This window comes from Leptonychotes weddellii, chromosome 11 (genome assembly GCF_054177405.1).
Source record: "Leptonychotes weddellii isolate Sample4059 chromosome 11, ASM5417740v2, whole genome shotgun sequence".
Classification (NCBI taxonomy): Eukaryota; Metazoa; Chordata; class Mammalia; order Carnivora; family Phocidae; genus Leptonychotes; species Leptonychotes weddellii.
Genome location: NC_138379.1, coordinates 45,532,687 through 45,584,863, shown reverse-complemented (window position 1 = coordinate 45,584,863; position 52,177 = coordinate 45,532,687). Strand labels below are relative to the sequence as shown.

General features: G+C 38.7%; 3 protein-coding genes and 1 pseudogene across 3 annotated transcripts; 2 read left to right on the top strand and 2 right to left on the bottom strand.

The window, feature by feature from the left end:
- Positions 1-6,207: 6,207 nt before the first annotated feature.
- Positions 6,208-7,811, bottom strand: OR52R1 (olfactory receptor family 52 subfamily R member 1). The gene has a single exon (XM_031022722.2). It carries the CDS (start codon positions 7,627-7,629, stop codon positions 6,685-6,687), a length of 945 nt encoding a protein of 314 aa, XP_030878582.2. The 5' UTR covers positions 7,630-7,811; the 3' UTR covers positions 6,208-6,684.
- Positions 7,812-23,606: 15,795 nt separating this feature from the next.
- On the top strand, positions 23,607-24,913 carry OR51F2 (olfactory receptor family 51 subfamily F member 2). The gene is given in 3 exon segments (XM_031026933.2): positions 23,607-23,724; positions 23,727-23,927; positions 23,930-24,913. Coding segments are annotated over 3 exon segments (945 nt in total). The 3' UTR covers positions 24,556-24,913.
- A 6,523-nt stretch (positions 24,914-31,436) lies between these two features.
- LOC102745024 (olfactory receptor 51A7-like) lies at positions 31,437-32,826 on the top strand (annotated as a pseudogene).
- Positions 32,827-36,786: 3,960 nt separating this feature from the next.
- OR51S1 (olfactory receptor family 51 subfamily S member 1) lies at positions 36,787-38,469 on the bottom strand. Its single transcript, XM_006732242.2, has one exon. It carries the CDS (start codon positions 38,171-38,173, stop codon positions 37,205-37,207), a length of 969 nt encoding a protein of 322 aa, XP_006732305.2. The 5' UTR covers positions 38,174-38,469; the 3' UTR covers positions 36,787-37,204.
- Positions 38,470-52,177: the final 13,708 nt, after the last annotated feature.

Sequence of the window (52,177 nt, the reverse complement as noted above, 5' to 3'; positions counted from 1 at the left end):
AGGTAGCATTGACATCTTCACAATATTTGTTCTTCCAATCCATGAGCATGGAACGTTTTTCCATTTCTTTGTGTCTTCCTCAATTTCTTTCATGAGTATTTTATAGTTTTCTGAATACAGATCCTTTGTCTCTTTGGTTAGGTACCTTGCTAATGTTTTAATTTGCATCTTCTTTGTGACTAATCAGGTAGAATCTCTGATAATATTTCATCTTGTTTGGATACCTCCTTTTAGGAAATGCCTGTCCCAACTTTGTTTCTGTAATGACAAGTTTAATTTTCTATAAGAAATAGTTGCAAACAATACAAATGACACAATTAGGATGGTGAGCAAAGCAAAGAGATAGGTGCTACTTGTAACTTATTCCCACAATAGAAAGTTCCTTGTTTCTGTGGTTGTTGACCAAAGTCTGACCTTCCCAAGTCTTTTGCTTATTTTCTACCCAGTGATGTTCTTTTACCTCCTCATTACTCATTCATGCCTTTCATTTCCATGTGGTTATTCATAGATCAGGCAGCACTTACTGAAGTAAGCATTCTTTCGCCATCACCATGGAATCCGTTTTAGTACTTGTCAAATGGCTATGGTTGCTTTGAGCTTTTCTGTTGTGTCTATGCCTGGTAGGATTAGCCCTTCAGTTTTCTTCTTCTGTAATAATGCCTTAGCATTCTACATCCTTCACCTTTCCATGTAAAATTTAGCCTAAGTTCCCCAGGAAAACCTCCTAGAATGTTGATTGGGATTGAATAAGATCTTTTGACCATTTTTGGAAGAATCTGTCTGTTTAAAACATAGAACCTTATAATTCATGAATGTGATAAAACCCTATATTTTTATATCTTCTTTAATTTCTCCAACTGATGTTTAATCATTTTCCTATTGATGCCTTTCAGAAAGTTTTTTGATGTATTCCAAGTTGTATGATTTCTGATGCTATTTTATCATAAGATATCATGTGAGAACTTTATTTTCTAATTATTTGTTAATATATAGAAATATAATTGATGGGGCACCTGGGTGGCTCATTCGATTAAGTATCTGTCTTTGGCTCAGGTCATGATCCCAGGGTCCTGGGATCCAGCCCGCATGGGGCTCCCTGCTCAGCAGGGAGTCTGCTTCTCCTTCAGCCCCTCCCTCCATGCTCACGCCCCCGTGCTCTCTCTCTCAAATAAATAAAAATAAAATATTTTAGAAAAAGAAATACAATTGATATTTTAAAATAGTTCTTGTATCCAGTTATCTTGCTTAATAATACTAATCACTAATAATCACTTACTCATGTCAATTATTTTATCTAATGCTATGCCTGTTTGTTCTTTCTGATTGTGTAAATGCACAATCATGTCATCTGTAAATAATTTGTTTTGTTTTGATTCCTTCACAATGCTACAGTCCTCTACTTTTCTTGCCTTCTTGTACTTCTTAAGGACTGTGATACTAAGTTAAGTAAGATAGTGGTGGTAGGTATCATCATCCTGTGCCCAAACTCAGAGAGAATATTTTCAGCATTTTAACATTAATCATGGTTTTTGATGAGGAAGTTTCTGTCCAATTTACTAAGTTAACATGAATATCTATTGGAATTCATCATTTTTTTTTTCAAATTTACTACAGAATCACATAATTTTTTCTTTCAATTCTATTAATGGGTTAAAGACATTCAATGATTGTTCTGTATTCTTGCTGGATTATTTTTAATATTATTTTATTTGGTAGTTTGGCCTCTATGTTAATGAGAGATTTGATTTCATTTTTTCTTGTTTTGCAATACCCTTTCAAGATTTTGGGCCTCTCAGAATAGCTAGGAAATGTTCTTTTTTCTCTCCCTCTAGAGCCATCACTTCAATCTCTGCCTTTGTGTTCACGTGTTCTCTCTGTGTGCGTATCTCTGTGTTCAAATTTCTTTTTTTTTTTTTATATAAGTTTACTAGTCATATTGGGTTGGGGCTCACCAAAATGACCTCATTTGTACTGGACTACGTCTGTAAATACCTATCTGCAAATGTAATCACATTCTGAGGTACTCCAACATATCTTTTTCTGGGGTGCAGGGTCACAATTCAACTGATACCATGGAATGGTTTTGAAATGGAAGGCACCAGTAGGATCACTGAGCAGTGAGATTGGAGCCATTCTGGGTATATGGTGGTGAAATCACTGGAAGGAGGAGGAGAGTGCTGAGATATCCAGGGACAGAATGACACAAATGTGAGAGGCATGTGTGCCAACCATCGTGGGCAGGGCTTCTCCACAGGGCAGCTACAGCATGGCCTGCAGTATCATAACATATGGTGTTGTAATGACAAATCTATCAAATCCAACCACAAAGGCCACAAGAGACCATAGGTCTGGTCTGGTGTCAGCATTTGCCAGTGTTAGCATAGCCACATGATCACAGTAGGTCTTAGGGGATGATGTAGTTGAGGCAGAGGGGCAACCAGGAGATCAGGAAGAAATGGGGGCTCACGCACAGCACGTTTTGTGGTTTCACGGTTTTTCCCAGCTTGGCTGCCAGTTATTGGAACAAAATGAACATGGTGGAGTGGAAAGCAGATTGGCACATCTAGTACCCAAATGCACGTGGCCACCCCTGACTGACAGAGGAGAAAGTATGGATGAAGCAGACCAGCATAGTAGAGGCAGTTATAGTAGTTCATTTTATGGGCTTGCAACCAATAAAATGGACAACCTCTTAGGTGAGGTGGAAGTAAGAGGACCTCTACCATGAAAGCTAGCAGGGCCAGGAAGAAATACATGATGTGCAGGCCACATCAAAGCAGGGAGCTGTTTTTCACAACAGTCCCAGCATAGCTGATAGAGAACAGGAAACAGATCCAGAATTGAGAATCCTCCTGCTTGGAAAGACACAGGAAGTGTGTGGGAGCCAGTCCCTAGTGGTGGCATCTGAAGATGACTGCTGTGGGGAAGGGTCCTACCCTCTGAAGGGACTAACCAAGTCATAATCACACGCTGTTTTTGAGAAGTCTGGAAACTGAGAGCTGAGTGATAAGAAACTTGTCTTAATAAGAACCCACTTATCATATGTGATAAATATACATATTTCTCTGAAACTAAGTTTAAAAAAATTGGGTTATATCCAGTTTCTCCTGATGGCAGTGTTTATAAATCACAGGCCCAGATTTATAGACTGAAGAATAAACATTGCATACATTAAGGTTCCAAATGGAAATGAGTCACAATAAATGCTGTGTTGATCCTCGTCCTTTTCTACTCATAAAGAAAGAAATTACTTTTTCATAATGCCTATGGGCATATCTGGACACTCTGATCTTTTATACAGATTTAATTAAGATAAATTTGAAAAATGAAGAGAATGGGTAGAAGGAAGGAGAGTGTGAGGTTGTGATTTATACTCAGAAATATGTATTTGGTCTTCGTCCCCTTTTCTGGCACAGAGCTCCTAAAACTCTTAGAATTTCCTAAGTGATAAGAGCCATTAGGTGTTTTTTGTTATGTTAACAGCAACCTTTGGACCCCACCCAAGGATGGGGGCTCTTTGCCAGAGGAACCAGTCATCCCTGTGATGACTCTGCCCATCTCACAAATGGGAAATCCAATCCCTCACTCAAAGTATACCCTTGATAGTTTTTGGAAATGACTACATGCATGCTGGGCTTAGTCACAGATTTGATGTCCTGGACCCACGGCCCACTGGTTCTTCAGGTTGTAATGAAGGCAATCATCTGTTTTCACTGATTCGGAATACTTAAGGATACTTCTAATCATGACACAGCAGCACGGCTTAAGGAATTAGTTTTCCTATTGGAGCTGAGATTGTAGGTATCCAGTGTGCTTCTTTTGCTCATTTCTTACTAACTACGTTCTTTGATTGCCAGTCTCTCTTGTTCTCTATGCTATTCCCATCCTCTTAGAGAATGTTTGGAGCAACATAATTGCTCAATAGATATTTCTTGAATAGAAATTTAAAATGTTCCAAATATTTTACATTTGTTAATAAAAAGAAGCGAATGAGGGACAAATTGTTAATTATATATCAAATTTATCTTCTTTGACAAACAACATCCTTCAGAGTTTCCATGGGAAAACTGAAATGAGGCCTTAGTACTGAAAGTCTGGTATCCCACTGGGGAGGAATGAGGCCAAAATGGACCTGCACATGCCATCTTGTGGTCAGCATTGGAATTGTGACCATGGTACCAGGCACATGTAGACATTTAATCATTCATTCCTGTGAGTAGTTTTTTGTAGTGAGCATGGTCTGGGGATAGAATAGTGAACACCTGTGCTATACTTTCATGGGAGTTATATTCCAGTCATAGGAACAGATGGTGAATAAGTAATTTAAATAATTACACATTGTATTAAGAGAGGGAGGAAATAAAATATTTGTGTTGAAAGAAAATTACAGGGGGCAAGAACTAGTTGAGATACATAGGTTAAGAAACCACTCACTGATAAGGAGGGTATTAGTTGAGACCTAAAGGATGTCGAGAGGAGGATAGAATGTTCTAGAAAATAACAACTGGGGTAAATGGGAAGACTTAGAGCAAAACTCTAGGCAGATAAGAAGTGGGTATGTTTGGAAGAAGGCTAGAAGGGCTGAAACAAAGGAAAAAGGTAACAATTAGTATGGTAACAATACCTCAATGGGTATGTTGAAAAAATAGAATATACTACTCAGCAGTAACAGGAAATGACCTACTTATCTTACATGCAGCAGTATGGCTCAATCTGAAAAACTTTATACTGAGTGAAAGACACCAGACTCAAATGAATGTATTATTTATTCCTTCGTTTATAAAAGTGCTAGTGAGAGAAAAATTAATCTATAGTGAAAGACATCAGATCAGGGTTTGCCTGGTTGGGGTGGAGAGGGGGTGGTTGACTCCAGAGAGGCAAGAGAAACTTTTATGAAGTGAGGGCAGTGTTCTCTGTCTTAATCAGGCTGGTAGCTACAGAGGCAGGTATATGTGTCAGAACTCTTCAAAGTGTATGTGAAAATATTTACATTTTATTGTCACAAGTTATACAGCAACAAAGCTGATTTTAAAATGTAAAAGAGGGACTTACAATCATTAACTGATTTGCTGATAATAGGAACACGGGTCGGTCCCTTTACATGGCTAGTATTTGGGAATCATGAAAATGCTCCTTCAGAATACCCATTCATTTCTGGGGACACTTTTAGGCTCCTCTAGCTATTTCTCCTGGGAGAAGCAAACATGTTCCCGATTCCTCTTCAAGCACCTTCATCTGATGTTGGTTTTAATAACATAAAAGCCTGTGTTCTAGAACCTTCTTCACTATTAGCTTTGACAGGAGAGTGGTGAAGGAGGATAAATACACAAATGCAGTAATTGTGATGGATGATTTTTACCTTATTTGTGGTGATGCTATCATGTGTGTATGCATATGTCCAAACTCATTAAAATGAATACATTAAATATATGCACCTTTTTGTGTAAGTACACCATAATAAAGTTGAAAAAATCAGAAAAAATATGGTTTTCTAAAACAGGTTAACATTTTAATTGAAAAGAAAATTAAATATTAACAAATACTCAAACTTCTATTGACTTTCTCACTACCTTTAACCATACAATATAGCTATCTTCAGAAGAGAATGTCCTTTTTTTTCCCCCAAAACTTCTTCATTGTGCAATCCATTGTCATCAGGGAATAGGCAATTTCTGGAAGGAGGGACCAACACTCAGCATACAAAATGCTCACTGTTACCAGTCTCAAAAAGTTGTGATTCTGGCAGCAATTTTCATGGAGATTTTCAAGCTTTTCTGGGACTTGCTATATTCTGGAGTCCTTCATCTTCTCAGATTGCCCACTCCATTTTCCTAGGCTTTGGCACTGAATTAACTTGTTCTGTACATTTTGTTATTGTTTGAATTACTTTTTTTCATACTAAAATTATGTCCTCAATCAAGGATAGTTTTTAAAAATACATGAAAGTGCAAAAAGAAAATTAAAATATCACAAATCTCACTACTCTGAGTTGCTATTATTAGCAGTTAGATGTATTCCCAGAATCTTTTTCTATGCATATGTATTTCTTTTTAGAATTGATTTCAGCCTTATGAGCAAGTGTTTTCTTTTTTCTTTAATATTATATCTTGATCTTTTTCACATCTTTACATGCTCTTTGCAAATACATTACTTAAATGCTACATGATATTCAATTGCTCATTCTTCATATAGATCAGTATATGTATTTTCCTGTTTTTGGTTTTATAAATAATGAATCTATATGTATCTTTGTACTTTTCTTTCCCTCAAATTCTATTTTAATAAAGAGATTCCAAGAAGGAAAAAATACATGTACTTTTTAACTGTTTTGGTGGAAAGTTCTTATCTCCTTTTTAACAGGTAGCAGCTTAGACTTCTGGCAGGGTAAAGATCATTTTCACCTTAGTGGTCTGTTGGAAGATGGCATTCTGTTCAAATCTTCACTAATTTGATAGATGGACATATTTTTTACTGTTCTCTTGTGATGATGAAGATTGGTCAACTCGGTATTTATGATCAATCACATCATTCAGAGAGTTCTTGTTCTGGGCATTTTCAAAATTGTTCTTTTGTTCTGGAGGGTTGCTAACCTCTGGGCCTTTTGTTCACAGATAACTTTGTTCTGATATGTGCATTCCGGATCAGTGGGGTGATGGGGTTGGTTGTGATGCCGTGACCCTTGGCTCAGGGATCTTTTCCACAACATCCTCGAATAACCCTGTTCCTGATCTGCTTGGTCCTAACCCCATAGATGATGGGGTTGAGCATGGGGGGTACCAGTAGATAGAGATTAGCGAACATGATATGTACCACTCGGAGCACGTGATGTCCAAAGCGGTGGGTGAGGAAAGTAAAGAGGGCTGGGATATAAAAAGCCAAGATGACACAGATATGGGAAGCACATGTGCCAAAAGCCTTGAGCCGGGCTTCCTCAGAGGGCAATCCCAGAACAGTTCTCAAAATCATCGCATAGGATATACTGATGACAATCATATCAAAGCCAACCACAGAGAAGGCCGCAAAGAGCCCATATGCACGACTGACTCTAGTGTCTGCACACACCAGCTTTAGCACAGCCATGTGCTCACAGTAGGACTGTGGAATGACGTGGTTGGGGCAGAAGGGCATCCTGGAGACCATGAAGCAGAAGGGACTCACCCACAGCAATCCTCTCATCATCACGGCTGCCCCCAGTTTACCCACCACAGCTGGGGTCAGGATAGTAGAGTGGTGGAGTGGGAAGCAGATAGCCACAAAACGGTCCAAGGCCATAGCCATGAGCAACCCAGACTCCACAGAAGAAAAGGCGTGGATGAAGAACACCTGGATGAGGCAGGCATGGTATTCAATCTCATGAGCATGAAACCAGAGTATAGCCAGCATTTTAGGTTGCGTGGAAGAGGAGAGGGCCAGGTCGGTGATAGCTAGCATGGCTAGAAAGAGGTACATGGGCTCATGTAGTGTGTGGTCAGTTCGGACTATATGAAGGACAATGATATTGCCAACTATAGCCACAACATACGTGGCACAGAGAGGAAGGGCAATCCAAAATTGGTAATTCTCAAGTCCTGGGATCCCAAGTAGGATGAAGAACACAGGATGCAAAGAGCTGTTCCCTGAGGCCAGCATCACTGGGTGGTTAATTTGTTCTCCATTGTGAAGGTAATTTACTCTCTGTAGGTGATAATAATCAAATAAGTAATTATTATTATTTTTAGTATTTTGATAGGTTCAACTGAATAATAGGGTAATTGGGTTTAATGGTAAACTGGAAGAATTTCAAATGTTTTAATGAAAAATTTTTGCAGCATGGTCTCCAGGATGCCCTTCTGCCCCAACCACGTCATTCCACAGTCCTACTGTGAGCACATGGCTGATGCTACTCTTCATTCCTCATTCATATTTCTGTCATTCAAAATGGGATCAAAACATACTAGCTGCAAGTGTGATTTTTGTCGAAGAATCAATATTTTCTTTGCAGGTAGCATCTGCTAAGGGAAAACTGTCCTGTCAAATAATGTCAGTAATAGTCATTCTTGCCCTTTTATTCTTCAGAACTAACTGACTCTTTTAACCTTTCCCATCGGTTCTTTTCAAGCTTCTGTTTAAGCCACTTAGGCAACTTTTCAGGGTAGAACCCAGGTTGGAAAACACTTTGGCTTAAAGGCTCATAGCAAGTATGTAGTGATGTTGAGTTAGCTTTTACTCTAGGAGTTACCAGGGGAATTTTGGCTAGAGGATAACTGACTGATGATTGTATACCTGTAATTAAACCTATTATCTTTAGTGTGCATCCTCCTAGATTAGAGGCCAGCAAACATTTTTCTTAAAAGGTCAGATCATACATATTTTAGGCTTTGTGTGCTATACAGTCTCTGTTGCAACTAGTCAGTTTAGCCACTGTAGCATGGCGGCAGCCAGTCAGTACAGAAATGTGTGAGTGTGGTACATTCCAATACAATTTTATTTATAAAAACAGCTTGCAAGCTAGATTTGGCCTGCAAGTTATAGTTTTCTAATTCCTGTCCTGATGATAAATTTTCATGAGGTGAGCACTGCACAGTGCACCATCCTAGCACTGTTCATGCTTGGCACAGAATAGGGGTTTAGTAAACAATTGCTGGAGCAAATAACAAAGAAATGTCATTGTTCAGTGGCAATGGACTTTTTAACTGATTAGCCATATCTTAAAATCCTTGGAGAAGCCTTTTAAACACTACTTTTGCACCATGGCTACAAGAGAGTTATGCATAATTCTCATACTAGAGTCTGCTCTGCTGGCCAGTGAAAGACATGAATGCCCTCCTCTGCCTATACTTGCTTTACGTGGTCGAACTTGTCTGATCCCTCTAACAGCTACCTAGGAGTCCATGACACACCTGGTTCTTACTTTTCAGCCTTTCATCTCAGTTGACCTGAGCTTTTGAATCTCCTCCATAACAGAAACACACAGACAAGAAGAGTATCTTTTCAAATCTCCCATAACAAATCACCTGTTGGAACTAACAAATGTTTCATTCAGCCAGACCTAATGGTTCCTAAAAAGGCTTTCTTCAAGATCCCAAATAGACCTAACCTCTTTCTGATTTTCCCTAGCTTTATAACGTTATGAGAGTAATGGGGCTCAGACTTTATAAATCTTGCTCTACATTGCAAACTTTACTATCCTACCTTGATAATAGCTATAGGTTTGCTCAAAACAAATACTCCTATCCAGGGTATGGTGAAAATTCAGACACACACATTATCTGGGGTCGAGGACTCTAGTTTTATCCTCTGTTGCCTGGCTTGTTCTTCCAGTTATATGTGCTGTTTGAACCAGAGTCTTCCTCTCTCCCTCCCTTCTGCCTCCTGTATGTCACCCTCCATTTGTCAGGACTTGGTCACTGAGGCTCATGGGCACCTGGAAAGCATACTTAGACCATCTTCATTCTTGTACTGGGCACTGATGAAGATGCCTGCTAAACCTACAATTTCTCAAAGTGCATAATAATCTCTTTAATTAATTGTGGAAGACATTGCCATTTTTGTAAATATAGCACCATAAACGTTTACATTTTATTGTTTTTAACTCTCACAAAGTTTCTGCCCATGAGCCTTCATGGGGAATTCACCTGTTCTCCATACTCCTTTTGGAGTGGTGACTCTTCTCAGGTGGTCCTGGACCCAAGTCTGAAATAGGAGATTGGGTCTCTGACAGGTGCCTTTCTTTCTTCTCTATACCTACAACCCCATGGAATCTGGTGTCCTCCTTCTCAGCAATTCCCTTGCCTCTTCTTCCCTCACTTATGTACTCAGCCTGTGTAGAGTGAAGGCTCCAAGTCATGTGGAGTGGACAGGGAGTTAACCAGTCTTAGATCATTTTTGTGAAGTGTGTGAGATTTGAAATCCTATTTCTGAGGGAGGCACAGGTTATCAACTTACTGCTGGGTGGAGAGATGGATATGTGCATTCCCTCAAGAGTAGGGAAAGAAGAGCAATATAATTTCCCTTCTTGCCCAGCATTCCTTCTCCCTTTTCCTGCTTTTACATATTTCCCTGTCCCTGCACCCCCATGGGCTAGACCTCTTGTGAGCCTTATGCATACTGAAAGAAGAAATTAAGTCATCTTTTTCAATGTTATAGCTAGGGTGATCACACACTGAACTTCAGAGTGAATTTTTCTGTTCTCCAAAATACAATCTAACTTGTGAGAACTTGGCATAGCTTTTGGTTCAGGAAATACTGTTACAAGAATGACGTTCTCAGGCTTTCTGGGTGGCTCAGTCATCAAGCGTCTGCCTTCTGCTCAGGTCATGATCCCAGGGTCCTGGGATCAGGTCCAGCACTAGGCTCCCTGCTCAGCGGGGAGCCTGCTTCTCCCTCTGCCAGATGCTCCTTCTGCTTGTGCTCTGGCTCTCTTTCTCTCTCCCTCTCTCTGACAAATGAACAAATAAAATCTTAAAACAAAAGAATGATGTTCTCACATTAGTGGAGCTCAGCTTTCACCTATGAGTGTGGGTTTGAATTCCGTGCTGGTACCACTGGCTCTGTTAGCCTTCAATTACTGCACTCATTATGTGGAGTTATTTATGTCCATCAATTAACCATATTGCTCAGGCCTGAAGGGGTAAAGGATAAAATGGGCTGTGATCTTGCTAAGGAATAGTTTCAAGGATGTTTAGATCACTTTCTCACTTTGGGGTATCTAAAACCAAGGCATAGAACAATAATGCTGGAACAGGGTAGGGTTCAAATCCAGAATCCTTCATGGAGGGATTGTGTGTGGAGGCAGGCTCCTACTTTTCTAGAATTCCCTGGAGGACATGATGTGAGCAGCGAATCCTCCCCATCTCAGAAGGAAAGCCATCCGTCAGGGATCTCTGGACCTGGAGGGCCAGTGGGTCAGGCCATTGTGCAGTCTATTGCCTCGTCTTCCAGCTTCTTGGAGCCTCTGTGAGTCCTACCGTTCTCTGGGAAGGGCAGAGATGACTGTGGCACAGGGGAACCACTCACCTTGAGCTCTGCTTCATCTCTGACCATGAGCAGCTCTAACTGGCTCCTATGATTCAGCTTTTAGCAGAGACTAGATTAGGACCTATTTAAAGACCTGTTCAAGTCTGGCCTTTCCCTTCCCCAAGCATTAATTCTCCCCCTCCTGATAGGCCCCCCTGTCTCCATCTCTGGTTTCCTCTGAGACTAGAGACTAAAGCTTGAAGCATTAACCCTTAAGTTGCCTCTCCGCTCTGTATACACAAATGCAAAGGCTGGGGGATTGAGTGCATGGGCAAGAATGAGTGTTGTTGAGAATACACAATTGTGAGCTTATCTGTATGGATGTATTTTTTGTTAGTCCAGAGTATGTATATTTACAATTGAAAAGAAATTTTATACAATGTGAAGGTGTGTGGATATGTTTGTTGATGTGTGTATTTGAGAGATGTTTTAATAGACATGTGTGTAAGGATTGGATTTGAATGTGAATGGTATGTTTGTATAACGTGTGTTTGTGCAGGTGTAAATAACAATTTCATTAAGTATACGTATTTATTGGGATAACTTGGCTCTCTGAGGACAACGGCACTGCATACCGGTATATTGTGAAAGCATATGCTGAGCTCCAAAGCTGATAGTGTGAAATTATACATCAAAATGTGTGGGTTTGAAGAGGTGTTGACAATCTCTTGGTGCTTTTGTATGTACCTAGGTAGCTCTGGTTCTGAAGCCCTCCCACTTCTTATCAGGAGAGGCAGGAGGACTTCCAGATGGAGGTCTTGCCATAGTTCTTTTTGAAATTTGGTGAAGCTGGAAGGCCCTCCTCACTCAGCCTGAACAGTTAAGCTTATGCAGAGCTTCCTCTCACTCCCCATGTAGGGCCTTGCTGGTTTTCTCTTCCTTCTTTTTTCTCAGCATTCCCTGATGTATGATATGTCAAATGAAGATTTGAGAAAAAAAGTATTTAAAAACAGAAAGTAAGGATTTGTTTGTAGAGTTCAGACTTCAGAAGCTATGCCTCACAAAATCCACAACCCAGCATACATTTATAGGGAAACAAATCACACAAAAGGTTTACAGTAATCTGTTTATGGTGAATTGCCATTATCATGTTCACAAAGGTCAGGATTTATTTTAAGATATAACCATAACAAAAATCTGGGATAAAACTGTTTTTGTTAGGGAGTCCAGGTTTACAGGAAAGATTCAAGGTTTTATTATTTTGGGGATCGGGCTGATATTGTAATTTTGGATTTATCTCTGGTTGCAATTTCTTTTTCTTTATCTGCTTCTTTTAGCTCTGGTGAGTGAAATATTTGGTATTAGGAAAGTTGAAAAAAGTGCCAGGCTTTCCTCTTCTCTGTCTTCTTCCTCTTTCTCCTCCTTCTCTCCCTTCCCCTCTTGCCCCCATCTTCCCCTTCTTTCCTACTTCCCCCTCGCCTTCCTCTTCTTTCTTGTCCTCCCCCTTCACCACCTCCTCTTCCTCCTAGTTATCATCATAGTTGTCTTCTTCTTCTTTTCTCCTTCTCCTTCTCCTCCTCCTCCTCCTCCTTCTCCCTCTCCCTCTCCTCCTTTTTCTCCTTCTTCTTCACTGGAGGAACTTTTTTCCCCAAATGAAATCTGACATCTAGGGACAGGACCTGAGTTTCCTCATCTCTTGCATCTTCCACAGTCCCAAATGCCATGGTGGCTCCAAATAGACATGGCATCCAAGGTCTTGTGGAAGTTACTTGTTAGGCCAACCACACTGTTTTTCAAGTTTAGGTGGGCATGGCTTGCTGAAATGAGTGTGCACTAGGCAGATCAGTCCTTTCCTGATTTACCCTCCTAAAGTTCTCCTCATTGTTTGTGTCTTTCAAAAGCTGGTATATCTGCAGGATGCATTGAGGACTTGGGCACCTGGCTCACAGCCCTGCTCTAAACCTCAGTCTCTAGTAGAACATTCAAAGATTTGTGAGCTGTACTGAGGGGCTAGTTAAGGTTGGTTACCATAGACTTCTAGCCATACCAGTGTTCTGTATAGATAAATGTTTTTATGATATATCCCACATTACTGACCACGTGTACCTGCATGTACATAGGGAGGTTAAAGAATATTGTTTGTGAGACTTATGCTGTGTAAATAACCTTAGGAACAAGGTTGTTTAAAATCTATTATTGGGCCTCTAGGTCAGCACTGGCCCTTCTGTTCTGGATGCCAAGAACTTCAAATCTTGTCTCAAGCCCCCAACTGCTTCAGGCTGCGTTGGGTACCTGGAATGGAATCCAGGAGGGGAGGCAAACACATGGAGCCCAGGCTCCTTGAAATATAGAAATATGATAACATGGAAATGCAGCTCGCTCCAAACTGCATGTAGGCAAACAGATGTTTAATTTCAAACACTCTTATTTGTTCTACAAATATGGCCCTTATGGGGATAGTCATTTGGAAATGTCACCTGAGGGGAGGACCCTCCACCCAGGCCTCTTAATCAGGACTGCAGCCTGGCTGTTTCCATGGGGCTTCCCCAGCTGATGAGGTTGGGTGTTTTAAGTACCCAATTTGATGTAACTTTGCCTTATTCTCATTTATTGCCTACATTCATTACTTTCATCTATGTGTAGCTTCCTTTCCTCTTCTGTTTCTATTAGGTTTCTACAATAATAATAAAATTTTCTTTCCTTTTTGAAACTGAAATATGGCTGTTGTGAATCTCTTGTGCAGAACAACCATCTGTAAGTTACATTTTATAGGATTGTGAGGGGAGAGACAGAGAAAATGTTTGGAAAGGAAGTTTTGATGAAAGAAGACATTGTTGAGGATATTGACATGAGAATCCTGGGACACTTCAGTGTAACTATGTTGAAAGCTCATCCACATTCATAGCTTCATAGCTCCTATATCCTCTATTGTGTTGACCTTTATCTCCATTGTAGATACTCAGTCAATCATGACAGGAACTTGTCACAACTCAGAGCTACTCAATCTCTGAATTCCTGAGCATCTCACTCTAACTATATCATCTTATCTTTCTAGTTTTTTTTTTAACTCATTCCATGTTTTATACATCATCAATTCCTTCAAACCCTATATATATATATTTTTCCAATCCTTTCAGCCCTCTTTTCTTTTACAGTTCTTGTCTATGAAACCTAGTCCTCATAGTTCATCATTTCAACCATACTCATATGAATAACCTTAACAACTGTCTATCCATCTCAGCTACTACTCCCAGTGTCATTGTCTCTTGCTACCCCTGTACCACTGAGCAACCTCTAGAAGCAGTAACATAAATGATCAGATTGGAGCCATTGCAAGTTCATGGTGACTGACTTTACCTGAGCTTTCAAAACAGCCCGAACTATTTTCACATTTCTCTCCCTTTCATTGTGCTGAGACATGGTGTTAGGAAACTATAGTAACTGACCTCCCTAAGTACGTTGTTCAGACTCTGTCCCCTAATTATAGTGAAAATCTTTTTTTACTTTCTGCATCTCTTCAGGAAGCAGAACTTCCCACCATGATATTGAAGAGGAAAGCTCCTTCTATTTGACTTCAGAAGGTGTAACACCAGATGGCTTTTTCCTGCCTCATTTCCTACTCACCTGAACAAGGTACTCTCACTGCCAGTCACGCCACCATACAGGGTTCATTACCACATTCAAATAAGGAAATCAAATCTGGGTAAAGGGGAAATAATTAGGTCTATGCTCTGCTTTTTCAAACTTCAGGGAGAACCTTGCTGATGTCAACATTGTAGTGAAGGTCCTACACAGAACGAAAAGACAAGACAATGTATGTGCGCTGATTGGATAATTGTTAGGAGTTGAATTTTGTTCCCCCCCAAATTCATATGTTGAAGTTCTAACCCCCAGTACCTCAGAATATGACCTTATTTGGAAATAGGGTCATTAAAGATGTAGTTAGTTAAGATGTAGTCATAGTGGAGTAGGGTGGGCCCTACTCCAGTATGACTGGTGTCCATATAAAAAGGGCAAATTTGGACACAGGGACATATAAACAGAGATTGAATGCCACAAGGACATGAAGGCAGAGATCTAGATAATGTGTCTACAAGCCAAAGTTCCAGCAAACCACCAGAAGGCAGGAGAGTGGCCTTGAACAGATTCACCTTCATAGTCAACACAAGAAACCAACCCGGCTGATACTTTAATCCTGGCCTTCTAAGCTCCAGAACTATGACAAAATACATTTCTGTTGTTTAAGCTATTCAGTTTGTGGTACTTTGTTATGGCAGCCTTAGTAACCTAATACAAAAATAAATATCTTTTCATCCATTATCTTAATTATTCATCTATAAATAAGTGTATTCCACATGAGCCAGTGGATTATTAAATGTAATTTTAATTAAATTGTTTATGTAATTGTTAAATATAGTTTAATTCATCTATTTGTTTACGTAATTAAATTGTTATCTATCTAGGCGGGGATCCTACAGTGTCTTGCATATCTTAGGGGTGGCCTTGTATTTACGCAAGGATAGATCAATACATTATTGAAGAAATGATAAAGAAAGCAGAAATGGCTCCAAACACAGTTAATTTTCAACGGAGATCAATGCAATTCAGGGACAGAAAAATGTCATGGTGCTAAACTGTCTGTATAAAAACAGAATGAGCCTCAACTCTTACCTCAATGTGAAAAATCTTTATTGAAGTTGTAATATTAGCCTAAATTTGAAAGCTAAAAGTATAAAGATTCTAAAGGAAAAAAATAGAATAATATTTCATGAACTTGAGGAAAGCAAAGATTTCTTAGTCTACAAAAAGCGTAGCTATAAAAGAAGAAAATCAAAGATTGAACTTCATAATTTAAGTAAAAAACATCAATTTCAAAATATAGCATTATAAATTTGAAAAGGCAAGTCAGAGATGGAGAAAACATTCACAATGCATATAACTGAAAAATAAAGTCCCACAATCAATTAATGGAAAGACAAGTAACTCATTAAAATTTTAAGCAAATGATTTAAATAGGCACTTCACAAAAAGCAGTAGATGAATGGCTAATACACATATGGAAAGGTGTTCAACATTATTATTCAAAAGGAAATAAAAAATCAAATCAGAGTGAGATACCAATGCAAACTTATTAACATAACTAAAATCAAATACTTTGGTAACAGTAAGTATTGGCAAAATTGTGGGTCAGTTGGAGCACTCAGACACGGAGTACAGCCACATCAGGAACCTTTGGCAATTTCTAATAAAGGTGAGGATCTTTTTGGCCAAGCAACTCCATTTCTAGTTCATACCACAAGTTATTTTTTTTATTTATGCACCAATAATGTCAAAGAATGTTCATAGTAGCTGTCTACATAATAGCTAAGATGTGAAAACAAATCTGTCAATTGGAGGTTAAACAAATTTGCTACATCTATCCAATTGAATACTACTGAGCAAAGAAGGAAAAAGAATGAAAAATGAAAAAAAAAAGGTATACACAGAAACAATATTGTGGAATTTCAAGGTACCAAAAATAAAAAAAAGTAGAGCCTAATGCATTAGAGTAGGGAAAAGACCTATAAAAAAAGGCAAGAAAGTTCAGTTTTGGTTTACAGAGGCCTAGTTGTGAATGGGTGAGATTTGTTTGTTTCTACATGCGAAGTTGTATTCTAATGGTTTAAAAGCTACTGAATTACTGATTGTATAGAACAACCCAATGAAATAGGTATCAACATTTTACAGGTAGAGAAACCAAGGCACTGCGGAGTTAAGTTTTTACAGTGTAGGCATATAGAACCAAAATTTTAACTCAGTTTTGTTCACTCTATTAAACTACCTTAAAAATGTTCAGAGAAAATTATAACAGCCTAACAATTCTATATATAGCCAATCCATCAATAAAATGTAAAAGCAAAAAATAATTTTTTTAGACAGGCAGAAACAAAGAAAATTTATCATTTTCTGCATCCTTTTTTTTCTTGTTTAAAGATTTTATTTATTTGAGAGAGAGAGAGAGAGCAGCAGAGAGAGAGGGAGAAGCAGACTCCCCATCGAGCAGGGAAGGGAGCCTAATTCAGAACTCGATCCCAGGACCCTGGGATTGTGACCTGAGCAAAAAGGCAGAGGCTTAACCGACTGAGCCACCCAGGCGCCCCTGCATCCTTTTTCTTTTTCTTTTTCTTTTTTCCTTCTTTTTTCTGAATAAAACCAGAGTGTGTACTTCAGCAAAATAAAATAAATATCCATTGCCAACCAGGTACAAGTGGAAATTATTCAGGGGTGCCATGTAAAGTAATCCCAGGAAAGCAGCACTCTAATATGCCTTAAAAAAGTGCAAAATGGGAGGGGGAGACAAACCATGAGAGACTATGGACTCTGAGAAACAAACTGAGGGTTCTAGAGGGGAGGGGCTGGGGGATGGGTTAGCCGGGTGATGGGTATTAAAGAGGGCACGTACTGAATGGAGCACTGGGTGTTATATGCAAACAATGAATCATGGAACACTACATCAAAAACTAATGATGTAATGTATGGTGATTAACATAATGTAATAAAAAAATGCAGAATGTATTAAAGCCTTGCAAAATGGAAGATGATTTGAATTTCAGAGAAACAGAAAGTTGTCGTAGAAAACCATGGTCCAGTGTGAATTAAATGGAAATTTGACATAATTATGGGCAATTGAATCAGTGGAAAAGGAAAGAATTGATTTTATGTTGATGAATATGTGTTATTGATATAAGATGCTATGCCATTCTTTTTTAGTCACACCATATATTTTAGATTCTGTGTTGAATAATGTGTATTTCATATTTCAATAAAAATTTATTTGTTTTAAGGTTCAAACAACTGAAATGTGAATAGGTAATATTTAATCATAGCTATAAGACTGTATGTAAATTTATATATCTTATCCAGGCAAATATTATGCTGTAGGTGACTGAATTTGGTAATGGAGAAGGGAGAGAAGGAGGAGGTATGAGAGTATTTCTTGCCTGCAGCCTACATGGCAATAAATAGGATCTAAAGGTAATGATTATGCCAAGTAAAATAAGTCAAGCAGAGAAAGACAATTATCATATGGTTTCACTTATATGTGGAACATAAGGAATAGCTCAGAAGACCATAGGGGAAGGGAGGGAAAACTGAATGGGAAGAAATCAGAGAGGGAGACACACCATGAGAGACTCTGGACTCCGGGAAACAAACTTAAGGTAACAGAATGGAGGGGGGTAGGGGTAACTGGGTGATGGGCATTAAGGAGGGCACATGCTGTGATGAACACTGGGTGTTATACGCAGCTAATGAATTGTTGAACTCTACATCAAAAACTAATGATGTACTGTATTATATGTTGGCTAATTGAACATAATAATAAAAAATAAAATAAAGGTAATGGGGAAAAAGAATGTTTATGTTTATTGAAAAATATTATAAATTTTTAAATTAAAATTTAAGTAATTAAATATTAAAAATAATTTTAAAAATAATTAAAAGAGAGATGGTAAACGTATTATTTAGACCTGCTTCAGTCTAATGTGATGAGCCTCCAAGGGAAGCCTAGTCCTCAAACCTAGAATTATGCTGCTCATCTGATTATATTATCTCTAAACCCCAAGGGTCTCTTGGCAGCAGGGCTGGGTTACATGCTGAGCTCCTTATAGAAGCCCAGGTCCAAGAGCTATCCACATGCATACATGGCTGGGCAGTGAGTGGGAAGGGCAACTCTCCCTCTGCTGGGAGCAAGGTAAGATGCCAGGAGCAGAAAGAGCAGACCAGGGAGAGGGACTATTGAGAGCTAATCTGGAGGGCCAGGAAAGGATGGAGCAGTGGGAGGCATGGAGTAGGGCAGGTACTGAGAAGCCCAGGACTGCAAATTAGAGGTAGAAGGGTACAGATAATGGGAAGAGGGGTGCAGAGTGGCAGGCACAAGCTAAATGTTGTGGAAATGAAGTGAGATATCAACAACAAGTTTGCAAACAAATATTTATTCCCAGGAGAAAAACAGTTATGTCAAGGAAATGGAGTGAATTGTTGTGATTCTGTGTGGCCCAAATTTGACATTTATTGTAAATTTTATTGTTTCAATCAGCTTTTAAATTTGACTGATTTCCATATCTCCATTTTCTAGAAAATAAGCTTTTTGAGTTATTTTACTTAGCATCAGCTCCACCTTTTTACAGGATCCTGGTAATCTGAGCTTTCAAATAGCTGTCTTCACAGAAGCCATTTATATTTAGAAAGAAGTACTTCAAATACATCTTGGTATTTGACCAATCATCACAGACAAACTGGAAATAGGCAGATCAGGGATATTTTTAAGGTTCAAGGTTTACAGATGAGGCATCTTAAATGGGAATGGGTTACCAGGGTTTTACCTCCCATCAGTGCAGGAGGAAGGACACCTAACTTCATCTTTATTATGCTATTGGACCAGAATAATACATCCCAATGTCCACCATGTCCTTCATGACCAAAACCTCTGGACACAGAAATCTACTTAGTGTTATGTTTCCTATTCCCAACTCCCTCACCATTGATCAAACCATAGACTGTCATCAAACAAACAACAGACACACAATCTAGTTTGAAGTGCATACAGCAGCATTTTTTGGTCTTGTCCTTCTAATGCATGTATGATATGATGTACTTTTTATTTTGTTCACAGGCATCTTTTGCAATCAATAGCATTTAAATTTGATGCAGTGTTTTGTATCAATATTTTACTTAATAGCTTTAATTTCATCTTAAATAGAAGGCCTTCACTAAAAAAGTCCTAAATGCATTTTCTCTTATTTATTCTAATATTATTGTAAGGGCTTTGTTTTACCTTGAAATCCTTAATCCAAATGCAGAAATCTGTATAAAATAGGGATATTTTAATATTTTTATAAATTGTTAGCCAATTGACCAAACATCATTTATCACATATCAGTTCTTTTTTCTAGTGTTATAAGATGCCATTGTCATCATATTCTTTATCCTCATTCACACATTTTTTTGAAATGCAATTTTTTTCTGGGGATATATATTTTTAAACTTTTGACAATATTATATTTTGTTATAATAACTTTATATTACATTTTGATATATCAAAGAACAAGTCCCTCCCTTCATCATTTTCAAATTATACTGAATATATTTGCACATTTATTGTACCTAATACATTTTAGGATCCATCTGTCACTACCCATTAAAAACTCTTTTGTGTTATTGATTGATAATGCTTTAATTTATGAGAATATTCATGGGAGAATTCATATCTTTTCACTATGGAATATTTTTATATTTAATAAAGAAATAAAAGACTTTTTTAATGTTCTTCAATAAATTTTTAGAGACCTATTCTCTCCCTGCCAAACACAGACATTGTGTTATACCAATACAGTTTATAGTTTTATGGCTATTATAAATAAATACTTATTTTTTAAAAATTTCTTCAGGGATTAATTCTTATGAACAGGAAAAGGTATTAATTTGTGATATTGATCTCTGTGGTCAATTTGGTTAACTCTATTTTAAGAGTTTGCAGTCTGTTCTTTTAGATTTCTAAGGTAAAGAATCAATTAAAACCTAAAGACTTTGAAAAATTTTATTTTCAAAAGTAACACTCTCCTTTCATTTACTTGTTTTTTCTCATTTACTAAGACTTTTTCATAGAATGTTGAATAGTAGTTGTGATAGTAGGTATCTTTATCTTTTACTGACTTCAATAGAAATGTTTTTAATAGGTCGCCAGTAAATATGTTTGCTCCAAATTCTAGAAGATGTCTTTCATTCAGGAACTCATTTCCTTCCTAAATATTAAGAATTTTATCTTGAATTGCCATTGAATTTTCTGATTTTTTTCTCATCCCTTGATCAGGTTTTTTCTCCATTAATCTTTTTGTATAGCCATACCATTAATAGATTTCTTAAGTTGAATAATTCTTTCATTCATAAGACAAAGTCCACTGTTTCAAAGTGCATATTCTTTAAAAGCATAGTTACATCTGACTTACTAAAAAGTTATTTATAATGTTTGCATGTGTCATTCTAAGTAATTAGATAACTAGCTTTCCATCTGTTTATATGCTTGAGAATAGGGCTTTTCAACCTCAGCCCTGTTCACATTCTGGGCTGGATAGTTCTTTGTTGTCTTGTGTATTTTAGGATGTAAGCATCCCTGGCATCAATCCACTAGATGCCAGTGGCACTCCCTCCCCAGTTGTGACAACCAAAACTGTCTCCAGGCATTGTCTCCTTGCTGGGGAAGCAAAATTCCCTCTTTTCCACTCTACTAGAATTTGTGAAAGATAGAAATACTCTACTTTTTTTTCCCTTCAAATTTGGTTGTGGGAGTTTTCCCCATCATTGACATTTCCTCTGATGGTTTTGATTTCTTGAACTAGTTTGGTGATTGATGTTTTTCTATAAAGTTGTCCATTTTGTATCTGTTGCCAAATATATTGTTATACTTATGCATACTATACCATTATATTTAAAGTTTGTTTCTCAATACTTTTGTTTTCTTTTTCATTTCTCATGCAGTTAATCACACTTTTTCTAAAATTTTCTTGACCACTCTTGAAAAAAGTTCACATATTTTCTCTTTAAGTAATCAACTTTGGTTTTATTGTTAACTCATTCATTTGTGCTCTTAACCTTTGTTAATTGCTTCTTCTCACATTTATTTAAATATTTTCCTAGCATCTTATATTGAGAAAAGATAATTTATATCCTTGTTTTCCTAATAAATGTATATTCTTCAGACTACACATGCACTCCAGTGTCTTGCTGTACAGATTTTCATATGTGGTTTTCCCATTTTTATTCAGTTTAAAGAATTTTCTCATTTTTATTTTTCTGGCATAGAGAAGATGCTTAATAAATGGATGTTGTTATTGCTTTGGAGCCCTTGTCATCTTATATTTATAATACATTATTATTTGTAGGTTAATTAATAGACTAGGTTATACAGTTTGAAGATCTGAAAGAGATTATTTTGTGCTTAAATAAAGAAGAGGTGGAAGAAGAAAGTCATTAAAGTTTAAGTAGGAGGGACTTGGTGATTGATTGGGAAAGATATGTGTACAGGACAATTTCCAGAGTTCTGACTTAGAGAATTGGTTAATTTTTATGAAAATTATGAGCTTTATTCAGAATATATAGGAGTAAGAACAATTATAGGGCAAAATGATCAATTTGGTTTTGAAATATTGAATTTGATTTACTCAGGAGGAATATGTGGGGCAACGTTCAGAAGGAAGTTCTAATCTTTAAGAACCTGGAAACCACAGCTGCCTTCAGATATCTATTTGAAATTTTTCATTAAATAGGTGCAAGATGAAACTGTGAAAATGGGCGAGATAATTATTTAAATGAATTGAGAATGGGCAAAGGGCAGGTGCCTGAAGGATTCCAAAGTTAAGGTTCTTTGGGTGCAGGGTGGGAAGCCAGAGAGAGAAATTGCTGAGTGGTGGGAGACAAGTAATAGAGACTAGTGCCAATACATGAGGAGAGAGAATTTCCAGAAAGAAAGTATCCTCAGCATAATACGTAAGTGTTGGATAAATGAGAGGATCACAAAAATGAGTCAACCGAATCTGGCAATTATAATGGCAATGTTTGCATTTCTAGCTCTCTTTCTTTCTTCCTTCCTTTCCTCCCTTCCTCCCTCCCTCTCCTCACTCTCTCTCAATTTCTCCCTCCCTCCCTCCATCCCTTCCTTCCTTTTTTCTTTCTTTCTTTCTTTCTTTCTTTCTTTCTTTCTTTCTTTCTTTCTTTTTCTTTCCTTCCTTCCTTCCTCCCTCCTCCTTCCTTCCTTCCTTCCTTCCTTCCTTCCTTCCTTCCTTCCTCCCTCTCTCCCTTCCTCTCTCTCTCTCTCTTTCTTTCTTCCTCCACCTTTGTGTTATATATGGTTTCTCTCAACAATTACGTAGTGCTACATAAAGATAACCTTGGGCGATAAATTTTTGAGTCTTAGTTTCCTCATATGCAAAATATACTGCTATCTACCTCCTAGAGTTGGTGTATGGATGAAATTATATAATGCATATAAAATGTCAATAACACAGAGAACATTTGACAAATGGGAGTTACAATTATTTTTGTTAGGGTAGTTCTTTGGACCACCTTGAATTCACATATATAAACATATGTGTCTTGGGGATGTCTTTGGCATTCTTCTGAATATTTCCCTGGAAAAACTAATAATATCCACATTTCAAATGTGACTTGATTTTTTCAGTGCTTTATTTCAGAATTAGTAATTTATTTTCAAAAAATACTGAAAATCATTATATTATTATGTTGTACACCTGAAACTAATATAACACTGTATGTTAAATTATACTTCACTAAAAAAAAATACTCGAGACCAATTTTCTCAAATTGTTTAAATATTCTACTGGGAACTTTTACAGGCAGGGATGACTTAATTGTGATGTTTGTTGTCACCAAAGAGAATACAGACTTAGGAAAATTTGATGTGGCATAATTCAGAGAATCCTCTCTTTTCAATAAATGAGGAGAAGCATGGAGAGAAGCATCCAGTACTAGAAAGCTCAGAAAAAACTAAAATTCTTAGAGAATCAGCAGTAGTAATTCAGTGAATGTGAGAGTGCCAGAAAGATGTTCTAAGTGATAGCTACATATTTATTATGTGTTCACTTATTCAAATATCCCTGTCTTCTCAGTTCCTCATTATGTTGGCCCTCAATAATACCAATGCTCAACCTCTGACCTTCATCCTGACAGGTATCCTGGGCCTGAGAGCAGCCCGGTTTTGGATCTCCATCCCTTTTTGTCTCCTGTATGTCATTGCCCCTCTGGGAACAGCATGATTCTATTTGTGGTCCTCCGTGAGCAGAACCTACATGAACCCATGTATTATTTCCTCTCTATGCTTTCAGCCACAGACCTGAGCTTATCCCTATGCACACTTTTCACTACCCTTGGTGTCTTCTGGTTTGAAGCCCGAGAAATCACCTTAAATGCCTGCATTGACCAGATGTTCTTTCTCCATGGATTACTTTCATGGAGTCTGGGGTTCTGCTGGCCATGGCCTTTGATCATTTTGTAGCCATCTGTGATCTACTGAGATACACCACCATTCTCACCAATGCCAGGATTGCCCAGATTGGGATGAGCATCTTGATAAGAAATGTTGCTGTCATGTTACCAGTGGTGCTCTTTGTTAAGAGGCTGTCCTTCTGCAGTGCTGTGGTCCTTTCACATTCTTATTGCTACCATGTTGATCTCGTTCAACTCTCATGCACAGACAACAGAATCAACAACGTCCTCGGTCTGTTTGCAATTCTCTCCACAACCGGGTTTGATTGCCCTTGCATCTTGCTCTCCTATGTACTGATCATCCGATCTGTTCTCAGCATTGCCTCCTCAGAGGGGCGGCAAAAAGCCTTCAACACCTGCATATCCCACATTAGTGCTGTTGCTGTCTTCTACATCCCCCTCAGCAGCTTGTCTTTTGTCCATCGCTATGGCCATTCAGCACCTCCATTTGTCCACACCATCATGGCCAGTGTCTTTCTTCTCATCCCTCCTGTGCTCAACCCTATCATCTACAGTGTGAAGATTAAGCAGATTCGAAAGGCTATTATCAAGGTCTTAATTCAGAAGCAGCAACAAATCTAATCACTATTTACTAGTTATCTCAGAGTAGATAGAAAGCCATTTATGAATGAGTGCTTTGGTAGAATGGGGTAATTGCCCCAAAGGGCCTAGATATTCTTCCAACAATCTTAAACTAAGTAACTTACAGGTTGTGTGATATTTGCTTAGTTTCCTTGTCAGTGAGTTCATATTAATATCACCTAAATTATGTTTTGTTTTCAAGGTAAAGTGAGATAATGTATGTAAACAACTATTCGTATTTTCAAGTAGTATGAGACCTGAATAAAGTATTCATTCAGACTGCATACAATTCAAAAAGTCCAGATTTAATGTAGGAAACTTTGTTAATAGACCTGTTGTTCTTTTCTGAATGATATCCAAAAGGCACTTTAATTTTTCTCTTCTTAAAATTCTTGATTAACTCTAAAAATAGTCATTCTATAGAGTGTATCTTATAAGCATATCAATGTAGTTCAACATTGGATCATATATAGGTAGTTATTTTGCCCTTTCTTATATCTGATATACATACAAAATGCCATATCAAATGCTCAGGATCAGTTCTTGCTGCTGTTAGCTGAACATTAAAAGTTGGTAATAGCATTACTAACAACCCAGGAATGAAGATTACACAATTTCTCCAAAATTAATCTTAATAAAAGGGAATTCATACTTTTGGCTCATGTTTTATCTCTATCTCTGCCATTATTACTCCATCTGTGGGCCCACTGGATCAGCAGTAGTGTAGCCAAAGCTTGCTGATATTTACATGTAGTTTCTTTCTATCTGATTATTGAATTTCTCCTTTGAGGTGGGTACTGTTTGATGGATATTAGCATGAGATACAAAGATTTTCACCCTCTGTATCCACTTCAGGATGTATTTCACATACATCTTCTACAGACTTCCTTATCTCTCTTCTTTCAAGTTTGCTAGTTCCATTCACTGGCTAACTATCCAAGCCTTTCAGCAAAGTACAGAAGTCCATGTATAGCCACATACCTTAGACAACCTCTCTTTCTAAGTTAACAACCAAGGGCATTTTCCATTATGGGAATTTTCCTTCAGCACTCTTTTTTTTTTAATGGCCACCCATGTGTGAGGCTGTTGTGCCACTGTGTTCTACTTCTGGTTAGTGCCAACTTGCCCACCAATCCATCCATAAACCAAGCATGAATGTTTTCCTTCTCTTCCAGTAACTTATCAGAACCTTCAGTGAGGCCATGAATGTGAATTAATGGAGAGGCATCTATAATACAGTGATAAGTGTCATGGAATTCTGGGACAACTATTCACAAAATTTATTTGTGCTTACTTTGACTTTGTACTTTGTCTTTCCTACTGTAATGGTTGCAACTTCACAGACATGGTAACATGAAAGTTTTCCCAGCTCATAAGTGTAATATAACCAATTATATACTTAGGGCTCTGGGGAATAACCACAGGTATGAAAATCATTGTGTTCACTGTGAGATAAAATTTGTCAATAATTCCATTAATCATCTTGCCCCAATAATCTCATACTTTAATCAAAAAAGAGCATGATGACATGTTTCGTTGCCTATTATCAGTGAGAAATGATATCCCATGTCTAATAATCCTCGAGGAATTTGGGTATTTTCCTTTCCTCAATGAACAAGTACATATGTAAATGGACAGATTTACTTTTTTTAAGTAAATTTTGAGCCTGTGAAGTTACTAAGGTGTCTATTGGTGAAGCTTGCAAAACAATCTGCCCTCTGGGAGTGCCAAGAAAGATGCCAAGTCTCTGAGCAATGTGTGCCAAACAAGCTTATGACTGCTGGGCATTGCTGGAACTGGGATATGGAGAGAGTGCCCTTTATAGGACTATAATACATTTCCATGTGAGGCTCAGGCATGGGTAGCTCCAGGCTGCCCTTTTGAGAGGAGGGTTGGGTGGCTAGATGGCTGGCCCTGTGCTGCCCCGATTTATATACACATACCCAGGGCTGAGGAGAAGAGGTAGGAGATGTTCCCTCAGCTAGAGTGCTGCTACATACTGTCTGGGCCTTTGGTTATGTCTCTGTTGTCCCAGTGAAGAATGGAAAACAAGCTCAGTGACTAATACTGGAGGAAGCTGTGCACTGCTAGAACTGAGTACTGAAGAAACCACACAGTGCCAAGCAATGGAAAAATAGCATGTTCTGTGGGAGTCCGGCCAACAAAGCACACAGAAACCAGGAAGAGAAAAATCCTTCTCCCTCCAGTGTTCCTCCACTGCCTTCCACTGACAAGTCTTAACATTGTGTCAGTTGACAAAAAGGTATTTACAGAGTCCAACACCATCATCATAGAACAGGCAAAGAGGAATTTGCAGCTGAGAGATGGTAAATAAATAATGAGCCAGTCACCTTTATGGGTGACTATGGACTATTCCTGCAGACCCAACTCTGAAACCTTATCAAATACATCTCATGATAGTCCATCCAGAAAAATAAGGAGGAAAACATTTATCCATTGGATCTCATTTACCATTGGTCAATGTTTATCCTATGAGTTGTTAATTCCCCCATTCTTTCTCACATGTATGAATACCAAGTGAATACCTGAGAATGTGTCTTGCCTCAGTGTCAGCCCTGGGGCAAGAAGCAGAGGAGCACAATGCAGGCCTAAGGCAAGAGGTTATCATGTTCTCCCTTTGTGGAGCCAGCCAATGAGTGATGGGTCTGGTTGTTGCAACAAAGACTGGACAATAAGGCCAAAAGAAGCTGATTCACGACATAAACTCAAACCCTGATGTTCTCACCAGGAGAGGTTGTAGGTTGACAGAAGGCTGGTTGCCTCCAAGTGAGGTTTGAGCCATCTTTCCAGTTGAACTGAAAAGCCACACTTGTTCTTTTTTGGTGCAAGCTCTACTTCCCCATTTAATTCCATAAATCAATTAGGGTGGCATACTTATCAACTTCTTTTTCTTTACCTTTTTTTTTTTTTTTTAACCTCAGAGAAGAGAAATGGTTCAGAAAAAGATTTCCATGGGCCAAGTGTTTTAGAAAGGGTGGAGGTAGCTCCAGGACAATGGGGAAAGTCATACAAGCATATAAAGCACATAGAAGTGGTCTCAGAGAGGGCCGTGAGAGCAACTCCTTTTATAAGGAATATTTGTCATTGTGAAATTCATAGATTTTTACATTGAAATTATAATACTAACAATAAATAAAAAAAGAGGAATAAAGGAAGGGAAGAAATGGAGGAGGAAGGGCTGGGGCAGCAATTTGAATTGGAGAAACAAAAACAGGAAGAGGATAATACATTTTGTTTAATCTTTTACCTAAATTTTCTTAGGTAAATTTGCCTTTTATCTAAATTGAGCCCTGCTAGGGGCAGAGTTCTCACTGCCTTGCTCCCTGAAAAAAACAAAACAAAACAAAATAAAACACCAGTATTTTTTTCTAGTTCCAGTTGCTTTTCCTCCTGGTGACCTTAACGCCATTTCTGGATCTAGAGATCAAGGAATGTTCAGCTCAGAATAATGCAGATGTATGTCAAGGAATTCTGGGAGGATGTAGCATAGACATAATTGAGCCGTATATTTCTGTTACGATCCCAGACAGATGCTGGATTAAGTACATCAAGTGTAAGAATTTTTATTACTATATTTAATGCTCTGACTATAATACATACATACATATATATATATACATACATATATATATATATTAGAATGTGGAAAATCAATTTTCACTATCAAATTATAAGCCTCTTTTCTCTAATTTCCTGCCTGACTTATGCTGATGACTGTAGCTCATCCCCTTTTATATTAACCTGAAGACCAAATGATCATTGTAGGCTTATGTAAATCGGTTCATTTATCTGTTGTTACTTTGTTTCAGGCTGAAGATGTTTAACTAGATCTTCTTTTCTATTCTGTCTCTGAAAATCATATGTCCTCCTAAGTGTACCACCAGAATTATACTTTTTATTTATTTCCAATTTTCAAAGTTGAGGGCTGAATAAAAATTGATACTTCTGACTTTGAGGGTCTAAGATATCAGAAGGCTTGTGATTCTGGGCTTTCCTTTCTGTTTTATGAGATTAAATGCCTTCACTGGCCAATAAATGTGAAGGGACTAGATATAAGACAATGAAGAAAGGAGGAGTCAATGATAAATTTGAAAGCTTGTGACCTACCTAAATCCACTCACATTTAGAAAAGTAGATGTTGTGATGACCAAACAGAACATATCTGTGGGCAGAATACCACATAAGGTCTGTGATAGTCTTAGATTGAGTCTATTAAGGCATACACTTTTGGAGCAATAGCTGGATATAGGCCACCTTATCAATGTCTGAGACAGACTCTCCTCAAAGCCTGTACCTGATGTGGGAACAGAATCTTAAGAGTTAATTAAATCTGTGAGTGTGAGTCAGAGCCTGCTTTCTGAATTTCTTAGGAGAGCCTGCTATTGACAGACCATGATGAAGTTAGAGAGTCATTGTTTCCAGGGGATTAAGTGCCTGTTAATTCTCAGGAGGATATGCTTATGCTAGGAAAGAGTATGAGGGCCTATATAAGAATATGGATTCCCAACATGGTGCTGAAGCAGAGAAGTTACAGAACCTGAAGAATTTGAAACCTTTTCACCCTTGCTCTGGGATAAGGAACCCAGGAGCCTGGTAGGTGTCCTAGAGACTCAAATTCAATTTACCTAAGATTATTTTATGTTTCCTAATGAAAACTCTGAAATTTATAAAGATTAACCTATGCCTTTAAGAAAGCTAGAGGTAAAAATGCTTCATGGGTTGTCTAGCCTAAGGGATCAAACTGCATTTGGGACAACACTGAGAGCTGAAAAGTTTAGGGAACATATGTGGGATGGGGTACATCTTTGTATTTGCATGATGAACACAGTTGAAAAGACAATGTTATCAATAGTAAGTCCTTTCTTTGGTACCTGAGTTAGGTTGGTAGCTTGTCAAAAAGACCTCAGACATGGAATCTTAGAAATGACCATTTTGAGGAGACTTTTGAACAAGAATGGATAAAAAGTGTATTATCACTTTTCTCCCTTTGAATGCCACTCCCCTGACAAGGACAGAGTGTCAGCTGCACTACTGGGGTTTTTCTGGCCTAGAGCTATTAAAAGGAGAGCTACCCAAGGTGTGAGTAAGTAATGCTGGCACCAAGAACATGAGCAGGATCAAGCCCAAATACCAGAGATAAGAACCTGAATTGGTCACAATCTAAAGGGTAGACATTGGACAGCCAAGAGCAATGGCAAAGGAATCCAAGAACAGGGAAAGAAGGGCAAGAACTATGGCCATTCTGAGCTGGACCAGTAGCAATTGCATGGAAACAATGTGAGTATTTCAAGCACCTACAAATGGCAACTGTGGTATGTGCTTGATCTCAAGGAAATACTCACCACATATGAGAGGCTGAGACAAAATGGGTGCTCAGTACTGAAATATGTTCTCATCATCTAGCCTCATCGCTTCTCCATATGACACACCCCACATACCACAAACTGTCATAGTTCCTATCTTGAGTCAAGTTGAGGCAAAGGTCCTTCAAAATTTTGGCAGCAGAGAGAAGAGCTAGTAACTGTTCTCCCCTTCTTCCTGCTTTCTAGTTCCACCCTTCACCCTGTAATTTCTTCCATCTGGATGCAACTCCCTCTTTCTCTACCCTTGACAAGAAATACTCCTTAACTCCCCACAAAAGGACCAATGGTTGCCCTTGGCCATTCCCTTCTCACCACTTACTCTGGTCTACTAGCAGGCAGCTCACCTCCTGGAGGATGATAGCTGGTGTCAGAGGTGTCCTTCTTCTGCTCCCTGCTGTGCTCACTCAGACTGCCTCAGGCTACAGGATTGTGCTGGTGAATAGTGTTTGGTCCCGGAAATCTCTTGGTGGTTTATGGTTCTGGGAGTGGTGTTGTGTAAGACAATTTGGAGGGGGAAGAATTAAAAGAATATAGAAAAGTACAGAGCATTGCCCTGTGTTTTTGCAATTCTTTTGGGAAAATTGAAAACATCTGTGTATTTGCTTCATGTGTTATTGGCTTTTTAAAAATGAAAAATAAAACATTACTCTTAAATTTGGAGTTCCCTTTGACCCATACTCCATTCCCACCATACTCATTCTACTGTGATTGTTCATGTCTGTGTGCTTGTGCTTGGATGGGTAATTTTCTAGTGCAGGGGTCAAGAAGCTTTTTCTGTAAATGGCCAGAAAGTAAATCTTTTAGACTTTTCAGGACACATATTTGTCTCTTTCATATATGCTTTTTCTTCTCCTCTTTAAGAACACTCTTTAAAAATATTTTAAAAACTCTCATGGTTGTACAAAAACAAGGCATGGGTTGAATTTGGCTCTGCACATTAGTTTGCTAAACTCTGTGGTAGATCCATTTTATATTTTCACACATAACGTAGCATGAACAATAATATAAGAGGCCTCCTTTAACTCCTACTACTATAGCATCTCTGACTTGTATGAGTTAATGACCAATGACCACATTCAGGATGTTATAGTTTTTCCAGATTGCAATGTACTCCAACTTAGTTTACTTGATGCATAAATCTCAAAAAGTGTAGTTTTAATAAAAAAGTTTATCAAAACACCTTGTTGCTTCCAAGCTATTGAGTTGTTTAGACGTATATCGGGGAAGGAAGATAGACTTGAAGAGTGTAAAGTCTCGACTATCATCAAGAACCTGCTTAAATATACTCTGCATTTTTCTTCATATAGAAGAAGTTATATTACATTATTGCTTGATGCCTAAGGATGAGCTATATTTAATTTATTTTATATTTAATTTATTTGTTTGTTGTTAATGTTATTTATCTACCAGGAGCATATAAATGAGAGACCTATTTGTGATGTTTGCTTTCAATACCTTGGATTTGAAATCTCCACCTTCCTCTTGATTGGGATCCCAGGGCTTGAGCATGTGCACATTTGGATCTCCATCCCCATCTGCTTCATGTACCTCCTGGCCATCCTGGACAACTGCACCATCCTGTTTGTCATCAGGACAGAGCCTTCCCTGCATGAGCCCATGTACTATTTCCTCTCCATGCTGACTCTGTCTGACCTGGGCTTGTCTTTCTCTTCTCTTCCGTCCATGCTGAGGATCTTTTTATTTAATGCCATGGAGATTTCTGCTGATGCATGTATTGCCCAGGAATTTTTCATCCATAAATTCACAGACATGGAATCCTCCGTGCTTCTGGTCATGTCCTTTGATTGCTTTCCAGCCATTTGCACCCCCCTGAGGTGTAGCCTCCATTCTTACCAGCTCCAGAGTTTTGCATATCGGACTGACATTTGCTATCAAAAGCATTCTACTAGTTCTTTCTCTTCCTTTCACTTTAAAGAAACTCAGGTACTGTAATAAACGCCTGTTCTCACACTCCTACTGCCTCCACCAGGATGTCATGAAACTGGCCTGCTCTGACAATAGGGTTAACTTTTACTATGGTCTGTTTGTCGCACTCTGCATGATGTCAGACAGTGTGTTCATTGTGGTTTCCTATGTCTTCATCCTGAAGACTGTATTGGGTATTGCATCCCATGGGGAGAGACTTAAAGCTCTTAATACCTGTGTGTCCCACAGTTGTACTGTGCTCATCTTCTACGTGCCCATCATCACCTTGGCTACCATGCATCGCTTTGCCAAGCATAAATCCCCTTTGGCTATGATTCTGATAGCTGATGCATTCTTGTTGGTACCACCTTTGATGAATCCCATTGTGTATTGTGTAAAAACTCGGCAGATTAGAATAAAAGTCCTGGAAAACTGAGTCTAAAATCTAAATGATGGGGCAGAGGTGGAAGTTCCATTTTCTCTACAATAAATTGTCTTAGGAGCAGGGCAATATTTCTTTCAAAGAGGAGATATTTCCTTTTACTTCATAGTCCTTAAGTTACATTAATTAATTAGTCAATCAATCAATTAATCCCTAAAGGGGCTCTAATATACCACAGAGTATCTGCTTTTAAGAAAGAGGAGACCTGCATTTCAGAGAGTAGGTAGGAATCCTTTTGTTATTGTTTGGGGAATTGATGGCCTCTATCTTCAGGTATGAATGAAGAGCAAGAATCCAGAGAAACTTCTGAGGAAGAACGATGATAAGCGGCCCTAAACTGTGACTGGTGGAGCCATTTAACATCTTTGTATTTGCTTTCCTTATTTGATTCTTTTTTGTGATTTACATTAAGCCCTTAATGTGTCTAAGTTGGTTTAAATATGTTCTTTTCCTTGTTACTCAGAGTGTAGTACAATGCTCAACAGCATAAGTATCACCTGGAAAGTAACTAGAATTGCAGAATCTCATGCCCTGCTGCAAGCCTATTAAATGAGAATCTGCATTTTACCAAGATCTTAGATGACTGGTATGGACATTAATGTTTGGGAAAGAAAACTTGTGGGGAACAATGTGAAAGGGGAACCTAGAGAGTATGTTTTCTGCTGACGCCAAATTGGGGGGAAATTGTAGGAGGAAATTACCGGTGGTCATTGGCATTTGGCAGCATTTCTAGTAAAGGTAAGGGGCTGAGTCCTTGGGGCACAATCGATGGAGACCCAGAGACGTCTCTCATATCATACGTATTATCTCTCTCACTGACTACATTATGAATTTCCACAAGGAAAGAGTTGTGAGTTATTCAACTTTAAGTCTCCTCACAATAAAATACCTAGTTCAGAATATGTGATTGGTAGATGTATATCAATTTGAACTAAATGAATAGTCCGAAGTTTTGCTGGGGTGGAGATTCAGGGGTGAATCAGGGCGGTCATCACCTAGACTCAACTTACCTCTGCACTCTCTGCACCTCTTACCAGAAGCTAACATTGACAGGGAATATAAAGGCCCTTTGTGAGAGACAGAGAATTTAGGGCAGCCCATAATACCATTAGGTACCAATAATGTCAAGCCACAACACGGAATCTGCACCACTGTGGCCAAACAGACATCCAAACAACTTTCTTATCTGAGCCTACCTGGACTCACCTGTCACTTCCTGGTGTTGTAAATGGAGCCAGATTAGAGTGCTCCAAGGACATCCTAATGAGAAAGTGTCAACAAAGACGCTTTAGGAGCTATGAAGATATGCCATCTTTATTTAAGGGATCAGAGTCCAGGATTACTGCTAATCAATAGGATATAATGTAGCTCCAGACTGGGGATTTAGAAGCCAACCTATAGAAGAAAGAGTAAAAAGGCCCTATCAGGGATAACATGTTCTCTAAACCTTCTATTGTGATAACTTAGTCCTGTCAGGGAGGTGGCCAGAGGAGTATATAGGCTCAAGACTCAGCCAGGAAACCAGTCCTCTGGTTTCAGCTTTGCCATTTCCTGGCTATGTGGTCTTGAGGAAATTACTTTCTATGTGTTGTGTATTATGATAGATTTCATATGTGCTTTGAAATTTAAAAAAATTCCTCTTTCTGCATTATATGGATAACTATGTTAATCTTTTTAAAAGCCCTAAAATCCAAATGTGGTCTTCAGACAAACGTGTTTAGACAAGATAGCATTTAGATGAGTTCATATTAAAATAGATTTACAAGTTATCTTAAAAGTAGGAAGGTATGGTAATACTAGGTCTACATTCTCACATGGAAACAGTAGGAACCCACTGGAAAGTCCCCATCATCACAGTCTGAGGACGGGCTTGCTCCACTTATTACTATTATTACCTTGTTCTTCTAGGTATTTGAACTTATGATCCCTGTTATGAATTCTTAATTGCTTACTCGTTCTCTCTTTCTTTCACACACACACACACACACACACACACACACACATATTCTGGCTACAGATCTGAAGTCTTTGTTTAGCTTTGTTTAGCAATGGGACCAACCCAGAGATCTGAATTTTGCACTGCTCTTCCTGGTTTTCAGTTTCCACCAACTCCCCTGTATCACTGTTACATTTTGTTTACAATTGTAAACATTCCTGTTAATACCTCTATTCCCCTGAGTGAACATTTTCCTTCCAATCTGTCAGGTGAGTTGCAGAAAGAACAGTATCCCCTGACTGGCCAAGAGTGGTAATACCAACTATTGGACACTTGAAGACTGACACAATTGAGTGGATGTGTCTGTGGCCAGGAAAGAGTGTTAAAGAGAGAGAATTCTGTGCTGCCCTGCACTAGTAAACAGATGGAGGCCACCAGTGGTGTTCGGTTTAGTTTGTCTCCTGCTGACTTACAAAGGTCCATGCAAAAGTGCTTTCAGCGGATCCCCAAGTTGAAGTTTTCCTTCAATAAAATGAGGTGTTATGAGCTGAAAGAATCTTTCAGCTGTAAAGTTCTTTATTCACATTGAGTATGCATATAAGGTTTAAATATAATTATTTTTAATTTCATTAATTCCAAATAACTACCATTTATTGAATATCTCTTATGTTCAGACACCTTGATAAAGGGACTTGATTTTGGGGCGCCTGGGTGGCTCAGTCAGTTAAGCATCTGCCTTTGGCTCAGGTCATGATCCTGGGGTCCTGGGATTGAGCTCCCAGTCAGGCTCCCTGCTCAGTGCGGAGTCTGCTTCTCCCTCTCCCTCTCCCTCCCTCTGCTCCTCTCCCCCAGTGTGTGCATGCTCTCTCTCTCAAATAAATAAATAAAATCTTTTTTTTAAAAAGGGACTTGATTTCATGCAGTCCTTATTATAGCTATTTTGTAAACATAAGAACAACATTTGACAAATTGCACAGGAAGTAGTGAAATGAGAATTCAAAACCAGGCCAGTGTGACTTCCAACTCTTTCCATCACTCTACTCTCAATAAATAAATGAGAAGCTGGAGGTGGGAAGAAAGGATAAACTTTGGGAAAAGCAGGGTTTCTCAGAGACCTCATTCCTGTTGCCTCAAGACTAGACTGTTTCTGTTCAGCAATTTTAAAAGAATATTTTGTAGCAGGGGCTTTGGACTAAACAATTTGAAATAAATGCTGGCTTTGCAACTCATTTTATATACTTCAAGCATTCTTAAATTCTCAGTCTCAGTATTCTCATTTGTGAAATGGAGAGACTAATTATCTAATTTAATAAGAGGGTATATAATATGCTTTGCAGAGAAGCTTGGTATAAGATGAGGATGTAATTGTTCCTGCCTTCCTGGAATATATCCTGATATATCATTGTGTGTTCTTGTTTTGGCACTAGTAGATTCAGTTTGCTACTTTTCATTTAAAATGGCTTCTTCTATAATCACAAGAGAACAAGGATGTTTCAGTATCGGAAATTGAACAACACATTAAAGCAGACAATTATGGGGCACCTGGGTGGCTCAGTCTGTTAAGATGCTGGCTCTTGGTTTTGGCTCAGGTCATGATATCAGAATTGAGGAACTGAGCCCCGGATCGAGCTCTGTTCTTAGTGGGGAGTCTGCTTGGGACTGTCTCTCTCCCTCTCCTTCTGCCCCTCCCCCAACTCATGTGTGTGCTCTCTCTCTCTCTCAAATAAATAAATCTTTTTTTTAAAAAAGAAGACAATGGGTGCTGAGAAAGCACTTAATAGGATTGATCAAATAAGCTTATTAAAAATCAATAAAATTTGGAATCAATAAATCAATAAAATTGGAATACACATATATTATTTAAATATTAAAAGTTTACCCAAAGATCAAGCAGCCAACCATTGTTCTAACAGGTGAAACATTAATGCCACTTCTGTAAAAATAAAAAACAAGATTTGAATGTTCATTTTCACTCTTAATCTTTCATAATGGGTTGGGGATTTCATAAATTAAATAAAGTAAAATGGAATAAGTTGTGTGAATAGTAGGGAAACATTACCAATCACCCATTTTTACTTATATATGCTAAATACAAATAAAATCCAGAAATAAAATCTATAATTTACATGATAATTTGGTAAAATAGATATTAGTGCAAGATTAAAATGTTATTTCTCAATCTAGCAGTATGTGTGTGGAAATAGAAATAGGGAAATACTTTATTTATAAAAGCAGCAAAATACATTTTAAAACTATAGAAATAAATTTAATGCAAATAATTTTATTGAAAAATTTTAAAAAGGTGTTAATAAGTGAAACATCTATCATATATTCTTGGATGTGAATGCTTATCATCATAAATGTTGATTCTCTTACATTTAATCTGTACAAATAATGTAGTTCTTGTTAGGATTCCAAAGCTCGTGTTTGTTTTATGAGAGGGAGATCACTTTATGCCATATTAACTAAGTCAGACTATGAGGCTACACTAATAGATCAGAGATATGTGATTATATACATGACACATATATATAAAATCCATGAAAAGGTCTGTAAAACAATGTACACACACATGTAGAGTGCCATCGAATGTTTCTGTCTTCTCATTTCTCTGCTGTGTAGCTGTTTAACTCCTCCAGTTTCCTCAGTTCCTGGGGTATAGACGTGGTGGGGAAATTAACAAAAACAGAACAACAACAGACGCATACTTGGAAGGTTGTGACAACACCTAGATCCTGGCCTCTCTATGCCATGGATCAGTAACTGTGGGTAGACCACTGCCATTCTCTGGAGCTTGTAAGCTTTCCTTAATACACACATGCACACTTGCAAGGACAGGCATCCATGTATATGTGCTTATGTGTGCCTGAGTGACCATTTCATGCATGGTGAACTGAGTTCTTATCATGAAAGCCTTTGTACCAGGTAGCCTTGAGCTACCAAATGTGGAGGGCATCCTCCTCATTGAGCACAACCCACCTTCTTGGGCTGTAACCTCTTGAGTATTCTCTCTCTAATCTCCTTCATCTTGACGCTATAGAGAATAGGGTTTATCAGTGGAGGAAGCAGGAAGTGGACATAGGAGAGAAGAGTATGGGCAGGCTGAGGTACTGGCACCCTGAGACGGTCAGTGAGGGACAGGAGGATCATGGGCATGTAGAAGAGGAGCACAGCAGAGAGGTGGGCAGCACAGGTTTGACCAGCCTTCCAGCGCTCCTCGCTCGATCCCAAACCTTGCAACACCCTGCCAGTGAGGCCATAGGAGAAGAAAATAAGCAGGGGGTCCAATCCCATGGCTGACAGAACCACAAAGAGGCTGTAGACTGCACTCCAAGATCCCGGGCAGGCCAAATGGGCTATATCTGGGTGCAAGCAGTAAGAATGGGTCAGAATCTGTGGGTGGCAGTAGGACATGTGGGCCAGGAGGAATGGCAGGGGTAGGTGGAGACCCAGACATCGGAAAGCGATAGCCAGGCCAATCTTGCTAATGACATCATTGGTGAGGAGCGTTGGGTAGTGGAGAGGGCGGCAGATGGCTAGTGCTCGATCTAAGGCCATGGCGAGCAAAACAGAGGACTCCATGACAGAAAAGACGTGGACAAAAAACATCTGTAGGAGGCAAGCTGAGGCAGGGACAGCATGAACACCAGCAAAGGCCAGACCCAGCAGGGTGGGCATCAGGGCTGTGGCCAAGCCAACATCAGACACACTCAGCAGGAAGAGGAAGAAGTACATTGGGCGGTGCAAGGTGGGATCCAGGGCAATGACGCAGAGGATAGTACCATTTCCCAGGGCAGAAAGAAGGTAGATGGTGATGAGTGGTATTGTCCACCAGGAGGGTACAGCTGACAGACCTGGCATGCCCACCAACAAGAAGGTGGGGGCCATTGAAGTGTTACTGGGGGCTGCCTGGTTGGGGAATGTTGACATAGTTCTGGATCCCACTTTGAATTCTGGAACCTGAAAACTGATTGGAAAGATTTACTTAGTATTTTGACACATTTGCATGATGCAATCTAAAACAACCTGCCTCCTCCTTCCCCAGCCCCCAGCACACACGCTTACACATTCCCTTCCCTGAATACACATACATTCTAATATCTATGCCATACTCATCTCTTGTCTTGGCAGTTTTTCTAAAGCTGTCTTTAAATCTGTTTCTCTCCCTAAATCGTTGCCCCACTTTCCTTTAACCCTGCCTTTTCTTGTAGCTTTTTCCTAACTAATGTCCCGCCATCAATGGTAAACACCTGCGAGGGGGTCTGTACTCCTATAAATATCTTTTCTGCTCCCCTCAACCCCAGACATTCTGACCTCATGCTGCCTTAACACACTCACATTTCAGTGAACTTTAAGTGCTCTCATCAAAGTCACCAGTTACCCCTTTAGTACTAAATCAAGGGGCACTCATATTTCCTAAATTAATGTATTTTCTCACTGAGCTTTGGCTGTTATAAATCCAGTTTCTCCTTTTCTTTTTAATTCTACCTCTCAGAAGTTAACTGCTCAGTTCATCTTGCTGTGTCCTGTCCAAGGTATATCTTGGCATTTTTGAGGGATCTTTATTTGGGTCTTTTCTTTTTCTTCAGTGGTCTTATCTACTCTCATGACTTTAGCTAAACTCTGTAAATTGATGAATCACAAATATATCCCCCTAGATCATTCTATGTTCATCTCATCCTGGAAATCTCTACCCTTATGTCCCATTTATCTTTATTTTATTTTATTTTATTATTTTATTTATTTAATTTAATTTATTTGAGAGAGTGAGAGAGAGAGCACGAGCTGGGGAAGGAGCAGAGGGAAAGGGAGAGGACGAAGGAGAGGGAGAAGCAGACTCCCTGCTGAGCAGGGAGCCTGAAGTGGGGCTCCATCCCAGGACCCTGGGATCATGTTCTGAGCCAAAGGCAGATGCTTAACCAACTGAGCCACCCAGGTGCTCCTGTCCCATTTATTTTAAACTCAAATAATTCAAAACAGGTCTTCACAAAAGCTTCTTAAAACCTCTTCCAGTTTCCTCAATTAGTAGGAGACAGTGTTAGGGAAATTACAACAATGACAAAAGAAAAAAAGAAAAAAGGGAACATATCTTGATTCTCAAAGTCAGTTGGTGATATCACCACTCACCAATTTCCCAAAATAAAAGCTCCACAATTAACCTCATTTCACATATAATGTCCAAATATTTTTCCTAATTTCAACAAGAAGGACTGAACACACACTATAGTCTTATCTCCTTCCCTCAGTCAAATGCCCAAAAAAGTTAGAACTGAAATTCCAGACAAAAGGACCATGAAATTGTGATATGGGGAAAAGAAAAACAAAAAAATGCTAAGTTATGTTCTTAGGGGAATAATATGGATGTAAATTAACTCTAAATATTTATTATGAAATTCTAAATGTATATATCCTAAAAATATGAAGTTAAATATTTTAAAATTAAGTGTAAAACTTTCAAACTATAAAGGAAAATAAATGAAATAAAGATCTTAATCAATCTAACAGAAAACATTAAAAAAGGAATGAATAGAGGTGCCTGGGTGGCTTAGTCAGTTAAGCATCTGACTCTTGGTTTTTGGCTCGGGTCACTATCTCAGGGTCATGAGATCGAGCCCCTTGTAGGCTCTGTGCTGGGCATGGAGCCTGCTTAAGATTCTCTCTCTCCCTCTCCCTCTGCCCCTCCCCCCCCTTAAAAAAATGGAATGAGTAGGAACAAGATATTCATTTGTAGCGTGATTGAGTGAGGGGGTTGAAAAATCCTCTCCCGAAAAGCAACTGCAAAACTGGTAAAACTGTCAACACCATTTTAACAGCCTGGAAATCCATCAAAAACATAAGACCATTCCTGAAAACTACAGAACTTTGGGAAATGACTCCCATGTTGTTGACATTCTGGCCTGGGGCTGCCCTCATTTCCCCCACTGCCTCCAGTCCTGTCGGCAGTGGTAAAACAGGGAGTGCGGACAGCTTTGTTCCAGGGGCCTGAGCTGGCTTCTTTGATCTGGAGCTTGTCGGTTAGTGTGACGATGCTGGTGGCAGGCCTGTAGGAAGGGCCTGAGGCTCTACTACCTTGAGGTTGTGGCCTTCTCTGGGGTGAGCCATGGATCAGCGGACTGGCTGGGTATTTCAAAGGGAATTCTGGCAAAGTGGCAGACGGATTTCCAACCGTAGCAATGGTTACAAAGTAAAAGGACTAAACGCTCCTCACAAAAAGTAGACACTGTTAGACAGAATAAAAAAAGCAAGGGATAACTATATTCTGTACACAGGAGTCATATTGTAGATGACAAGATATATAAGTTGAAAGTAAAAAGATGAAAAAACATATACCACACAAACAACAACTATAAGATAGCTAGAGTGGCTATACCAGCATCAGATGAAAAAGGGCTCAAGACAGGAAATAGTATGAGACAAAGATATTTCATAATGTTGGAAAGATGGACATTCATAAATGCATACACAGTAACACTAGATGCCTAAAATACATGCAAACAAAACCGAAAAAATTGAAAGAAGAAATAAATGATTCAATAGTAACAGTTGGAGATTTCGATATCCCATTCTCATTAACTGGACAATTAGACAGAAAATCGGCAAAGAAACAGAAATCTTGAACAACATTATGAATCAAAAATGACATTTATAGAATACACAACATTGTGTATAATAGACTATAGTCTGGGTGACAAAATAAGCCTCAGTAAACTTTTAAACAGTAAATCATACAAAGGATGTTTCTGGGTACAGTGGAACTAAATTAGAGTATATTATATATACTATATATATATATATACATATATACATACATATATATACTATAATAGTAAGAAATCTGGACTTTAAGCAACATGCTTTTAAATAATCATTGGTTAAAGAAGAAATAGCCAGGGCAATTAAAAACTATTTTGAATTACATAAAAAAGAAAAGAGAACATACCAAAACTATGGTGTACAGTTAGAGCAGTGCTTTGAGAGAGATTTATAAGTTAGTATGTCTAGATCAGAAAAGAAGTTTTCAAATCAATAACCTGAGCTTCTGCCTTAAGTAGTTGTAACACAAAGAACAATCAAAACCCAAAGCAGGTACAGGTGAAGTAATTAGAGTAAAGATCAACAAAATGGAAAATTGAAAACAACAGAGAAAATCAATAAAACCAAAATTTGTTCTTTGAATAGAACAAAATTGAAAACTCTTAGTAAGCCTTACAAAGAAAATAAGAGAAAAGACATAAATTATCAAGGTCAGGAATAAAATAAGGAACATCACAGCTGACCTTACGGAAATCAAAATGATAATAAGGGTATACTATAAACAACTATATGCCAACAAATAGATTAAGTGAAAAAAATTCCTAGGAAGACATAAATTACCGAACTGACTTAAGAATAAATAAGAACCCTGAACAGACCTATAACAGATAAAGAAATTCAATTAATAATTTAAAATTTTTCTACAAAGAAACCCCAGGCTCAGGTGGCTTCATTGGTGAATCACATAAAAAATCAGCATAAGAACTAATACTAAATGTTTCTCAAGGTTTGGGTTTTTTTTTTTTTTTTAAATAGGGGAGAGTTTTTTAAAATCCAACTCATTCTAGTCCCCATGGTGGGATTAGTGATTTTATAAGGAGATGAAGGACCAGAGAGCTCTCTCTGCCAGATGAGGATAGAGTAAGAAATTGTCCTTCTGCTAGATAGGAAAAGGGTTCTGACCAGGAATAAATTAGCTGGAATCTAAAATTTGGACGCCCCAGCCTTCAGGCTCTGAGTAATAAATTTATCTTGTTAAAAGTATATATATATACATAAAAAATCCAACTCATGCTAGGAGGATAGTGGGACCTTGATTCTAAAGCTAGACAAGGACATCACAGAAAACTACAGACAAATAGCTCTGAAGTATTAACATAATAGCAAATCAAATTCAGCAACATGTAAAAAGAATTATATACTTTGATTAAGTGAGATTTATCCCATAAGGGCAATGTTGGTTTTACATTTCAAAATCAGTTGCTATAATATGCCATATTAATGGAATAAAGACCCAAAACTTCATAGTTATCTCAGTAGACACAGAAAAAGAATTCATCAAAATCCTATAATCATTCATGATAAAAATTCTTCACAAAATAGAAATAGAAAGGAACTCCTCAATCTGATAAAGGGCATCTGTGAATAAACCTACAGCTAACATCATACTTGACTGTAAGCTTTAGAATGAGGAAAAGTTATCTGCTTTTGTCACTTCTATTCAACATTGTACTGAAGATTCTAGGTAATGCATGAAAGAAAACAAATTAAAACGTCCACTTTGGTAAGGAAGTTATAAAATGATTGTTAATCATGATGGCATGAAACTATATGTAGAAAATTCCAAGGAATCCATCAACAAATTACTAAAACTAATCAATGAGTTTCACAAGGCCACTGGATACAAAGTCAAGATACAAATATCAATTGTATGTTTATAAATATCAGTGAACCATCTGAGAATAAAATTAAGAAAATAATTTTATTCACAGTAGCATCAAAAATTTTAAAATAGATAAGGGAAAGAATGGAACAGAGTGTCCCAGAATGGGACAACATTTGCAACTTACACTACTGAAAAAGTTTAAAATTGGAATATTTAAGGAACGACAAATAAATAAAACAGAGATGGGCAATCTGATGTAAAATCTAGCAAAATATGAGGTGTGATTTTATATAAGAATATATATATATATGGTGCCTGAGTGGCTCAGTCAGTTAAGCGTCTGCCTTCAGCTCAGGTCATGATTCCAGGGTCCTGGGATCCAGTCCCTTGACGGCAAGGGAATACATATTTACAAAATGACGAAACATTTTTTACCTGTCATGTGGGATAAAATCATAAAATTTAATAAAATCATATGCTGGAAAAGATATTAAAACTGCTCTTAATCAAGGCTGTCAGTTATAAAATTTTGTAGCTCTTTTGGGAGCAATTTGGTACATTTCATCAAAATAAGAAATACTTGGCAATTCTAGTTCTTGATCTATCTATCAGAAAAACCCATATGCATGAAGAGGCATAAAATATTTTTGTTTGCAAGAGGAGAACATAAGTAGAATAGAGTTCTTCATAATTCTCATATTAATTCTGATAACTGATTAATCAGTGTGTGACCACCTTTTCTCAAACAGGCTCTGGGATAGATTATTTACCCTCTCCTATCACATCAGCACATTCTCTAATATAGTCCTTATCATTCTCAATTATTAATATTTCTGTGCCTCCCTCAATGGAATGAATAAAGAGATGATTATTTTATTCATTGTTGTGAATCTAGTTCTTGGTTTATATTAAACTTCACATAAATATGCTTCATAAACATTTTATACATTTTTTTTTACACATTTTACACATTTGCAATTCTTTTTCTCTAAATTTTCTCCTGGATTTGATCCTTCTTTCTGAAATGCCCACTGAGTTTTATTATTCCATAAACTGTCACCTTTCTCAAAATCTTCCCATCCACCCCTCATGTACGTACACCTCATATAAGTTTCTCCAAAATGTTATTCTTTTCTAGTGGAGTCCTTTCTTCTCAACGTATTTCTAGTCCTCACCCTCTTGGAGTCTATGCCTCTGCCTGAAGTGACCCCTAGATGGAGTTAGGCTTGCAGTGCGGAGCACAGAGGCTCCTGCTGAATCTTACACATTTCACAGAACATTCCTGCTCATTAAAAGCAGGCCAGGTAGTGGATAGAATTGATAGAAGGCAAAGCAGAAAGAGGTTTGGGATAGATGCCTGTTGAAAAAAGCCTCTGAGGCTTTTGTGGGAATATTTAAAGCTCCACATGGGACCTTCAAATTTGACAGGTTCACTCCTTCCCAGAATTTTGAAAGCACTCTCATATATACCTAACTAGCATACAAGAAGCACATGTACCTCCTGCCATTTATACTATTCGAACACAAAAAGGTACTCACATTTTGTAGTCGATGTGTATTCCCACACATAGCACAAACATATATGCATGCACTCACACACATGCACACACACACAAACGCACGCTTATCCACTTTGATACGCAGAAACACTCATGTATAGAAGGTTTATGTTCATGGACAGAAATATTTTTGAGGCAGATGCATATCAAATTAACAGGTGTTCAAACAAAAATATAACTTACACATACATTCAAGGGTGCAGAAATATGCAGATGCTCATTCCCGAAGATAGAAGCCCTTCTGAATACCTACCGATAGAAATGCACGTCTAAGTGAAAAGGCACGTGGAAGCAAAATGGTTGTAGGTCATGTATCTTACCATCTATGCACTCACCTCCACAAATTGTGAATGCCCAACGCTCTTAATCTTTTGCCACCTCACACAATCACAGACAGGTAAATTTAAAGGTTCAGTCATTCTCCAAAACACACATATTCAGCTAATGAGTAACCTTTATCTCCTCACATACACACATGTTCATCAGATGTTCACAAACCTCCCCTCAATATGCAGCCACATGCGTACATCAATATATTTCAGAAATGCAGGGGATCATAAACATACATCTTGAGTCACATCTCACATCACACCAATTAGGCATCCTTATCTCACGTCTAATATCTGATATATTGCTACAAAGATAAGTAAGCTCTCCTTTTCTCAACCTGAAATCTTGCTTTCTATAGATTTAATTCTATGATTCAAACCTAAGAATGGGAACATTGTCACCAAAACATGTGTATAAATACTGAATGATGTTTTTTGGGAGAGAACAAAAGTTTTATCCTCATTACCAGATTAGTTCCCTTCCATCTGAAAGGCAAATGGAACATAGGATATTTGGCTATAGGGTAGATTTTTTTTAAATTTTTTTATTGTTATGTTAATCCCCATACATTACATCATTAGTTTTAGATGAAGTGTTCCATGATTCATTGTTTGTGCATAACACCCAGTGCTCCATGCAGAACGTGCCCTCCTCAATACCCATCACCAGGCTAACCCATCCTCCCACCCCCCTCCCCTCTAGAACTCTCAGTTTGTTTCTCAGAGTTATAGGGCAGATTTGATGCTGGTGTCATGGAGAGCTCTGAGCAGCCACATAGAGATAGCAGAGTATTATGGGTAAATTTGCTCACTTTATTAGGTCCTAGACCTAACCCTGGCAATTAGGGCCCTCACCACAATTCTCCCTGCTATTTACCAGACCAGCATTGAAGACTGTTTGTCAGACAGGGTCTTTGGTTGCAAATGAATGCTGCAGTATTAGGATGGCTTCAAGAAGTGGCCAATGTGTGAGGATTTATAGCATCAGCTCTCTAGGTGTTGGCCCCTAGGGGATAAAATGGAGTAGGGGATAAAATGGCTAAGAGAGTGGATTTGTCTCCAAGGCAATAATTGCCCCTCCATAACCTGAGAGGCCCCCTTTTGTGTCCAGATTAACCTGGACTGTACTGAAAGAGATATCTTTAGTCCTGAGCACCAAGCAATCCACTGGAAACAGGTGGTATATCCCATGGAAAAGCACTTAACAAAGTATGAGATCAAATCAGGTACATTATGGAATATTGATATGGTTAGAGACCTATGCACATCAGGAACATAAGGAAAACAAGCACAGCATGTGGGAGGGAGGAATAAAACAATCTAGGGAAGAGGAATGATTAGGTAAGTTATAAGGCCCAAATTTATTTTATTTATTTATTTATTTATTTATTTATTTATTTATTTATTTATTTATTTATAAGATTTTTAAAAATTTATTTGAGAGAGAGAGAGACACAGCGAGGAAGAGAGAGAGCATGAGCAGGGGGTGGGAGGGAAGGGGAGAGGCAGACTACCCGACGAGAAGGGAGCCTGATGTGGGACTCTATCCCAGGATCCTGGGATCATGACCTAAGCCGAAGACAGCTGCTTAACCAACTGAGCCACCCAGGTGCTCCGTAAGACCCAAATTTAGAAAATAACCACCCATGTTCTTAGTCTCAAATCTTGGTGGATAGTTGGAATATAAGGCAATGATCAGTTCGGCTGCTCCCTATATTCAGATTATGTCTTTACTGGGGAGATAGAGTTTTGCCCTAAAGAACCTGGGAACAAAGGACCCTGACAGGTTATTATCAGGCAAAGAAACAGGCCATATTTGGGGGACAGAAGATACCACCACTGAATTTTTATGGTTCCCCAAATTCCACCATCCAGAGGTTTTGGCCACCAGTAAACTTAAAACTGCACTATGCAATTTGAAGACATCCCTCCATGATCTGTTTGGTCAGCAAAGTCTGCTCCACATGACTTCCTAGTTCTAAAGTATGATGTTAAATATTCAGTCCCAGTTCCAAATAGACTGCATGCTTGGTCATAATCCTTGGCTTTGCACCTATGGTTACCTGTCCCTTCTCTCCAGTTTTCCATCTCAGAAAACGACTTTTCCTTACTGGAACTCAGATCCCACAGGACTTCTATTGTATTGCTCCCTCCCAGTGAATCACTCTCTCTTCTATGACCCTGTGGACCTCTCTCGCGTAAGCGAGTGCGCTACCGGAACTCTTCCCATGCCTTCCTACTGCTCTGTGAGCTATTTGAAGACAAGAACTATCTTTTTCATTTTCATTCCTATTATAACATCTTTCCCTTAGACAGGAAATAAGTTTTTTGAATTCCGTGAGCTGTTTTAAAGAGTTGGCTTAAATAAAAATGTGTCTCACTGCCCAGATTCTGAGCCCCTCCCTTCTACAAAGGGCACCATGATTTACTGATCTCTCCACCTGCTCCATCCCAATCCTCCAGCCCCCATCTACCTTCCAACTCTTCAAAAATTGAAGTAACTTTCTGAGAATGGTCAAATTCTTTGCCCTATCTCCTTTCTGTCCTTTCAGGCTCAGAAACAGAAACTGCCACACCCTCCTCTTTCTTTCTTATTTCATCTCCCCACTTACTGTCCTCTCCCCATTTATTTTATCACTCTTACCCTGAGTCTTATTGTCCCTCCCCACACCTGCTTCTCCCTTTTGCAGTTCACTCACCACACTTGGTTCTCCCAGCGACCCTCACACACTTTGGTGTTCTAGTAGACTGACTCAGGTGTACTCTTATGCAACCCTTGTTGTACCCCATCTGGCGAGTGGGTGGGGTGTGGGATACAAGAAAGGTGAGCACAGGTGTCCTCTTGTTGCCTGAACTCCATAGGGAGCCGCTGTGGTTAGTTAAGGGCTCGTTGTTTTGCCCAAAGGAAGCACCATGATGACCTTTGAACTGCAGCAGGAATGGAAAAGTCCCTCCATCCCTAATATCCAGTCCTATCCTCATAGCCCATGAAGCAGGTTCCCCTCCACCCCATACTAATCCTGAGCTCATAGTCCTGATAGGTCCTGGTGTCTTGTCTCACCCTGGCCTGTCTGCTCTTTGACCATTGCCACAACCTCTCCCCAGCCTTTTTTTCAGAGAGCAGATAATTAGCCCCAGAGAATGCCCCAGGCTCAGTCCACAGGGACACCTTCTAGTTTTGTTGCTTGTTTCTGTTTCAACTGATTGCCCTTCGCTCAGTGGAGTACCACATGGTGCTAATAGCTCTAAGGTCACAGGTTCCACTTCTGCAGAGATCACTTAGTCATTTTGCTTTGCATCCTTAGGTTAAGGCCTGAATCAATTCAAAGACTAGCAGGGGTAGAGAATGGTCTCTTACCGTCATGGTTTCATCCCCATCCCTGACCACATGCACACTGCTATCCATAAAGTCAACTCTCTCTGAAATACAACAACTAGCTGACTGGACCCCCTCACTCCTCTTGCCCATTTTGGCTCACTCTCTTTCTTTCTCTTCCCTTCTCTCTTCCTCTTCGGTACTTTGCACTTTCTCATTCTCCCTACCATTTCTTGATCTTTATAGATGCCCTGTTTGCTGATGGATCAGGTATTGCCAGGCAACCCGCTCCCCATGCCAGCTTGTAGCTTTTCCTTCACACCCTGGGCATAATCAGCCCAAATCTCCATAAACGCTCATTGTAAGCCATGCTGTCTACTGCTCCTCCCCTCCCAGAGAACTTCCAGGGTGCTTTTGTTCCTGTAATACCTGCAGCAGACCTGGGTAACCAGATCCCAGATCGTGGATTTACCCAGCTCATCCCTGTTCCTGCTACTCCCTTTCAGGAGATGCTGCCTTAATCTCTCTATCCCCAGGGCACAGCTACACTTCTCCTGGACTCAGGTTACCCTCCTCACACTCCTTCCAGCAATTCCAGCAGGTGTGATCTGTTGGACCTGGATGCTGTCCTCAAACTCTGCGACTGAAGTTTAACCCCATGGTGAGTGGAACTGAGGACATGGACTAAGTTAGTCTTAGCACCACAAACACCCACAACTCCATAACCAGGTCCTCTCTCAGGCTCCCTGATTGGTTCAGTGAATGATTCTATATCCTTCTGTCATCTTGAGATGCAGGGTTACCTCTCCTCTGACCTCTAAATCATAGGAAGGGCCCCATAGCTATCTGCGCTCTGGTTTCCTGAATGTTCAGGATAGCCATTTATTCATGTGATAAATGAATCTGGCTTAATAGGTTGGAGGGAGGGACAGAGTTAAACCATCCTTGGGTCCCTCCTTTTCTCAGATCAACATGTGTTTCTTTCGATTTTATGTTTTAGGAGCCCACGGTATGGTGCTGTGGCTTTCAGATTTAGACCATCTAGGTAAAAATCCTCACTTTGCTACTTACTAGCTGTAAGGCTGTGGACAAGCTACTTCACATCTCTGGGCTTCAGTTTCCTCATCAGGAAAAAGAATTGGGATGAAATGTGAGTGAAGTGTCCAGAACAATGCCTGCCTCCTGTTATTTACCGTACATGCATGCCAATCTCAGTTCTCTACTCTCCCCTCTTTTTTGTCTAAAATGGCTTTCTTTCAACAGGTAATTTTGAGCACCTCATATATGCCAGGTGTTTCAGGCTACCGTAGTAAACAAGGGAGGTAAGACACCTTCTTTTATGGGTCTCACCTTCCAGTACAGAGTGATAGTGCAAGTATATATATGGTCTATGTAACAAACAGAAAAGGGTGATGGGATAAGAAAGGAAGAATGCCTAAATACCACAGTAAGGGTGACATTTCTGAAGCTGATATTTAAGCTGAGACCTAAACGCTGAGAATGAAGTAGCCATGTGGAGGTATGGAGGACGTATGTTCCAGGCAAGTATTCAGGCAGTGAGGCAAGAATAAAGTTGGCATAGGAACCAGAAGGTGGCCATTCTATTTGGAGTAGAAGGAAAGAGCCCGAGATTGAACAAAGAGATCAGAGATGTTCACAGGTTTATGCCACATAGTTTCAGATCAGACATAGTTAGACGTTTTTATTCTAAGTGAAAGGAAAGACTCTAAAGTGTTTTAAAAGCAGAGCAGTGTAAAGATGTAACTTATGATTTTAAAAAGTTACTGCCACCCATCATGTAGAGTAAGGATGGACTCTGGCTGACCATAATGGAAGCGGGAAGACTGTTTAAGGGAAACCTTCCTGGGCAGGTGAGATTAGTGGAAATTGACTCAGCATGACTCTCAAAACAACTATGTTTCTACATTTGTGTGTGCAACTGTACACTTAAAGATGGCTAAGATTCTTTGATTAGGCCAAGGAAGAAATGACAAAATTATCTGTATACTCCCTGACCAATCACTGCATATTTACCAAGTTCTGTGAATCTCTCTGTAGCATTCATACTGTACATACTATTCATTCTTCTATCCTGTTGTCCCAGCTTTTGTTAATTGTACATTACCTTTGTAGCCTGTTCCCTATTGTCCCCTCTTCTTATAAAGAATGTATCTGATCATGTCATTTTCTCCTGCAGAATTTTTCCATTGTTTATTCTCTGCCCCTTAGATAAATGTGAAATTATTAAGTCATTTAAGGCCCCTAACATACTATTTCCAATATTTTCTACTCTTACCACTAATTTCCTCTCACCCTGTAACTCGCTGTGTGGAGCTACTGCATTGTCTCCTGAAAATGCCTTAAACTTTCTCACCCACATGCTTTCACATATGCTCTTCCTCTACCTGAAATATTCTCCCTAATAGCTCTGCAATCCAAATCCTAATGTTTCTCTAATACCTAGTCTAGTTTCACTTCACACGTTAAATTTCCTCAGTCCTCCCTGCCCCCTACCAGCTAACAGTGATTCTCCTCATTTTAAATGCCTAATCTTGGTCTGATCTCCTCAGACAGCCCATAACACTTTTAACTTCTCCTGTCATTATTTCTTTTTTAAAGATTTTATTTATTTATTTGAGAGAGAGAGCACACAAGCAGGGGAAGTGACAGGCAGAGGGAGAGGGAGAAGCAGGCCCCTCGCTGAGCACAGAGCCAGATGCAGGTCTCCATCCCATCTCATGGTCCTGGGATCATGACCTGAGCCGAAGGCCAACGCTTACCTGACTGAGACACCCACGTGCCCCTCTTGTCATTATTTTAATATTAACTTCTTTTCTGAATCTCATATACACACAGATCACCAAAATTTTTTGATCTTATGAATCTGAAACTCTATACTCATTAAACAGTAACTTCGTGTTTCCCTTTCCCCACAACCCCTAGTAACCACCATTCTATTTTCTGTTTCTATGATTTAGACTACTTTACATACCTATATAAGTGGAATCTTATAGTATTAAAAGGACATCACTCATATTTTTAACATTCCAAAGTAACTACTTTTTAGTGATGTTTGTTTATTAACAATATGTTAAAATGCTTTTTTCCCATAAAATTAAAATTTACAAACTTTCTCTGGCAATACTTAATGCTATCCAGATAATGTTGAAATCAATATTTGAGCTTTAGCCATTAATTTAAGAAAAATTTCATGATGTATTCTATATAGAGACTCAAAAATACAGTTTTCATCATTAAGGAAATCAGTAGTTACTGTTGATCAGATTTTTTCTATATATACATATTTTTTTAAAAAGTCTCAAGGAACAATTTGATGGATGAAGGGTATCATTACACATGGTTTTATAAACTGCTTTTTATTTATTTTTTAAAAATTTTTAAAATTTTATGATGTTATGTTAGTCACCATACATCATTAGTTTTTGATGTGGTGATCCATGATCCACTGTTACAGACTGCTTTTTAAAGCAAAGTTCAGCTCAATGCTATTTTGTTTTATACAAATGAAATGAAGGGCTTCTAAAAGTATTGCCCATATCTGTTAAATTAAAACAAGAGAGGGGCACCTGGGTGGCTCAGTTGTTAAGCGTCTGTCTTCGGCTCAGGTCATGATCCCAGGGTTCTGGGATCGAGCCCTGCGTCAGGCTCCCTGCTCCGCGGGAAGCCTGCTTCTCCCTCTCCCACTCCCCCTGCTTGTGTTCCCTCTCTCGCTGTGTCTCTCTCTGTCAAATAAATAAATAAAATCTTTAAAAAAACAAAAGAAAACAAAATAAACATGAGATACAGTTGTAAAAGACACAAAGCCCTGTTCTTATTTCACTGATACCTCCACAGTAGAGTTAGTATGAAGGGGAAAAAAACATGGTATAGTATATTCATACAGATGATTATTATTTCTGATTGTTCAGTCCAATGGAAACTAGAGACATAATAACTAGAGAATTTAAAGGTTTAATATATTTTATTTTTCTGTCTATACTATACAATGTAGACCTGATTATGCTATGCAGTCAATAAATCACTGATAGAAAGGCATATGAATACCTATCTAAAATTTATCATACAAACATTTTAAGCAAGATCACTGCAAGTCAGGAAAACAAATCAATCAAATTAGATAACAAAATATTCATGTATCAAATAGCTTAATGTTTACATTTCTGAGAATGCATGTTTCTTTTGACTACAGAGTAGCTTCTTACTAATAGCAAAGTAAAGCCCAATATGGAATTTGGCAAGATTATTAAATATTTCCAGGTGAAAAGGCAGAAGAAAGGACATAAAGTACAT

Coding starts and splice junctions, on each gene's coding strand:
- OR52R1 (XM_031022722.2), bottom strand. CDS start 7,629: ATGCTGGCCTCAGGGAACAGCTCTTTGCATCCTGTGTTCTTCATCCTA.
- OR51S1 (XM_006732242.2), bottom strand. CDS start 38,173: ATGTCAACATTCCCCAACCAGGCAGCCCCCAGTAACACTTCAATGGCC.